Source organism: Microcebus murinus, chromosome 13 (assembly GCF_040939455.1).
Source record: "Microcebus murinus isolate Inina chromosome 13, M.murinus_Inina_mat1.0, whole genome shotgun sequence".
Lineage (NCBI taxonomy): Eukaryota > Metazoa > Chordata > Mammalia > Primates > Cheirogaleidae > Microcebus > Microcebus murinus.
In genome coordinates this window covers 62,674,162-62,746,250 of record NC_134116.1, presented here as the reverse complement: position 1 = coordinate 62,746,250, position 72,089 = coordinate 62,674,162, and the positions used below count along the sequence as shown (strand labels likewise).

General features: G+C 45.3%; 1 protein-coding gene across 1 annotated transcript; it reads right to left on the bottom strand.

Moving 5' to 3' along the window:
• Positions 1-18,226: 18,226 nt before the first annotated feature.
• LOC105881124 (guanylate cyclase soluble subunit beta-2) lies at positions 18,227-41,938 on the bottom strand. The gene is made up of 14 exons (XM_020290278.2): positions 41,837-41,938; positions 38,913-39,012; positions 37,876-38,072; positions 36,639-36,750; positions 35,297-35,400; positions 33,574-33,790; positions 31,500-31,815; positions 28,363-28,516; positions 27,655-27,801; positions 24,019-24,173; positions 21,302-21,475; positions 21,099-21,232; positions 19,894-19,989; positions 18,227-18,336 (listed from the first exon to the last, which is right to left on the bottom strand). The coding sequence occupies exons 1-14, from the start codon at positions 41,936-41,938 to the stop codon at positions 18,227-18,229; spliced, it is 2,118 nt and encodes a 705-aa protein (XP_020145867.2).
• Between the last annotated feature and the right edge of the window lie 30,151 nt (positions 41,939-72,089).

Genomic DNA, 72,089 nt, shown 5'->3' with positions numbered 1-72,089 from the left:
GATGTAGGAATCCACAGGTGTTATGGAAAGACAAGCAGGGACACTGGTTGGGCTGGCAAGGCACAGGGAGAGAAAATAAACCATCAAAGAAATGGAGTTGCATTCAAAGGGAAGACAGACAACAATAAAAGCACAAGAGCTTAGAGGATAAAAATGAGTAAACCAAACAAAAAGAAATGGACACAGGGATAGGAAAGGTATATTAAATAGGACACAAAAGTGAGCATAATATTGACATGAAAACCTGGTAATTGTACAGTTAAAAAAACTTATGTATAAATACTGATGCAAAAATACTAAGTAAAATATTACCAGATAGACTCAAACAATTCGTTGAAAGAATAAAACAATGTGATGAAGTGGGGTTTATTCATAACACAAAGGAGGAAGTGAGGTATCCATATTCTTGCTTAAAAGATACTTAGTAAAGCTCAACTTCCATTATTGATCTAAAAAGAATGAATGAAATAGGAATAGTTGTGTACTTCCTTGATATATACCAAATTGAAAGTCAACATTGTTTGGTGGAGAAATATCAGTATCAATCCCATTTAAATCAGGAATAAGATCAGAATGTTCTCAACAGGTAGACCAGAGACAAAAAATAGACATATAACAATTGAAAAGAAGTAAAATTATCATTATTTACAAATTATATGTATGTGTATTTGGATAACCCAAGAGGATTAAAAGATTTCATAATCTGAAAAAGATTATGAAAATAAGAATTCAGTAAAGTGGCTTAGTATAAAATCAATATATAAATATCAAAAGCTTTCATACATTTAAACAACTACTGGCTTGAGGATGTGATGGAAGAAAAGACCGTTTTACACTTACAAGAACAACAAAAGAAGATACAATAACCAGGAATAAATCTAAGAAATATTCTGTATCTGTATGAAGAAACTTTAATCCTGAAAGAACACAAAACAGCCTTGAACAAATACAAAGGTTTACCATATTCTTGGATGAAAGGAGTGAATATTAGAAAGACACCAAATCTCCCTAAATTAATCTATTCATACAGTACCATGATATTTTACTAAAGTTCATATGAGAAAATAAATCATTAAATAGAAGTAACATTCAGAAAAATTATTTAACACAAGAATAATGAGGGATACCCTACCCAAGTCAGATATTGAAATATATCTTTAAGTTACAAAAATTAAATAAGTATGGTATTAAATGAATAGACATAAAGAATCAAAATAAAAAGACTACAGAGAAACCCAATGGATACTAAAATTTAGTATATGATAAAAATAGCATTTCAAATCAGTAGCAAAAAGATGGGTTATTTCAATAAAAGACTTTGGGACAATTACATAATCATTAAAAAAATAAAATTAGATTCATACCTCATATCAGGTTGAATTCCAAATGGATGAAAGATGAAATGTTAAAACAAAAGTAATAGAATAAATATGGGAGACTTAAAAATACATTGATGGCAAAAGTCAACATAAGCAAAGTCAAAAGACAAAACAGCTGGAAAAAAATATTCGTACTCCACAACACAAAGAATTAATTTTCTCGAATTGTAAAGTAAAAGAACACAGCAATAGAAAAATGGGCAAGGAGAGGGACAATTTGAATGGAAGGAAATAGACCCAATTGCAAATGTATTTGTCCTTGACTCACTAATTTCAATTCTGGGAATTGATATACCATCAACTATACAAAACAATATGTAGGCAAGATTACCCATTATGTCACCTGTTGAAATAACAAAACATTCTAAACAACTTGAATGCTCATCTGTAAGTGGCTCATTAAATAAATCATCATCTGAATAATATGTTCGTGTTATCTATTGCTATGTAACAAACTACCTCAAAATATAGTGGTTAGAACAATTTATTATTCTCTCTCATTGCTCTATGGGTTGACCAGGCTCAGCTGGGCGGTTCTCACTCAGGAATTCTCATGTTGTTGCAGTCAGATTGTCTGGGCTGGAATCCTGAAGGCTCCACTGTCTTCATTCCCATGTCTGGTGTGTGGGCTGGCGTGGCTGAGGTGCTTAGGGACTGGCTCAGCATCTCTCTCCACGTGGTCTCTCCACATGGCTAGCTTAGGATTCCTTACAGCCCCATGGTGTCAGGGTGGGCAGACTTCTTTCCAAAAATTCAAGAGTGATTTTTCCAAGTACAGAAGGAGAAAGCAGCCACTCCTCATGCCTGGCCTATAAATTGGCACAGCCACACTGGCACTGTATTCTGTTGGTCAAACAAGTCACTAAGCCAGCACATATTCAAGGGCAGGGGAACTGGAATCTAGCACCGTGGGAAGAGGAGCCCAGGGGCCATCTTTAATGTGCCATGAAAACATGCACAATTGTAAAAAAGAACAAGGGTGCTCTCTATGTACTAACATGGAAAAATGTCAGGTTATACCGTTATGTGAAAAATGCTAAGCACAGAACAGTGTGAACAATATAGTATCTTTTGTGTAAGAAAGGTAGCAGTAGGGAATAAAACACCCATGTGTGTTTGCTTCTATTTTCATAATGAAAATATAAACAAATCAATAAAAATAATTATCAATAGTGAGAGCAATAGAAGTGAGACCTCTTAATATATGCATTTTTATATTATTTTGATTTTTGAAATAAATTGAAAAAATACACTGTAATTGGATATTAAGGAACCCAAGGATGCTTAAACTTGTTCACTTCCTCAGGGCAACGCAGTTATTTGGGGAAGTAATGATGGGTCCTGTTTTTACAATTCCATTGGTTTCCAAGGAATCTTAAAATTTACCACCACAATTATAAAAGTCAACTTAGAAAACAGCCCGTTTGGTCATATGTTTAGTTGTCCCTATGCCCTCTCCCATAATATTTCCTACAAATCACTTGCCATATTTGCCATATTTGTGCTTGCCTGAGGGTATGGAGAGGAATATATTTTCCTTCATTGTCAAACCCAAACCACATTTAACATGCAATTTAAAATGTTGAAATTGTCAACATAGAAGCTCAGCCAGTGGTGTGTGCTGGCTCATGACAGCCACTTATTAAATATTCAGGAGTTTTGCAAACCATTTGTTAAACCATTGGTAGGTAAAAATCAGCCGTGGTGGCTGATACAAGTGCATAAATAAAATATTTTCAGGTTGCAATGAGTGCTATGAATGAAAAACACAGGGGGGAGGGGTGGCAGAGAAGGAATTAGAGGAGATGCTCACTTATACCAGGCAATGTGGCATTGGAAAGTGATACTGACTTCATAATAAGATTTAGGATTTCCACTTTTTCTATTTCTGTAAGAGACCTTACACACTTGAACTGTATAGGGATTTTTTCTTAAATAGTTGACATTTATTACACAGGCTCTATGCACTTTGCCAGCATTATCTCACTAGTCATCATAACAACTTTTTTAAGTAGGCACTATGGTGATTTCCCTTCCACAGAGAGACCATTGAGAGTACAAAAGTGGGAAAGGGTTTGCACAAACCAATGAGCTGCAGAGCCCAACTCCAAGCCCGGGGGCTTGGTTTTTCTAGCGGTCACTCATTTCTGCATCAGCCTGAAAACTCATCACACTATTATTTGGGAAAACTCAGAAAAACATGAAGAAGAAAAATAAAATCACCCGTAATTCTAGTTTCTAAATATGACCTCTCTTAACGTTTTAATCTAACTCAGTGGCTTTCTGCTGTTTCCCCAATGCAATCCATCTGAGCTCTTGACTCACTTTCGTGAATCACTGTGGCTCAATCTGAAATTATTTTTCTCAGGGGTGTGATGGGTATAATCTGAAAAGTTCCATATGTGTTTTTTCAATACATGGTCTGTCCACTGCGTTGTTTTATTCTCCTTCTAATAAATGGCATACATATTCAAAGTTGATGTTGTCCATGATCAGGTGTAAAGAGGTTAGACAAGTCTTTAGTGGAGTGACCAAGTGTCTTCCTTCACTGTTGCAACCCTATTGTGATACCTGTACCCTCTCTGGTCAGTCTCTTGCTTTGCTTTTCTTAAAATGCTTCGGTATCATGGTGATATGCACACATAGTTGCCTATATAATCTCAATGCATGTTACCCGAGAGGCTGGCTAATATGAAAGTACACACACATGTGAACACTCGCACACTTTTTTAAAATTTTTTTGAAGAGCTCTGTCAAAGCGATTTTGAACTTGCCATTCATAATCACTTTGAAAAAGTCATAATCACAAGCTTACAATATTTTCAAATAAATGTTTTCTAACAGAGAAAAAAGCAAAATAAACTCCTCTTTAATCAGAGATTTAAAAAAATTTTTATCCTAAGGTAAATTGATGGCCAAAAATCTTGTGAGTGGTTTTCTAAATTATTCTCTATATTTGGGAAATTAAAATGACTAATGATCATCTGTGTGTATGTGTGTACATTTCTGACGTTCATTGATCATGGGCAAATTAGAGGACACCTCAGGTTTTGTTGAGTGAGTAAATCATCTCTTCACAATTGTGCATCTTGAACTTCAAAATGGCACTCATTCTATCAGGGAAAATATTGGCAATTCCTCTGTAAACTCATTTTAATTTTTTGTCAAATGCTTAATTAAAATACTTTTTGCTGTGTAAAGAACTTACAATCAAGATGTTAAACAAATTAATTTTTGGAAAGATATTATATGCTAATAACTGATTAATGGACATTAACCAATTGAATGAGATTAGCTATGACATAAATTTTAAGGGCTGTTAACCTCAATTTTAGTACTCTGTTTTTAAATGTTGGCTTTTAATTGGTTTTCTCGTTTTTTCTGATTTTTTTTTCCTCTTCATTCTTCAGTGTTTGTTCTCTGTGGAACAGGAGTTGTCCAGCCAGGCTGGCCCTGAGACCTTACATAACCTCACCCACTGCGTGCTGTTCCTGAGTGACCCACTCTTAAGCGAGCTGTGGGCTTGGTCTCTTTTGTGCTTGTCACTGGTGACTAGCACTGGTGACTCGACACTGGTGTTTTTAATCCTTTTAAATCCAGGTGTTTATTGGAAAGGATACTTTAATAATATTTTTTAATTTTGTAATGCAAGCTTATCATACTAATATTTTCAAACAAATGGGTTTAATAGAGATGAAAAAAGAAAACTAGTTCCTCCATAAGCAGAAATTTATTTTTTTCCTAACATAAGCTAATGGTCTAAATGTTTTTGAATCTCCTTAAATGTTTTTTCATCCCTGCACAAAGTGAAACAAGTCATGATGGGAGGGTGTTGTAGGTATGGATGAGGTTTACTGGTCACTAGTAAATGAGTGGATGCTTTGTCTGCTGACATCTCTGGTTTTGTTTGATCATGTATTCTCTCTTCAAGGGGACTCGTGGACTTCAAAATGGCACTTGTTGATCTGAGAAAGCATTAGCGATTTCTGTGTATTCACTTGTTTATTTTATTGTATGCTTAGTTTTAAAAAAATACTTTTTCTGAGAGATAAAACATCCTCCGTTTTTTCTGAGTTCTAAATGGCATCAGCTGTGTCAAGGCCTCTGGTTAGTGAGGAAATTCGGGGGCTGCTGAAATCCAAACAGACCCAAGCCTGGTCCCTCTGTATGTCCTCAATGACAGAAGACAGCAATGACCAGCAGCCAGGGGCACTTCACTTTTTCATAAAATAAGCTCATTATTTAAACCCAGGTTTGGACCCATTGAGTGATGCATCTTACTGCATGTTTCAGGTTCTAAATTAGCCATCTGTTTAAACAGCCGGATATTTTAGGGGGAAAAAATTAAGTTTTAACTTTTATTAGGTCTCTCCTGTTTAGTTCACTCCAACTGTATGTGTCAGACGTGAGAGTGCTTCCTAAGGGGCTCCTGTGTGAGCAGGTATTTTTCTTCCTACTCGCTGTTGACACATTAAAGAGGGCTCAACCCACAGGCCGACAGCTAAGATCAGAATTGGGCTGGGTGAGGTCCGAAGGCCAGTTCTTCCACTGAGCCCTGTGCCTCAGTTTCCTCTCTGTGAAGTGTGGCTCATAACAGTACTGACTTCACACTCACAGGACTCCATGTATGGAGAGCACTTAGCTGAGTGCTTGACACAAAGCCAGGGTCAACCAATAGCAGCCACGAGATTACGGCCACCATATTTTTCAGCATGAGTTCCTAAGTGGATACCACTGAGATGAGATGCCACTAATATCTACAGGTACCACGGGGGTTAGATGACAGTGAAGGAGCCCACTCCATCAGGTGGACATGCTGTGACCCTCCCTCCTTCTCTTCCCACCCACTGGAGCCCCCTGTGAGGGGGAAATGAAGCAATTAAAATACTCCGAAGCTCCGCATTTAGAAACCCGAAAACAGATACACAGAGCAGCCTCCGCTTCTGTCGCAACCCACAGTTGTGATGGGTTTTCTGACGCTGCCTTTGCAAGGATGAGTTAAGTGGCTCATTGACATATCGTTATCACATTTTGAAGTTAAACAGCCACAGGATCTATGAACTCTCATCGCGCAGTTAATTATTCTTGAATTTTTCTGCACTCTTGAAACATATTCTATTTATTTCACGGGCCCCTGGGAGCACAGGCCGCCTTTGTCCCTGCGACACGTGACACGGCCAGTGGTGTAAAACCTCCGCATCTGTCAAATTTCTCCATGCGGAGCATAATTGCCTGATTTCCATTTGAAAGTACAGCCCTGACATTAAAACTACACGGACCCACCAGTGATAACAATGGTGTCCTGACACCTACAAGAGGAGACAGGGCGAGGGCGGCACAATGCGGGAATAAATGAGCACGCCAAATGAGCACTTGCCTGCGCGCGGCCCAGGTCTGAATTTACAGCTGCAGATGAAGTGTTCCTTGGGAACAAAAAAAAAAAGAAAGAAAAGAAAGAGAAAGAAACCAGTAGATTAGCGTCAGCGTGAGTCTGTCGGAGCCAGATGGCTCTCTGTGCGGAGTGCGCTTTCCCGCTTTCTTCCTTAACCCCAACGAGCGACAGCAAGAAGCCGGCTGAGCGGGAGAGAAATGATCTCATGCCTCAGCCGGGCACGTGATTCGCCGCCTTTCTCTCACACAGGGCTGGAGCTGAAGGAAAGCTGGAAAAGAGAAAGGAGGAAACACAAGGGGCTGGGGAGGTGGGGTGGCTGTCTGTGAAGAACGAGCAAGTCGCAGCCCAGAGATGGAGCGAGACGCGGGGACCTGGCCAGAGCGCTGGCTCCGGCTGTCCAGGGAGGAGAAGGCCGGGCAGTGGGAGGGAGGGGGACAGAGGGGCACCCAGCACACTGTTACCCCCTCCACCCACGTCCGTGAACTTTACATCCACGAGCCAACATTCCCCAAGAGGCTTGGTGTAAAAGGAGGCTGGGACAAGGGACCTTGGGATTAAGCTCTGTGTCCCCCTGGAGAAGGACAGTGGACAGAGTTTCCAAGTTCTTACTGATGACAGTGTCTGCCTGTCTCCACGGGCTGCAGGCCAGTGAGTTAGCCAGTCCTTGGCCTGCTGGCCCAGCCATCTGCTTAGAAGCTAATCTGCCATGCCCCCATCCCTCCAACAGGTGCCCCGGGGTGGAGGGGGCTTCCGGGTACTGGAGCGAGCAGGGCTGCAGGGTAAAATGAACTCAGCAGGTTGTAGGGGTGGAAGGGCTCTTCTTCTAAAGATTCTAAGGCTAGGAGGGGCTTTGCCTGGGGTCCTTCTGCCTGCCCTGCTGAGCAAAGCTTTCACTGCTCATAAACAAGTCTGTTGTCTGGAGTTCTGGAGTGACAGCCAGACATTTGGCTGGTGGGCATCAGGAGGACCCCCAGATGCACTGGCAGATGTGAGCAGAGGTGCAGGCATCCTACGGGCTAATCTGCCTTCTCAGAGGGTGTTCACAGACCCAGTTTGGCACGAGGGCTCCTGAGGTCTCCAGCCCAGAGCAGCGGATCCGAGAAAGACGGAAGGTGCCCTTGGCAGTGCTGGGGGCTCATGGACAATGTCGTCAGCCTGGCCAGGTTTCCCAGGCACCTGAACTTTGTCTCCAGCAGTGTTTACTCAAATGAATAAATAGTAGACCCCAGGGTGACACCGAATGCAGGGAGATGTAGTCATTCATTTACAGCTGGAAACAATTCTCTCACTTACGATAAACACTGAGCAAAATCGTCTCCATTTCAGCCAGGATTAGGGCACCTGCTTCACGATGTCTGGGCGGTTTCAGGTGTGACTGAGCATTCACCTGGCATATTCTACTGGGGCTAAGGAGGCAGAGCAGGCTGTCAGCCGGGGACTGAGACCACAGGCTCTGGTTTTTCTCCTTCCAAAAATAAAACAGAAAGCCACCACCCACCAAATAACTGCTTTGCTCTTTCTCTCCCAGGTGACGCTACCCCCTAACTGCATTCATCATTCTGGGTGGGGTTCTCATTCACAACTGAGCTAAGAAGGATTTTGAAGGAAACCACATAGTGAAAGTCACAAGAGTTGTGAGTGCCGTCATTTTTCCTTGCCCCCACTTAAATGAGGAGATCAATCACTTTATAGGACCATTTAACAAAATTTTACATACTAGCATTTAAAGAGGGCTTACTAAGTGTCAGGTCTGGCTGTAAGTGCTTTGGTATATACTACATAATCCTCATGACATATATACTACGTAATCCTATGAGGCAGGTCCTCTGATTATCCGAATCTTATAAACAGGATGCTGAGGCACAGAGATGTTAAGCAACTTTCCCAAAGTCACACAGCTGGGAAGTGGGAGAGCAAGGGTTCAAACGTGGCTCTCCTTGGCTCCTAGGTCCATACCTCCAGCCTCTCCTGCCTCTCTAGATGGCGTAATACCTCTGAGCCTCAGGCGTCCTGCTTGGGCTATTCACCAGCAGTGCAGTCTGGGGCTACTGAGTCTCCCCAAGTTCCCCCTTCCCTTATCTGTAGAAGAGCTGTGTCTCAGGCCTCTGCCAGGGGTAGGGGTGAGGTGTGACATCCATGCATGCCGGGCCCGTGCCTGGCACGGGGTTAATGCTCAATAAATGTTAGTACAGTTGGTCCCCAACTTACTACGATCCGACTTAATAATTTTTGACTTCATCGTGAGTTTATCGGAATATAACCTGATACATTTCGACTTAAGATATTTTAAACTTTCAGTGGGTTTGTCTGGATGTAACCCCATGCTAAGTCTGTAGTTCCTACTGTTGTGAGTAATGCTGTCATCATTGTGCTCTTATATATATCACTGAATCCTCACGAAAAAACCTGGGAAGTAGGCAGAGTGGCCGTCACTAACTGGTTTTATAGCTGGTGACATCACGTGAATCTCCACTTTGTACTCCGTCTGATCTGAGCTTGCTGTGCGCCGCTCAACTGCGGACCACACCTGTTCGTTCCTAGACACAAGACCCAGTGGCCGTCTAGGAAGATTGTCGCAAAGAATCCAGCTATTGGTGCTGTTTTCTCCCCTCCAGCCCATGGGCCTTGGGACCGATTGGGGACAGAGTCAGCTTCTGCTCATGCCCCTCTGAGAATTGCTGCCAGACAGTTGATGCCTCTTGGTTTGAGTACGGTCCTAGCAAGGATGAGTCACAGGCTCACGTGTGCCCATAATGTTTTCTTTATTATCTAGATTGAAAAAACAAACGCGTATCTTCTCACCCTCACCGAAGGCAGATGCAGAGCCCATAGACAAGGTCTGTCCCCCCACCCCCTAGCCCCTGAGGACACTCCCCACACTGTCCCTGTAGAAGGCATTTCTGCACCTACAGCGGGAAGCCGGCGAGGAACGGCTCTGGGTGTCTGGCCACGTGCCGCCTTGTTTCCATGTCTTTCCTAGCTCTGCCCTTCCAGGGATTTTCACATTTTCCCTTCCATTTTACTTTCAGAGAATCTCAGGGGAATGCAGCTTTTGTTCTGTTGCTTCATGTAATTCCCAGGGCCGGGAATGAAAATGATTTCCTTTCCCAGCCCTGGCCCAGTGCCTTCCACGTCCCGGCTGTGGTATGGGGTGATTTATAAGCCGCGGGGCCTGGGTCTCTTTCTCCTCCTCCTCCTCCTTCCTCACTCCCACCACCATTTAAAACAAGGCAGCGTCCAAGATCAGGGTGTCCTCTGAAGTCAGCCATGAGGGCTCTTCTTCAGAGGCAAAGATTCGGCGGAACCACAGAGATGAGAGCGTGAAGCTATTCATTCCTGTTAGAAGGAAATAGAAATTGGCCCCAAGGCCGAACTTATCATCTATGAGAATAAATAGGACCCAAGGTCCCCAAGCTGAGGGTTGGCTTTGAACTAAGAACGTAAAAGCACATTTTCCAAACTTGTCAGGATTGCGTTTCATTTCTAGACTCTTATTCTCAAAGGGACGATGAGGAAGAGACATAGCTTAAGAAGTTGTGAGGTGAGAAATGAAAAGAAGTTACTTTTCTTTGCTGCCCTAGACCGAAGTAGGGGAAAAATGAAGCCCCAGGGGTTCATTTTCCTCCTGTTACAGCAAAACACAGAAACCAGACGGCACAGTGTCATTTGGAAAGTGTCGTGACTTTGTCTGAACTGAAGACTGTCGTCGGCCAGCTGCCTCCGGGGACTCCCGTCCTGTCCCTGGACTCCCAGCAGGGGTGGGTTCCTTGGACGCTGAAACAACACGGAGGGGTGAGCAAGTTAGTCAAGCCTCAGGCCGGCCTCTCCGGCCAGGGGGTTCCCTCTGAGCCAGGCCCGGGGACACGTGTCCACCCCACGGGCCTCCTGTCCTACCTCAGCGTGACCTGGGCAGAACAGTGTCTACCCAGTCAAGGCCAAACAGCCCACACAGACCGCTGCCTTGTAGCTGAGTGATTTCTTTAGCCCTGCACTGTGCTATCTTGGTGGTCACAACCCAAACCTTTACTTCTGCAAAACTCACACGATAGTGCGGAGTCTCCCTGCCCGCTGGCCCTGTGACTGTCTGTGAGTTCTGAGCAGCAACGTCACGGAGCCTGAGGGTCAGAGCCCGTGGGGCCACGCCACTGCTCACCATCTGACCACAGATGAGTTATGCATCTGAAGAACAGGCAATAATAATTATACCTACCTCTCAGGGTTGTCATGATCATTACGTCAGATGACTTACAAGTGATTAACACAGTGCCCCACATGGAGCACAAACGCATAGGTACCAATTAGTATTTCTAAGTATGGGAGTGAGTTTGGGGAGAAGGCACTGGAAAAGAACTACCTCCAGGACTGTGGGCCAAGGCAGGGGCAGGGAGCAAGGTCAGAGAAGGAATGGAATAAGAGGCCAGGTGGAGGATGCTGTTTTTATCTCCTCCTGTTCTCCCTGTGGTGTCATTTGGAAAGGTCAGTGTCTGAGATTGTAAAATCATATATCATTCCCATTTCCTTTTCTAAAAGTACTAATCCTTGTTCCAGAGACATCCAAGATCAGAGAGGCTCATGGGTTAGATTTGAGGTTCATGTACGTCTAGTGTTCTAGAAAGCAGGAAATCAGGAGAGGCTGCTGTCTTCAGCCTTCTCTTCCCAAATTAACGAATGGTTTCTGTCACCAGTAGGGGCTGTGAGCGCCTCAGACTCCTTCCTGAATCTGGATCAGGGATAAGTTTTAAGATCCTAAGAGCAATGAGTGGTGTTCACCAAAAGCAATTACACCGAGACAAGCTCCATGTGGTAATGTTCTCGTCATTGATGAACACGAAGGATGACGTACATGTGAAAGATTGTGGGCTATGGGACCTGTCTCCCAGCTCACCTCAGTCTCAGGCCCAGGATGAGGTGAGAACTGGGGACAGGGTCCTGGAGCAGAGAAAGGGGGACAAGGGGTCCTGGGACACCTAGAACCATGTTGCTGAGTCAATTTCTTATGATGATTCATATGGGAGTTTGGCTCATGCATAAATTGGGGCCAATCTGACAAGGAATAGAGGTTCATAACGCTCTCAAATGTGGCATTTCTATAGGGTGTGGCCAAACCAGACCAGAGTTGGCCAAGTACAGATGTTATTAAGTATGTGTTCATTTGATTACCATAGCACATTCTCTCTCTCTCTCTCTCTCTCTCTCTCTCTCTCTCTCTCTCTCTCTCTCTCTCTCACACACACACACACACACACACACAGACACATACATGCAAAAGATTGAATCATATTCAGTCATATTTTGAGCTCTTTGGAAATTGTTACTTATTCAGATTTAGGGTTTGGGGTTTTACTTTTTGCTAATTCTCTACTAATTTTATTATTCCCACTACCCCTTATCTCTTTCTTTTTTGAATTATGGAGTTGATTATGGTATTGTATTTTTTGAGATATAAGCACATGAGAATTCTAAAAGGAACTAAAGTTTTCAACAATGGAAACATGCAGGTTAAATGGTAAGGATGGTGTATTTGAGAGGTCTGGGTTCAGTTCTGTTTTGGTATCATAGCAAAGAGAGGAAAAAGGAGCTGATTCCAGAGAGAAGTATACTTTTGCATCATTACCCATCAGCAGTAAAAAGACAGCTGAATTCTCTCCAGCTAACATTCCCCCATGCCTCAGTTTCTCCAGATGTAAAAGGATGCTACACAACACATCTATCTCTTACTCAAGTCATGGAAATGATACATTAACCTGTGAGATAGAAATCTCCACAAAATAGTATTGTGATCACAGAACTTATTTGTTTTTGACTTTGTAATTGTATCAAAGTGAGATTTGCTCTAGTAAAATAGAGAACTGAGCTAGAAAGGGCTGGAATTGCTACAATGTGAGGGACTCCAGTAAAGGAAACTATTCCCTTTACCTACCAGCTGTCAGGCTCTGTTCCTGGTCTGCTAGTGACCATGGTTTCTTTGTAACCAAGATGAATAATCTATTTTCTGGCTCAACCTGTCATAAGGTATTTTGGAAGTAAACCCAACATTAGAAAATAATATTTCACAGATCTCTTGGTCTCCCCTTTATTCAAACTTTTTCATAGTTTTTTTTTCCTTTTCATTTCTCTTCTTGAAAACTTTTAAACAGCTTTTCACTGTTGATTCAACTTTGCTGCAGCCACGGCACATTTTTCTCTCTTTTAACCTGGCCATGTTCACTTTCTCATTTGTATCTTAACTGTATTTCCCATTACCTTCATTTCTACTCCTAGTTCCCTGGAACTCATTTTCCTTTTCTCTCTTTTCTCTCCCTAAAGAAAAATCCCCTGATCAACAGGGAGAAAAAGAAGACCAGCTAGGACTATGTTGGGAAAATGAATGGAGACAGCATATCTAAAGCTGGGCAGGCTAAACGTGACTCCATCAATTTGAGCCGATGCCACCTGACAATTCAAACGAGACTTGCTCAGCACAGAATTGCAAGACTCTCTTGGAATTTTCACACATAAATGAAAATTTGACATTTTTTCCCCAATCCAATTCTACGATCCAGATGGTGAAAGAATTTTCTTGTTTCCTTGACTTGAATTCTCATCCATCATCTTTCCCTCCTGCCAAACCATAGCTCACAGCCCCAAAGGACTGCCTATTAGTGCCACCATTTTGATAGAGTTAATGCTCATTATTGTGCATGGTTAGGAAATGTGGCATTCTGGTTAATTACCTTTTCTGATTCATTGAAGATTACAAGGTACCTCTTCCGTGAATTACTAACATTTATACACCTGGGATAATCTAAACACCAAAGCAAAATTGAACAAGTTTGGTCTTTCCTGGAAATTTTACAGGAAACTTCAGGACTCATGAAACATCGGGATCATCACAAATGTGTTGTAGATGTGGGGAGTGCAAGATAATTGGGGTTTCCATTTGATACAATGTAAAAGTGGTTTTTGATATGTAATAGCACAAGTCACATGCAAAACAAGGGTACCATGTGAAGATTATATCTTTTTAAAATTCCCCTCCTCTATTTTAAAATGTTTTTAAATGTTCAGAGAAAGAAATTTATGACTTGCAAATTACAAAACACAGTATGTGCACAGTCATCTCATTTTTGTTAGAAAAAAAGCATGTAAGTATATACATATATAAATACCCTCCCACACACAAGTCAGTGAAGATATGACCCGAATTTTAATAGTAGTCTTTCTGGGTCATGGAATTATAGGTGCTTTTGTTTTCTTCTTTTGGTTTATCCACACTTTCCTAGTTTTTTTTAAAAAAATAAAAATTAAATATTTCTTCTGTAATATAAATAAATAAACAAATAATCTATTTGGACAAACCACACAGCCCAGTATTAAAATCAGCATAGAAACTCATCTCAATATAGATTAAGAACAGATTAAATGGAAATGGTTGCAGAGGAAATCTTCCTAGTTGGAAAACACCCTTCACATGAGTTACACTGTCAAATACTAACTTGGGGGATGGGGGCTGTGACTCTGCAGTAGCAGCCACTCGGAGTGGGAGGAAATGAATGCTGGTGACCCGGTGAGTAGAGGTGGGATTTGAACCCCTGCCTGGTGATTGCAGGCAGGGCTCTGGAAGTCACTCAGGATATGACATGGGGTTATAAGAGGGGATTCTTTTCTTACATTCGTCATTAAAATAATCCTTTTTTTTTTTTTTTTTTTTTTTTGCATTTCTGCATCTGTTTCTAACCTAGACAGAATAAGGCACGGAAGACTACATGTTGGTTTCAGAGCTGATTCTGCATGACTGAGGTGTAGGGTTTGGCCCCAGCCCGAAATCAGACTCTCAGTTGGGTCTTTTCAGTTGTCCTCAAGGCCCTGCACCACCAGGCATCACCCCACCCACAGCGTCACCTCATCCTGGTCCGTGGCAGCAGAGGACCTGTCGCTGCGTCCCCCAGACGTCCCCCCGCGTCTCCCTGCCCTGTCCTGGCCTTCACTCTGCGTGGTCTCCGTGCGCTGTACCTCCCCTCATTGCTTCTACCCCAGCCATGATCAGTAGCATTTCCATTTTCATCTGTCCTGGGGGAGGAGGAGGGGAGGCGTGAACACAGAAAGGAGCCACGAACCCCAGAAATGCAACCATGAGAGAAAGTGTACACCTATCCTGGTGACACGGAGAGCACAGTGGAGTTTCCAGGATGAAGGAGCGGCTGCCATGCTAGGATCACCCAGCCCAGTAGCCTCCTCTTTCTATCCCTGGGCAAAAGAGGCCTTGCCATGGAGAAAATAAGTCCCCAACTTCCAGAAGTCCCCACACTTTCCAGAGGCCAGAGCAGATCCCTGCCTGATCCCACTTCTGCCGTCACCTGCATGTCCTCTAAGGTTCCCTGAGTGCCGAGGCGTGTTCCAGCATCACTTGCACACGATGTGGCTCTGGAGCACCCCGAGTGAGGCTGGGGTCCTGACTCCCCATGTGGGTCCCTCTGTTCCACCGAGCTGAAGGCCCTTGCCTACAGCACACCATTCTTTCTTTGAAGCCTCTGTAGCAGCTCTTACAGTTGTGCCCAACACTCACATATTTAAGTGAATGAACCTCCAAGAGACCCGTCGCACACCTGACTCATCTTCAGCACCGCACTTTTCAGATGCTGTGTGCTATCTCACAGTCCTCACGGCAGCCCTGTGAAGCAGGCCCTGTTTTGCCCCTGCCTTCAGGATGAGGAAAACAAAGCAAAGAGGACTTGCCCTAAGTGACACACTGGTCACCAATTGCCAGGACTGGCCTCAGCCCCAGGAATTCTGCTTTCAATCTAACACTCTTTCCCTCATGACGGTCACCCCCAAACCCCTTGGACATCAGAGTCCCCCATGAAGGTGCTTTACAAACCAGAGTGTCGGCCCCACTAAGGACCATGGAATACTTCCCAGGGGCAGCCCAGCCGTGCACACTGTCACCAGGCTGTTCCACAATGATTCAGCTGTCCCGCCACCTGCACCAGCCAGCTCTGACGTGACAGCTGGCCTGTGATATCAAGGAGGACAACACTTTAGACGCTAGCCCTGCACTGAAAACCTTGTGTTTCTCCAGCAGTGTCCTCAGATTTGTGGAGAGTTCATGCACATGTCCCAGGATCCTCCTTCTACAGAACACTGCTGGCTTAGCAGCTCAACTTCTAGAAAGCCCGAGGTTAAAAACAGCCATGCCACTCATCAGCCCCAAATGGGAGGGGTCAGGAGAGTTTGACAGCCACGCTTAGGAAGGCCCCAGAGAGGCTGCTGAGAATAGGGCCCAGCCTGGCTCCTAACCAGCTGGACCCCAGCTAATTGGACACGTCTGGGAAGGTGCTTGTATCCTCAGGACTCTGTAAAGCAAGGGGTGAAGACCCTGGCGATTAAGTGACCGCAAACCCATCCAAGAATAACCCACTGGGGGAATTGCAAGTGGTGGGAAAGTTCTTCCTGTTTGAAGAGTGAGTCGAGTTTGGAGGGAATTAGCAGCCTCTCCCCTCGGCAGGCAGACCACCAAACCCTAAATTCCACCAGGAGCAAGACCCTCATCACTCAAGTTCTCCGGAGGAACAATTAGGCTTCGGTTAAGAAGTCCCCCAAGCTGACTCAACCTGCCACAGACCCAGCGAGTGGACACCCCCGGCTGTGATCTGTGCGGAGGGGTCACCTCCGGAGAGGCCCCGGGCCGTTTGCCTGAGTGCTGTGTGCAGGTCAGCCTGGAAACCATTATTATAATCGTCGGGAGAGTCAGTTAGGAGACAAGTTGAAATTTGAAAAACACATTAACAGGGCCCTGACGAGATGCCAGAAGAGCCTGCCAGCAGGGACAGCTGGAAGGCCAATTTTTGAGTCAATACTGAAAGGTGGTTGCTTAAATATCTGCGTCAACACACACTGATTTCTCTCCGGCTCAATACTCCCGTTTAATTGCGCTGGAGAGTCTCCCCACAGACACAGCTAACACCCAAATACATAGTTGAGTGAAAGAAAAGCGCGTTATTGAAGTGCAAATGAGGTTCTGTGCAGCCTGCAGGGCTGGGGCCGCTGAGAGCTCCCTCGTGCCCTGGCAGAAGGTGGCCGGGCCCTGCAGGGACTCCACGAGGCCCCGTTTTTAGAGAGGGCTGAGGGAAGGGCCGAGCATGGGCCTCAGTTGGCCCCAGAGAGGGGTCTATGCGATCTCCTTCTCGCCACTGCAGCTTCGTGTGCTGCCAAGGCTCCGAGACACTGTGTCAGGTTCCACGGTGCTCACTGGGGACAGGGAGGCAGGAACGCCTGCTTCCCACACCCCGGAGCCAAGGCGGATGGAAAGGTATGCAGCTGAAAGCCATCACGTTTGGCAACCAGGTGACAACCTGGCGAGGTTGGTGGCAGATATGATCAATGATCCCTGCAAAGTCCCACACTGACGCCCACACGGGCCAGGTGGAATGGCCCCGGGGTGGTGCTGAGGGTGGGGACTCCCGCAGTGACCCTCTGGCAGCCTTCACCTGCCTCAGAGGTAAGCATGAGATGTCAGACCTAGCTGGGCCTGAAACCCCATGGGAACTGGGACCTGACCCACGATGAAAAGGCAGGTCCTGTGAGCAGGTGACCAGAATCGCACAAGGCTAAATCCCATGTCTGCTGCCAACCATCCGAGAGAAGGATGAAGCCTGCATTGGGGGTGAACTCAAGCTCAAATTCCTTGGGGAGCTGTGGGGGGCAGTTTATGGCTCAGTGGGTCTGGGTTTGGGAGGCTCCGTGGCCAATGGCCCAGACCTCTGGGGCACACTGGACAGTTTGCTCCGTGCCCACCATACGTGAGCTGTTCCTCATCCATATTCCTGCTGATCACTCTGACCAAGCAGAGATCTGTTCTGACCGGGCCTGGAGGATCTGAGAGACACATGGCTGGGCCGCTGTGAACCCAACAGATCCAACTAAGGCAGCTACCACGTGGGGAAACTGCGGAACCACCTGGGTCTGATACTCAACGCAGACTCACAGGAGCATGGTCTGCCTGAGAAAAATAAGCCTCCAATGAAGATCAAATCCTGTTTTTCCCACTTGCTAGCTGTGGGACCTGATATAAATTCCATAACCTTTCTCATCATCAAGTTTCTTACCTCTGTGGTGGGAGTGGCAACGTGACTGTTGGATCAAATAAGATAACGCAGGTAAATGCCTGGCACAAAGTAGTAGCCCAACAAAAGCCAGGTCTCCACCCCTCCAGTGCCCTCCCAAAATGAGGTGTCCTCAGTTTTTCCTCCTCTAGTTGTTGATGTCAGTTTTCATCCAGGAAAGCAACAGTTAGGAGAGGTGAATTGGGGCCCAGCTGAGAAATTTCTGTCTCCCATCACCTAGGCAAGATGCCCAGCAGCCCTGCCCAGCCCTGCTGGTCCCTGTGGAGGGACCCTTCACGCAGCAGAAGTTTGAAAGATGAATTTGTGCCTCTTCCGGGACATAAGGAGTTTTTAGACCTTCCCTTTGGAACTGTTTATGGAGCAGCCATTTGGGAATTAAAATGGCAGGTGTCCTCCTCCCGCTGAAGTTCCCCCGGGAGCCCCAACTCCTCCTCACCTGCCCCTTCTTTCACGCTCATGCTTTCTGCATAAGATAAGCAGGCACAAGGCCAAGGCTGCCTGAGGCCCTGTCCATCTCCAGCCCTCTCAACACACACTGGCTTTCTGGGCTCCTCTGAACGCGCCAAGCTTGTGTCTGCCTCGGGCACGCGCTGCCCGGAAGCCCCTGCCCAGGTGGTCACCCAGGGACTCTTTCCCTTCGTCCAAGTCTTAGCTGAAATGCTGTTTCCTCAGAAGGCGTTGTCCGCCCTCTTCCCCACTCTCAGTTTTATTTTCTTCTTAACACTCATCACTCCCCGGACGATCTTACTTAGTTGGCTGCATATCAATCATCTCCGTCTACTGCGCCACGCAAGCTGTTCGAAGGCAGCCACCCCTTGCGCTTGGTCCGTCAAGCGTCACAGATCCCAGGACAGTGTCTGACCCGGACACCGCATCCCTGGAGCAACAACGGTTTTTCCAGGAGCATTGTTGAATGGATCTGAGACTGTTATAATCCTATCCTGTGATAGGTCGGATGATTATTAGGGGCTTGGACACTGCACAGACTTGCAAATCCAGGGAGCAGCAGAGGAGGGAGAGGAGGGAAATGCCTCTAGGTCATGGCAGAAACTTTGCTTTGAGCTTCTCCTGTCCCAGAATCCAAACTCCATCCAACCCCAGGATCAGAGTGAGGGGAGTTTTGCTCTGTCTCCTCTCACCAGATATGAACGGAAGGCTGCTGGTCTTCCCTCGACTTTGGATTCTAGACCAAGCTAGAGGGGAGTGTTCAGGCAGTGGGACGGTGCCCAATGCCAAGGGCTCAAGCAGCACCAACTTTAGAGACACTGTCTAATAACTGTAACAATAGCTAAACTCTTTACTAAGCTGTTCTAATTCATCACGTGGATTATCTCATTTAAGAAATTGTCTCAATGACTGGGGATGGGTTTTGCAAAATGCACAGGCCTGATCCCCTCTACAAACATGCACTCCTGCCTTGCCTGGCCCGGCTCCACGTGGGGTGTCTGATGTGGGGTCCAGAAGGGGACAGGTGGCAGTGGGGGCCCATCCCTGTCTCTCCATCTCTCCTTTGTGACCCCACACTCCAAACCAAGCTGTGTCAATTCCGACAATAGCTCTTGAGGGAGCTGACTGCCTCCCCAAGGCAGTGGAGAGTAAGCACACGTTAAGAAAACCCTCCCAACCCCACCGCCCCAGGGCAAAGCGGGAAGGGGGTAACGGGGCTAGGCTTTGTGGCAGCGCCAATGCCCTGAGGTCTCTCAAGCACCCAATGTTGAGGTCTGAGCACCTGTTCAGAAGAGGAGCACACTACTGAGGGTCACGGTGTCCGGGGAACTTTGGTTTGTGGGTATGTGGAGATTAATAAATTCTTTTGAGTATTAGAGCTTATTTTGGATGGTACCAAAGTGGAGAATGAGGGACGCCAGGGTAGCTAGGGTGCAGGGAGCTCAAAACCAAAGCTCACTGAAAATACAGCTAGCAGTAAGTCAGAGGCGTCCTTCCCCAGGACCTCAAATCCCACCTGAACTGCCCCTTTCTGGCTCTTTCCCACCCCCACGAGGCACCTCTGTGTACTCACCATCCACTACGTCCCTGTCAGGGAGCAGCTGCCAACTGTCGGCGTACCTCATGACAGAAACAGGTTTCCTGTCTTCATCTCCCGGAGCACTTGTTTCTGCAAAAGAGTGTGACAGGAAGGAAATGTGGGAACAGACGCCCCATCAGGCGCCACAGGGCTGAGGCGGGGGACTGTCTGTGACGCCTCGGGACATCGGAGCCCCTTGGATGTTTCCTCCAGGTGCCCATCACGTGGAGGACTGGATGGAAGTTCTGGCTGTCCAGTGTCACACCAGGGAGGCTGAAGGACATTTTATGCATGTCACGTTCTCATCTCCTAGAAGAATGAGCACCTGCTTTCAAGATGTCGGGGGGTGAGGTGTCCAGAGCCTAGAAATTTGGAGGCCAAAACACCCAGGAGGACTGCTCCTGGTCTTTATTGGCCAAAGTCATTTCTCGTCTTTTATTTAGATCTTTCCATATCAGTGTCTTCATCAGGAAACTGTGGCCCAAACCACATCTGTGACATGTGAAAGACCTGTGACAGCTCACAGAGCTGATATTAGAATGAAAGCATTACAAAAACAATTGTAAACGTTCTTCAAATATCCGTCCCTTTGTTGGGTGAGTCCCACTTTTCAAAACAGTAACCCAAGTGTCCCAGAGCGATAGGCTGCAGCCCTTAGACGTGCACCCGAGGAACCTCTGGGTTTGGAGATTCTCCTTGTGGATTTCTGCAGCGGTGAAAGATCAGCTTCTCTCCATTCACGTCAGAGGTTCAGAAAGGCCCTTCTCCTGCTGCTGCTGGGTTCCCTTTCAGGCCAGCACTTCCCTCTTGGCCAGGCTGGGCTCGGGGGCTCTCTGTGAGTGGGACGGATTGGCCTTGCAGCTGATGGAGGCCCTGTTGTTGGGTTCCAGCTTCTTTTTGGGGGGTGCCAAGAGCCAAACAGTGATCCCTTGTCCCACTTAGTACTGGGCTGTTTTACCCTAAACTCCCACCCTCTTGCCATTCCTGGAACTCAGTGAGTCACAAATTTTGTTCTTCTTCCCAGTTTTGGAAGCTAGAGAAAAATGAGGAAGGCAGACAGTCCCAGTGTGTGAGGACGGCCTGTTCTGGAGCCTCCTCTGAGGCCGAGGGGCAGAGGGAGTGCTCTGAAATCATTCCCCAGCTACAGGACAGCTTGATGGAAAAAACCCCCCTTCTGGGACAGAGAAGAACCCCAAAACCCTTTAGGTTGGATCCATCAGCCCAGGTCAAGAAATGTGAGAATAGCCCAGATGCAAGATATGCATGTTCAAGGCAAAACGGTTGAACTGATCCTTGGAGCTTGGTGGTGGGTGGGGATGTACCCGTGTTAGCCCTGAGGACCCAAGGACTGCCCTCAATATATCTCAGGTTGTTAGTAGAAAAAGTATTCGACATTAATGACAAGACCGTTCTTTTCTGCTTACCTTTGTGATCAAGCGGAGTTGTGGGTCGCCCCATGATCTCATCCTTGGTGGCATTCAAGTTCTGGATCAGAAAGTATGTGGTCATTTTCCCTTTCCCTTTCACTTCAATTTCGCCTCTCTCAATGATTTCAAACCCTTGGTTTTCCAGGGCTCTGCACAGAGAAAAGAAAATGCACCTGATATGAAAGATCTATAACTCAAGAACTGGCTGCGATGCAAAGAGTGATGCAAGAGGAGAAGTTGGGGACCCAGGACATATGACAGAGCAGGAGGAGAGTCCAAGACATCATCCATACTTGCTAAGGGGGGCAAAGGAGTGGGGAGAGTGAAGGTTTGACATTCTGAACAGGGTGTCAGAGGCCAAGATAGAGTGCAGGGGACCCATCAAAACCCTCTGAGCCTACCACCAACCTCCCCCGGCCAGCACACGCGCCACATGCATCTCTCACGTTTCTGCACACATGCCATCGGTGCCTGTGTGCACATCACTGCCTCCTGGTTCTGCAGCATCAGGCTCCCTGGGCACCAGCACTCTTCTTCCCTCCGCCCCAGGCACCTGACACACCCCATGCTTGTCATCCTGCTCATCTGAACCACCACACTTGCCTGCCATGCTTTCTGTCTACCAAGGAACTGAAGAGTCTGGGGAAGGGATCATGAAAAGGGACAGAGCTATGGGGTATTTACAAATGTTTCCCTGTTTATTTATTTCCTGGAAGCTTAGGGATGTTGGGAAAAAAACAAAGGGCCACTCAGCCCGGTGATGATTCAAATTCATGGCTACCTGCCTCGGCACTCCTGCAAGTCTTCCTGTCATCGGCCACGTGCATGGAGAGTGTAGACCTTCACCACACCCCTCGTTTCTGTCACTTGGCACCGGCCCCCCTCACTTGCAAGCTGCTGACTGTGCCTCCTAATTTGTGACTTGACTCATCTCCCAATTGCAGTCATCACAGGTGAGAGCCTGCGACTTCTCACCCTATGGCCACAACACCCTGTCCCTCCACCCTGTCTCAGAGGTCTTGCTTCTTCAGGGGCTCTGCACCCAAGCCCCCTTCCCACCTTCCCATCGGTCACCCGCCCTTGTCTTTGGCTCCCCCTCCACTTGCATCCTGGCAGCATGCTTGCGGCTCATCCCTCCTATGCAGAAGCAAACAAACCACTTCTCACCTGCTTTGACCCACACAAATTCTCTCTTCCTTTTATCCTTCAGCCCAGAGCCTATCCCCACCATTCCACACAACCGCCTTTGATTATGTCCCCAAAGCCTCTAATGAATATTTTCATTCCTTGCTTCCATATTTGACATTTTAATTCAATTCTTCCTCCTTAAAAGCATCCCCAACAGAGCTTCTAACCCTGATCTCTGCCAGTCCTTTTCGGACTCTTTCTTCTTCTTCCTCTTCCATGGGCTCCTCTTCCTTTCCTGCCTCTTCAGAGATGCTCTGCCCAGGACACTGTTCTCTCCCCACTGTTCTTACCTGCACCTTCCCGAGGGGGTCCCATCAGCTCTCACGGCTTTAATCACCACCTGCTCCAAGTCTGCATCTCTGGCCACCAGCTCCCTCTTCCTTATCTCCCATTTCTAGGAATCATCCTCGCTGGCTTCACTCCCCCACACTGCTCCTGCCAATGCTCTGGTCCAGACCACACTCCCAAGAGGTGCCCTTTCCCATTTCCTTCTTCTCAAATCTGCCCGACAGCTCAGTGTCAAGTAGGACCCCAACCATGCCATTGTCTCCAACCTCACACTCTGGGGGGGGGGGGCTTTTCCTCACCCGTGGGGCAGAGCACTCGCCCTACAGGAGGCGCACATAACTCTCACCACTTTCTCCCTCGTGTTTTCCCATCCGGGAAAGCAAAAGTGATTGTGCTTCTCTGCACCTATTCTACACGTGAGCCTGTACTGCTTGGCTTTTACTCCCAAGACCCCAGTTTTGGCTAAATCCTATGCTGAGACTCCTTGTTCAAGAGGCAGCTCAGGAGTCCCCTCCACAAAGCCTTCACAGGGTCAGGGCCCCTTGCCCTGGTCCCATAGCACATCCTGTGGTCCCCTCCTGCATGACAGCACAGTAGCTACAAAGCAGGACTCTGAGAACGGCCCTTGGCCTGCATCTAGGTCGTCTCCTTCTAGCCTACTTGGACCTGAGACAAGTTATTAACATTTGTGCCTTTATTTTTATCTGTAAATAAAAACAATATATCTTCATAGAGTTGTTCTAACAATAAATGAATTAACATATGTAAAATAATTTAGAAAAAAATATAGCCTATTGTAAGTGCTCAAGAAACTGTACGTATTGTTTTATGCAACTCTTTGCCATCATACTTATCCTACTTTAAAAATAATTAACTGTGACTGTCTATTCTTCTGCCACTGAACCTAAGGCCAACAAACTGTTTCTATGAGAGCCCACATGGGAAATATTTGAGACTTTGTGGGCCATACGGTCTGCGTCCCAGTCACTCGACTCTGCCTCTGGAGCCCAGCATCAGCCCTAGACAATCTGTAAATAAAAGAGCATGGCCGTGTTCCAATAAAACTTTATTTACAAAAAGAAGCAGCAGACTGCATTTGGCCTGTGGGTCATAATTGGCTGTTGTCTCACTATCCTCACCCTGTGGCTGCTAGGCACTCCGAAAGTTCTGGAAGGAGGGAAGGACAAAGGTAGGAGTGAATAAAATGAAAGGTTACCTGTAGGCTGTGGGGCTGAGGTGCACTTTGTCGGGAAGACCATGACTTTCCATCCTAGAGGCTGTGTTCACAGTGTCGCCGAACAAGCAGTACCGTGGCATCTTGTCTCCCACGACCCCTGCTAAGACCGGTCCTGTGTGTATCCCCACTCTGATCTGTGCAGAGAGAATCTCACTGAGCTGACATCATCTAATACTCCTGCTTTTACTTTTAAATTGAGGTGCAACTTACATAAAATAAAAAACACAGGTATTAAAGTGTTTAGCTCCATGAGTTTTGACAAGTGCATATATCTCTGTACCTTTATGCAAAATAAAACGTAGAGTAGTTCCATCACCTCGCAAAATTATCTTGTGTCCTTTCCAATTAATCTCTCTCTCTCCATCTCCTCCAACAGAGATAACCACTTGCTTATTTCTTTTACCAAAGAATAATTTGTTCTAGAACTTCACATAAATGAAATAACACAGTATACGCTGTTTTATATCTGGCCTCATTTATTCAACATAATGTTTTTGAGATTCGTCCATATGGTTGTTACGGATTAGTATTTCATTATTTTTATTGCTTAATAGTATTTTATTGTAAGAATTCACCACAATTTGTTTATCCATTTTCTTTTCATGTGCATTTAGATTACTTTCAATTTGAAGCTATTATAATTAAGGCTGCTATGAACATCTATCTCTGTATAGATATTTCTGTGAACATATGTTTTCATTTCTCTTAGGTAAATACCTAGAAGAGGAATTTCTGGATCACAAGGTAGATGCATATTTAATTTTATAAAAAAACAAACAAAAAAACTGCCCGACAATTCTGTAAAGTTGTTTTACCATTTTACATTCCTATCAGCAATGTGACACTTCCAGTTGCTCCGCATTTCTGCCACCATTTGGTCTTCTAGTGGGTGTGAAATGATACCTCCTTGTGGTTTTAATTTGCATTAAATTGGTGACTAATGATGTTAAACACATTTCCATGCACACATTGTCCATTCATACATTTTCTTCTGTGAAAAGTCTGTTCAATTTTTTTGCCTGTTTCAAAAATTGGGTTGTTTATCTTTTGTTGTTAATGTGCATCAGGTCTAGACATATTTTGATATGTAATATATATGTGTGTATGTGTGTTACAAATATTTTTCTCAGTCTGTGGGTTTGTATATTCATTTCCTTTAATAAGCTGAAATTTTAAATTTTGATGAATGTATTAGTTTGCTAGGGCTGCCATAACAAAATACCTTAGACTGAGTATCTTAACATATTGACTGCCACACTAGAAAAAATTTTTTTCCTTGGGGCCACAGTGATTTATTACAAAAATAGAATAAAAATTTTGAAAACAAAATGATCCTTTCTAATGTAATGCAAAACTTAATGAAAAATGAAATTTGCTGACTTCTATTCATTTAATCCATATTTTTAGAATTAATTTGTCAATATTAATTGTAAAAATAAGAACATCAACAAGTAAGATTTTCACAAACCAACTGCAGGGTTTCACTCATGTTTTGCTTCATGAGACCCCAGGCTCAAAACTAGTGTGAGTTAAATACAATTCACAAGGCAGTCAATGTTTTAAACAATAGAAATTTGTTTTCTCACAGTGCTGGAAGATGAAAATCCCAGATAAAGATGTCGGCAGATTGGGTTTCTCCTGAGGCCTCCCTCCTTGGCTTGCAAATGGCCACCTCCTTGCTGAGTCCTCACACAGCCTTTCCTCTATGCACACGCATTCCTAGTGTCTCTGTGTGTCCAAATGTCCTCCTCTTACAAGGACATCAGTCAGATTGGATTAGGGCTCACCACCCTGAAGGCCTCATCTCATTCTGTAAATTAGGCCCTATCTCCAAATACTTAATTAATTTATTTATTTATTTGAGACAGAGACTCACTCTGTTGAGAGAGAGTCTCACTCTAAAGTGCTGTGGCATCAGCCTCGCTCACAGCAGCCTCAAACTCCTGCGCTTAAGCGATCCTCCTGCCTCCGGCTCCTGAGTAGTTGGGACTACAGGGGCTCACCATGAAGCCCAGCTAATTTTTCTATTTTTAGTAGAGATAAGATCTCACTCTTGCTCAGGCTGGTCTTAAACTCCTGAGCCCAAACAATCCTCCTGCCTTGGTCTGCCAGAGTGCTAGGATTACAGGCGTGCCTGGCCCTAATCTCCAAATATTGTCACATTCTGAGGTACAGAGGGCTAGAGTTTCAACAAATGAATTTTGGGGGAACATAATTCAACCCATAGCAATGAAGTTTATCACTGTTTTCCCTCCCGTGGTTACTGCTTCTTGTGTCCTGTCTAAAAAAATCATTGTTTACCCCAAAGTCATGAAGCTATTGTCCCATCAAGAAGCTTTACGATTCTAGCTTTTACATTTGGGTCCATGATATATATCAAATCAATTTTTGCATATGGGGTGAGGTAGGATTGAGGTACACTTTTTCTTTCCATATTCAATTGTAACAGAACTATTTCTTAAAAAGAGGCTGCCTTACCCTCTCAATTTTTGATACCTTGATCAAAAATCAACTGGGCTTAAATGTATAGTTTATATCTAGACACTCTATATTGTTCTTATCTGATATTCTTATATCTATTTCTTCATTACTTCCCATCTTGATTTTGTATTTATTATATTCAGGTTTTCTCTCACTGATGCATGTGGTGTGTTTACAATGAGAACGTATTGTGGCTGCTTTGATCCTGTGACTACCTAGTCTAGCTTCGACTCAAAAGATGACAGTGGACGCTGAACCAGCGTCCGTGAAGCTCAGCTTCTAAATCACTACAGTGAGCGTGAATGCAGCACACTTTCAGAATCTCCTGTAAAAAAAAATTATAACTTGGAAAAATCATATTTCATCTTATTGTTGGTTTTCTTTATTTTAGTCAGTTATGTAGTTTATTTTGAATTTCTGATGGACATGAGCAGGAAAGGGATCTAGATATGAAGGCAGAGAGATGCCACTCTCAGCCATGTCAGGGGGGTTAGAGTCTGCTGGGCTGGCAGAAGACGACGTTTACTTTTCATCTCCCAAACTGTCCAACTTTTATAGTGTGAACCAACTTCCCTACTTGGAAGAGTAGCGTCTAGCGAGAAAGGCGAGCAGATGTCTCGCTCGTGGCTGCGTGGTGGCAGGAAAGCCACTCTGAATATCTTACTGCACCGTGCCTGACCGCAGGTGGCCTCACACCTCTGCCTGAGTTCCAAACCTGTCAGACAGCATGTTGGAGGCAGAAATTTTCTAAGCAGGAAAAGTTGGGGGTCCACTAAACCTAAATCATTGTTGAAATGCCTTAACGAAAGAGTAGGAATTATAAATGAGCTGGCTTCCAAGATGGATTGCGCCCTGCTAGGCAAACAGGGAGACATGCTCAGGACTGTCCCAAATTAGGGACAAAGGAAGCTTGTGGTCAATCGTGGGGAAGTCCTGAGTACCGCAGCCTCTTCTGAAAATTGGGGAGAAGTTGAGACTATATTAGGACCACGTGCAAGAGAAGAGAAGAGTTGGCAGAAATATAACCATTTTAATTACCGTAGAATACCCAGGAACCACCTAGGCAGATAAGTAGAATTCTACTTTCGTGTGTGAGATGTCTGGTGTTAAGCAAAGTGCTCAGTTGCTCTCTACCTGGATGGGCTCTCCAGTAACAGGATTCATCACTTCCTTTGCAGAAATCCTCATCCCCAAGGCAAAATTAGCCACCCGTAGAGCATGGCTTCCAGTAGGCACTGGCACACCCCCTACGACCATGTAAGCATCTCCTATTGTTTCCACCTGTCAGGAGAGAAAATAGGTATAGAGTTTCCTTATGCACTAAATATTCCATAAGTATTTTTGCCATTTTTTGCATTTTGACAAAAGGACCATGTTAAAGCTGGTGACTCTTTGCTAGGGGGTGAGGAACATGCAGGAGGAGGTAGGAGGGATATTAACACAAGATACAACCGTGAAAGAGACAAAAGTCCTTCCTGCTTTTAGTGGAAACAAATCCCAGAAGGGGGAAGGCCCTTTAGTAGTCGTAGGATGTTCTGTATTATTAATAGATTATACATTATTTGGAGTAGACTTTCTGCTGAATTTAGTAGAACTATTCTCTAGAGAAACAGTGCTTGTCCCTCAAGGGCACTAAGGCACCATCTTAGCACTTTGTATGGGATTCCTACGAAACTAAAACTCCTTAAATGCTTCCAATTTCCTTTTAGCTCTTCCTCTTCACCCCACTCTCACCCGCACCAAACCCCAAACTCGTGCAGACAGAGGCAAAGGAAGACTCAGAAGGAAGCACCCGCCCTGAACGAACACATGCTAAGACACCCCTGAGGTGCAAACACCTACTTTGTAGACCTCGTGGACGCTGGTTAATCTGTCAAACTTGGAGTACATCGAATTCAGCATGTTCACTATTTGGATAGGTTCGCAGGCGGCACAGATGTTAGTGAACGTTACCACGTCGCTGAAAAGGATTGTGCAGGTTTTAAATTCTCCTGCAATAGAAACCAGGTATCAGGGATAGCCAAGGATATGGAATTCCATAACTCTAGGAATTCTGGATTCAAAGGCCCTGTGAGAATCAAACCTGCCTGTGCCTTGGGGAAAAGGGTCCGCATGTCCTTTGCCATTCGGCAGTCACCCAGCAGACACTTATGGAGAGCCCACGGGGAGCACGTTTATTGGGTGCCTGCTACGAGCTCACGCTGGGAGAGTCATATCACAGGAAGGAAGCAGACAGCCCGCCCACCCAAGGAGCCCCCAGTCTAGTGAAGGGGACACAGGAGCGAACAAAGACTGCCAATGTGCTGGGACAAGTGCTGTGGGATGACGGAAGTGGCCTCTAGGAAGTGGCCCAGGGCAGAGCCTCAGCAATAGGAGACCTGGGCCAGGGCCGACAGAGACTAGTCGCTGTGAAGCAGTGGGTTCCCTGTCTTTGTGTAGCAGAAGCCACCCATTGTCACCGTGCACCCCTACCATGTGCCACTGCTTTCCTCTGGCCCCCACACAGCCAGATGTCCTGGCTCGGGCAGATCCCCCACTTCTCTGCCTCGAATCTTCACGACTTCCATCGCACTTAGAATGAAACCCCCAAGTCTTTACCATGGGTACAAAGGGGACCCCCAGCTCTGTCCCTGCCATCCCTCTGACCTCATGTCCCTCTGGCTCACTCCATTCCAGCCATGCCGTGTGGATGGGGTTTGTCCAGCACATGCCGTGTCCCTGCCATAGGGCCTTGCCACCTGCAGCTTCCTCTGCTTGACACACTCTTTTCACAGGCATCTACAGGGCACTGTCCCTCACATCTCAGATGTTTCCAACACAGGGAGAACTTTCTTAGACACCCTACCTGAAACAACGGTTGAGGGACTCTCTATCCTCTGAGCTCAGTCGCCTGACCCCCATCCATGAGACTTACGTGTTATGACACTTTGCACGGAATCGTGTCTCTGGTTATTGTCTAACTCCCCGATTGGAATACAAAGCTGCACGAGATGGGAGACTGTCTGTTTTGACCTCTGCTGTATCCCCAGCTGCATCCTAAGCAGGGCCTGGCACATAGTAGATGCTCAACAAATATTTGTTGACCAAGTGAATTGGCGACTCCTTGAACACAGCTGGGGGCCTTCAATATTACTTAAACCTCTGGTGGTAATTTCCCCTGCATGGAACTTTCTCTTCCTTTTGGCTTCTGGCCTCCCATTTCTCTTCTCTGTTCGTATTCCTTCTACCTTTCTGATCCCCTTATTTTATATCTTTCCCAGGCCTCTCACCCTTCTTAAATATTTGCTGTTGCCTATAGTGCAACACCCCACTGTCTTCTCCTCTCACCCCATGCCCTCCAGATGACCTCACCCATCATTCACAGAGCCTGTGATCGACCCCACCCACACAGCTCCCAGGTCTAGGGCTCCATGCAGAATGTTCCCTTGAGCTGTCCCCACGATTCCTAAAGACCTCTGGTCATGTTCTGTGCAGGACCCCACAGACACCTCAAGCTCCATGGTTCTAAGACTGACTTTCTCATCCTCCCCCAACCCTGCTCTTACTTCTGGTTCTGTGCTAGGAGTAAGCATCACATTTTTCCATGCTAGCAGCCGCAGACTCATCCCTGCCTCCTCTCCCTTACGTTCCCCCTCGGGTCAGTGTGGAAATCCTGCTCCCCCAATCCCCAGGCTGCCTTAGCTCCTGCGAGCTTTCAGCCTCCTTCTAACGCATTCACCACACTGCAGCCAGAATCATGTTTATAAAAGGAGTCAATGTTGCTTCCATAATGAGAAAAAATCCTCAATGAATACTCCCTGCTTACAGAGTCAAAGAGAATTTCCTTTTCCCTGACAATCAGATTCATCACTGCATTGCCTGAGCCCCACCCTATGTTCGCAGCCTCAGCAGATGCCATTTTTGCAATCACCCCAGGTTCTAGGGACCGTGTGCCATGGTATTGATATTTACTTTCACATTGCCTTGCCTTTGCACTTGCTAGCCCATTCTCCTGATGTGCCTTGCCCTTCCTTGCTTGCTGGCATCCACCCTCAAGGCCCAACTCAAGTGGCACAAATTTCTGAGAGGTGCCCTTCCAATGCCACACTGTCCCTGTCTCTTTCTCTTCTGACATCTATTTATCATTAATTTTCCCATCAACTCTGTTTCCATAGCACCTTGTGTGGTGGAAAGAGCATGGATTTTGGAGTTACATGGACTTAACATGATTATTTGCCAGCTCTTTTACTCATAAGCTGGGGTGACTGTCAGTTTGTGCAGCTATATAGTATGGATAGCACTTCCCTCATAGAAACATTGAGGAAAGTCAATGAAATGTAAAATGGCTAATAGATACTGGCACAACAGATGCTTCTTAATGCACACTAGTTTCTTTTGCTTTGGTCACGCCCACCCTCGTTAATTTATTCTGCATAGATCTGTCAAACCTGCAAGGCTGCAAACTCCTGTGGATCCCCTGGGTGTGGCACAGCACCCTGGCATGGAGTAGGTCCCCCGGGTGTGCTGGTGAATGAACACACGCCCTTGACCATGGACGATGAGCTCAGAGTGATCCCAGCATCCCTCCCTCCATCAATAGCCTGCTTTCCAGAACAGTCCGCAGAGGCATCTGCGGCTTTCGCTAATGTGCGAGTGTGTTATTCCTAGTTACAGCTAAGAACCCTATTCACGGTCACTGAGTAATGAGGCCAGTCTCAGGACATAGCCTTCAATTCTTAGAGAAACCAATGTGAGTGTGGTTGGCAGCCGCCTTTACGTCCACCTAGTCCATGGATCACTCCTGCGTTATCACTGTCAACGCAGAAAGAAGAAAGCTGAGGATATGCAGGTGAAGTAATTAGCCCAAGATCACATCCCTTACAAGTGACAGAGCCAAAATGCAAACCCACATCTGTCTGGTGTCAGAGCCTGTGTCCCCGGGCTAAGGCACACTGCCCCTGCCCAGAGGTGGCGGTGTAGGGAAGGGGGCCTCATCTGCCGCGACCTTCTTGCCCTCCTTCAGCTGGTTGGCCACGTGCTCAGGCAGCATGGCATACAGCAGCGTCTCTGTTTTCTTCTTTTCGATGGCCAGGTGCTGGGAGAGGACGCGCAGCTCCTCCTTCTTCCTCTCCAGCTGGTTGGACAGCTCTATCTCAGCCAGCCGTTGCTGGTTCAGGAGGATGAGGTCCCTGGTCGTGTCGTGGGGGGCGATGTCAGAAAGATGCATCTTGCGCTGCTCCAGCTCTTGCAGGCTGCGGAGCTTCGGGGAGCACATGTACATCATGCACCGCGTGGACTCCATCCAGATCATCTGGCCTTGCGCCGTGGAGAGAAATGCAATGATAGAGTACGTCGCCAACAGGGGCTGGGACGAGCTCGCCGGGTAACCAGTCATCACCCACACGGTGCATGCACCTTCCAACCACCACACGCTCACACTCCTTCCTTTTAGCCAGATTTCACGAGAATTACGGACACTTTCTATTTCCACTTTCTCATCTCCCTGCCTCTCCCTAACGGCTCTCTCTGTGGCTGCTTGCAAACTCTGAGGTGTCTCCCATCCTTGGCGCCCACACGGCCGATTCAAGCACAAGTTTCCCAGTCTTTTCTTTACTCAACCCTTCTGCCATTTGATCGTATTAACCAGACTCCTCTTCCTAAAATCTTACTTCCTGGGACTTCTCTGACACTGCACTCTGTCTGAGATTTCCCCCACTTTTTTGAATTTTTTCTCTACACTTTTTAAAATGCCATTCCTAACATGTTGGTGTTCCCTAGGGTCCTTCTCTTTTAGCGTTACACAACTGCATTCTAGACCTTGCTGACAATGAATCTGAATTTCCAGAGAAACCTGGCTTCCTGGACTTGAGATATGTATTTCTTTAAAAATAGATATGTTTGTTATCTGATTATAAAAGCAGACAGCATTCAACGTATTCAACATATTCATTGCAGAAAATGGAAAAAGTGAAAGAAAATAGTAAAAGTCAGCCATAATTGCTATTAATAGTCTGGAATATATCTTTGTATTGCCAAAACAATGGCATTATCCAGCATATTCTTTTTGTAATCTGAATTTTTCACTTAAAAATACATAATGAATATTCTTTGATAGCATTAAATATAGATATGCATCTTAATTTTTTCTGGCTGCATTGATTATACTGTATTTTACTTAAATAATGAACTGGCATTGATCATATTCTGTCTAGATTTTTATTCCATACATAACATTGCAGTGAACAAGCTTGAGGTACGTGTGTATAATCACAGCTATTCTTAGACATGGAATTACTTAGACAAAGAAGATGCTTACTTTTAAAATTCTGGAGATGAGCCGGGCGCAGTGGCTCACGCCTGTAATCCTAGCTCTCTGGGAGGCTGAGGCGGGCGGATTGCTCGAGGTCAGGAGTTCGAAACCAGCCTGAGCAAGAGCGAGACCCTGTCTCTACTATAAATAGAAAGAAATTGATTGGCCAACTAATATATATAGAAAAATGAGCCGGGCATGGTGGCGCATGCCTGTAGTCCCAGATACTTGGGAGGCTGAGGCAGAAGGATTGCTTGAGCCCAGGAGTTTGAGGTTGCTGTGAGCTAGGCTAACGCCACAGCACTCACTCTAGCCTAGGCAACAAAGCGAGACTCTGTCTCAAAAAAAAAAAATAAATAAATAAATAAAATAAAATAAAATTCTGGAGATGGATGGTGGTGAAGGCTGCATAACTTGTGAATGTACTTGTGAATATACCAATGAACTGTACACTTAAAATGAATTAAATGGTCAATTGAATGTCATATAGATTTTAGCACAATTAAAACAAAAACAAAATGTGAGCCTTACTAATAGGTCAGATGTCCAGGTTGCTATATAAAAGACAGACATTAAATTCACACCAATTGTACCTCGTGCATTCTGAAAATGTAGGTAACAGAGACCAGAATTTTAAAATTACATAAATCATAAATTATAGGATTTTATCATTGTATATAACTGCATTTTGGAAAACTCTTGCTTCTTCCCTTTGTGATCAACCCCCACGGGCAGGGAGCAATGGGAAAGGAACGAGTTATTACCTCGGAGCTTGAGTGTGGGCTGATGTTTCCATGCTTCGGGCATCATTTCTCTTCTCGTCTTCAGGACAAATTGACTGTTGATAAACTTGCAGATGCTGGAGATGTCGAAGGTAATTTGAGGATGAATGATGGAGAAATACTCGTCTAATCGAATCTTCTGAGTTTGGAGTCCTGGGACGTACTTCTGAATAGTCACTCCAGCTTGCTTGATCTGCAGCTATCCACAGAGGACAGAGGTAAGACTGGGGAACAGAAAGCCACTTCCACCCTAAACGTCCCCTTACAAATAACACGCTGGCCATGCTTTGTGACTTGCTGCAGGAAACAGGGATCAGTGGTAGAATAAATATCATGGGGATAATAAATATACCTTTTTAAACAATCAAATTTGCACTAATGTCTGAAAGAGAAAAGAATAGGAGTGCTCAGAAGAATATTTCTGACTAAAGAGAAACAGAAGTGAAGGCTCTTGATTGTACTACTAGTTCTTTCCCAGGTCTGTGAGACATTTCTCTCTCCCCCACCCGATCATTAACTAATAAAAAGAAACGAGCAAATTCTGTAGCATTGGATCTGACACTCAGGCCTGGGTGAAGGAGCCCACCAAAGGGGTGGAGAGACACCTTTCACTGCTACCTCCAGGGAGCGCAAAGAAGGAAGAAGTGAAATAAGTATCCTTAATATAAAGTGTTCAACGCCAGCACAGACTGCCCGGGAAGACTTAACTTCATTGGCCATGCAGACACCGTTAGCCTACAGAAATCGACCTAACATTTTGGAATACATATCATTAAATTTTCTGTTATTCTATGCCCCCCAATTTTTTTTTAAAAAAGGAGTCTTTTAAGTCACCCATAATTTAAAATATTAAATAGTGGCAATAATAATAATACCCTTCTAGGACTGGGGAAAAGTAAAACTATAATACATTGCTTTATAATTCCATAGTTATTTCACTAGGGGAGTTTGTTTACCTCAGTTAGATCGTAAGTTCTTTATGGGCAGAGACTACCTTCCAATGAACAAATTTCATAAAATGTGCATCCAGCAGTCGACTGGTAAGTAATGACTTAATATGTTTATGTGTTTAAATAAATGTCAAAGAAAGTCACAAGGGCTGAAAGCATTCTAACTGATTTTTGACAAAATTTGTTTTGCCCAATTGTCCTTTAAACGAGTTCATAATCAATTCAGTTGACATACATTTTATGCAGGGAAATCAGTAACAATCAAACCTAAATGGGCGTGCTCACACCTGTCCCGGCACAGTGGCATGAGCTGGCAAGGACCTCTGCCCCACATTTAAGATGCAGAGAGGGAAGCTTGGCAGGATTGAGATGTCTATGGTGGCCACAAGGACAGCAAGAGGTCACGGTTAGAATTCCACCCAGTCATTGCTACTACGTTCTGTTGTTTCTTTATGCAGTGAATTTTATTGTCCCTTCCTTTTTCCCTCTTTTCTAATGGGTAAATTTTCCCATTCGTTCACTAGTTCTAACTTCCCTTTCATTCTTATCAAGAAGCTCCTGCATTCTGGTTTCTGGAGAAGACCACAGGGTGAAAAGGAAGTCAACAGTCCCGCAAGGCTAAAAAGCCTGGTCTCCCAAATCCTGGGAACTTCTCAGGGACTTGAAAAATGCCCACTAGCTGTAAAAGACTATAAATCACGCTCCCTTCCCTGGCGTATCCCCAGCTCCAAGCTACAGAGGAAAGGGTTGCTCACTGATTCATCAAACACAATGTGGAAAGGAAAAGCATTGCAGAATGTTTTCTCTTCGATCCACAGCCTCTCGGGATAAATCGGCTCGAAGGTGTTCACGAGATGCCCTGGACACAGAAACAGAAAGTCCTGGTGAGCAGCAGCTCGTGCCACCGCCTCGCACAGGACAGAGCTCGGGACGGGGACAACATCTCAAGCGTTTCACAGGCAAAGTGCAGTCCCCGCTTTTTTTGCACGGGCTCCCTCAGCGTCTCCAGATGGCCGCGGCAATTCTTCTTCCAAATTAAAACAAACAGAAAACTTGCTACCAGGTTGAGAAGCCCTCCTGCCCCCTGCCAAGTTTCTGCCTGCCGCTGAAGAGTTTCTGGGCCAATTGAGTATGTCTCGCCATGAACACAGAGTCGCATTGAAACGGTGACAGCCAGACAATGAGCGAGCGGAGCAGAGCGTGTGCGCCGGGCCCAGCGTCAGGGACATTTGCCATGGAGCTTTTTAGACTGACAGTTTGGGGTGGCACATGAAAATTTAACCAACAGTCCTATTTGGCAGGGGGTAGAGATTCGAAATGGAGCCTTTTTGATATGAAAATCTCCTAGACAAAGGATGTCAATTGTGTATTTGACTCACTTGCCATGGCTTGAAGGACGCAAAATGCAGCCCTTTGAGCCTGGCAGACCTTCTCCCAGATGCGTGTCACCTGGCCCATCGGGCCGTGACAAGGAGTATTCTAGCTCCCTTCACCCAGCGGGCCAGAGCCCTTATTCTGACCGGGGTGTTAGGTGCTCATCATTAGACTGGTTCAGAGCCCACAGGAGCACCTTAGCAAGCCTGATGCCTTCATTTGGAAACTGGGGAGATGGAGGATCTTGTTCAAGGTCACCCAGCTCCTCTGGGACAGAGCCAGAAATTTGCTTTCCTGGCTTTCGACCTGGTGTCCTTCGCATGGCTGGACAACTGTGATTATCACCCATGGATCTCCAGTCCAGCAATGTGACCCAATGGAGAGGCCCGGGTCCAGCAGAGGAGCTTGTTACTGAAAATACGTCAGTACTCATCCTCCTTATCCAACAGTCCCCAGTTGGGCCTGATCCCAGCCTCCCCTCCAGCAGCTCTCCCAGAGGACAGGGGGACAGACAGTGTCTCCGTGTCACCACGCACAGATAAAAGGGGTAACGAAAGGCAAGGCAGAGTCTGACATTTCAAAGTTAAAAACCACGACTCTGCAAGAACCAGCGACTTCATGGTCACAGAGGGCTTGGCCCCGTCTGTGTACACTGGCTGCCACTCCCGAGAACTAAGTGATGCTGTGATCTAAGAGCCGAGCTTGGGAGAACAGCCCACGTACCTTTTCCAAACATGACTACGCTTCTCACAACATCCCAGCGGGATTTCTTCACAGGACAAGCAGAGACACTCAAATATTTCTCTTTCATCCTGAGGAAGGCTGCCTGGAGGGCCTGCAGATGGCAGGGAGAGAAGCATCTTGCCATACGACTGGAGATGCGCAAACCCCATTTGCTGTGCTTGGTCCAACTTTAAAGGAGAAAGCGTGTCCGTGGCCGGAGGAACAACATGAGGACTTATGGGACCGATTCTACCAAGATACTGGAACTCCTAAGATTTTCTTCTCTAATTAATCCTCATGCTGCTTCTCTATCAAAAGCAGCATTAACTTTTTGGGGGGAGGTGGGTAGAGACTTGGGTATTTTGCCGAGGCTGGTCTTGAACTCCTGACCTCTAAGGATCCTCCCTCCTCGGCCTCCCGAAGTGCTGGGATCACAGGCATGAGCCACTGCACACAGCCAGTAACAGCTTTTTATGAAATCTCAACAGGCGACCAGGATGATATCTGGCAGGAAAATCACTGGTTGAAGATTCTGCAGTGAACAGGCTCAGGGATGGGCTTTGGATACTCTAAGGAATCGCAGACGTACCTGGGTATCTGGACCAGCTATGTGTTCACTTAACAGATGTGGGACCTAAACAGGTAATGCTCACCCTACAAGTTGCAATGGAAGTGGCCAAATACAGGAGCTTAGGTTGACTCTGGACCCATGACTGGCTCCAGCTGTAGAAGTGGGCACTGTGGACTTGAGAGATCAATTAATTTTAGGGGGATTGAGAAATAAGCTACTAGGTTTCAAGCCTTTCATACCAATATTTTTATAGGTGAAAAATTTCTAGGCTCAGGTATATCCCAGAAAGCCTCCCAGTGTATATCCAATTAACCTTAACCCAGCAGTTCTCAACAGGGAGTGATTTCAGCCTCCTGTCTCCACTATGGGGACATATGGCAAAGCCAGGAGACATTTTTGATTACCACAACTAAAGGGGTGGGATTCTATCAGCACCCAGGGGATAGAGACCAGGGATGCTACTAAACATCCTACAGTACAAAGGACAGTCCATCACAACAATGAATTATCTTGTTTAAAAGGTCAATAGTGCTGAAATTGAGAAACTCTGCCTTAACCTCACTATTAGAAGGTCCAGTCGATTCTGTTGTTTGCATAGATTGTTCCAAGACTGGTCGCTCTACTTAAAGGAAACTGTACTTTCTGAAGACAAAGCAAACCCAGTACCTCTTGGTCACTCTGGTTGTCCTGACTGTCTCGTAATCTGGCTGCCTTTGCCTTTCTCATCTTCCTGCAAGCCTTCTGCACAATCAGAAACACAACGTGCTCCTTCTTCCCTGTCCTCTCCACTTCCTCATTCATGTCAAGGATATCCATGGTCACATCCAGGTCAAAGAAGTCCTTGGCCACAGCCTCAATGATACCTGCGGCAGAAGGACACCTGCATCAGTGAAGGATGGCAGAAGGCAGTTGTGTCAGCAAAAATCATAAAACAATCAAATTATACAACTTCTGGTGAATATTCTAGAGTTCACCAAGCCCAGGCCCTTCCTCAAAACAGACAGCATAGGATAACTAATGAAATAAAAATATGCAGAGGTTGAAGTTATACATGTCTGGACACCAAATATATCCCTTCCACTCTAATTATTAGTTCAGCATCTATTCTTTTTTTTATTATTTCAGGAAGACATTTAACTCATTAAACAAACAAATTCTGGAGATCATGTAAGCAAAATTCAGCTATAAAGCATTAAGGACTGAGTATTAAAAAAAATGTTCCTCTGGAAATCCACCCCAGGATTATAATAGAAAATATGCGGAAAATGCATGAAGATGTTCATCACAGCATTGTTTATGATAGCAAAAGATTAGCATCAACTAAAAGTTTAACAATAAGGGATTAGTTAAGATAACTACAATATGGTATATCAATCAGCCATTTATGATGTGGTTTTAAAGATAATGCAAAAACACGGAAGCATGCTTTTTCTACAATGCTAAATACAAATAAAAAGCTGATACAAAATAATATATGGAGAATTATCACAACTAAATTACTCCTTCTTGTGGAATTTTGGAAACTTAGTTTAAAAGCTCAAGGACTTTGGGAGTAATGTTCCAGATGGTATAAAGTCATACACTAAAGAGAATTTTAACTTCCTACCCACAGTTGGCTGTTAGCAATGCTGGAGAATTTGTAGAGAAGCCTTCCTCACTCCAGAGGCATTGTAGCTCTGGGACTAGTTAAGTCGTTCCCATACCTGGCACAATGTGGCACAGACCACTTCTATCTGAGTAGTAATGGAGAAGCATTTTCCCATCTGCAGCTCTCTCCACTCGAAACGATGGTGCATTCATCTCCTAATTAAAAAACATAACACATTTTTCCCCAATGGACACAAATATTATGGTTTTGAGGCTTTGTGATATAGTACTTATCCATTCCATGACACAGAACTATATCCCAAACCTCTCTCCAATCACATAAAAACTACCATGGTGGCAGCTCCTACGTGGCAGGAATTTTATACTATACCTCCTATATCCTAAACAACTGTATGATGAGTATTAGCTCCATTATAAAGAGTAACAAACTGGGGCTCAGGGAAGTTAAAGCAAGATTAACAATAGAGCAACATTCGACTCCCAAATGAGCCTTTGCATAATGCCTTGCTATTGCTACCCACACTCCAAGGGGTGCCTGGCTGGTGGGGACCAGGAAGCCTTGGTAACTCTCTGCCATGTTTGGCCTGTGACCAAGTGACCATGGGCATCTGCACTCTCAGACAGATCAGAGGCTCAGAGGAATTTGCAAGTGGAATTAATTAATTAATCTCTCGTTCTGGAAGGATAATGTTGTCTGTGATTTCAAGTTGCACATTTGGAAACTAGAACTCTCAAGGATACGTTGGAAGACATCCTCTTTCTCCAGGAATAAATGCAGCCATTTAAAGTATGCACCATTTCACAGTACATGAGGTGCATGTTAGGAAAGGAAGGAAAAACTTAGCCTGGGCGAGTCCCTAAAAGAAGCGATTTCCTCCTCTGCTTGGTCGGAGGCAACTCAGCACCCTGGTTGGAGCGAGGGAAGAGATTAAGGAGGTGGGTTCCTCGCGAGATCTTTGACCTCTTCCACAGTGGAGGGTGCTAGTTAAAATGGATTTCTTTTTTTTTTTTCCCAAATACTTATTGCGTATTTCTGCAAGTATGTACATAGACAAAGTGTGTATGTTTGCATGTATGTGTGGTTACATCTTAACTAAACCTAAAGAGGATATGAGGCAGCACACATGAAAAGCATTTGATAAAATAGGAAATGAAAAGTTAATATAAAATTATATCCAAATCCTAGGTAGTGAAAATAAAGTGGCTGAATACAGAGAAGCTGAAGGGGAAATCCATGTGCTCCTGTTCCACCCACCTATTCCACTGCTTCTTTAATAATTTTGTTTTGGCATATTGGGAGGGGAAAGGGAAGTGACTATCAGAGGAAGGATAGCAGGATTGGGTATAAAATAATGAACTTGGAACTTCAGAACCTCAATTCTTTTCATTCTTATTCATCAGGGTGATAGTAATATGGTGAGAAAGATATCTGTAACACAAAATATATTCCATAATTTTTAAATTTAATAAATGAATGGAAGAATATTAATTCCTTGTCTAGATCTGTGACTTAATAATATATTAGCCAGATTTCAGATGAAAGATGTGATATTGAAAAATATTATGAAAGAGTACCAAAGGAGCCTAACGGTATTCCTTCATAATCTGATTGTTGTGCTTTATCTAAAAAGTTTGAAAGGAGGTTGTCATGAAAATTATTGTAATTTTAAAACTGGTCATGTTGAACAGAGAGGAGAGGAAGAGGGAAGGAAGAGAGTTATTATTTATGGAACGCCTTTTCTGGGCTGATTACAATGCTAGAGACTTTTAGATCCTACCTTTTTCAATCCACATGTCACTATAAGATAGGTTCTTTTTTCCTGTTTAGTTCCTTTTGTCTCTGTGTCCAATGTCTCAAAAAGTGCTTGATAGATAGTAGGCACTCAATAGATACTAATTAAATAATTAAGTAAAAAAGTTGAGACTCAGAGACGGCAAATAACTTGCCCAGGATCACACAGCTGGCAAGTTGTAGAGCTGGCCAGACGGCATCCTCAGCCCCTCTGACCCCACCTTCTCTCCTGGAGTAGTTCACACGTGACAACCACAGGACGGCCCAACCACTCATTCTATTCAAAATCAATTAAGGTCTCCAAGCCTCTGATTCCTTATCTGAAAAATGAAGAAAGTAATACTTTTCCCATTTAATGTCTATAAGGTATAAGGATATGTAATGCTTGATGAGACCCTTGAACATAATCCCATCTTATCCTCATGGTAGCCCTGCAGGAATGGTAATGAGCACCATATAGAAATGGTGAACAGCTTGGCAAACTATAGAGAGCCCTAAACATAACTACAAACTATTTTATCCAGCATAACAAAGCATTATTATTAATATGATATGTGTAAATACCAGTTCGCCTTTTCTTGTCTGAAAAATAACAGGGACTCAAAGCATTTGAATTTCCAATGATCTCAACAAACAAGAAAACCAAGGAAAGAAGTCCAGAAGGACATATCCCAGTAGGGAAATTAGTTTCTTCACACCTCAGTCAGTCACCCGTGGGTTAATCAGAGTTGGACAGTTTCCGATTCTGGCTCCTGGCCCTGTCAAGTCTCCCCTTCTGATACAAGAATAACATGGATCTGGCTGCAGAAGCTATTTATCAGCTTCCACCCAGGCCAGGAAGCCTCAGGAGAGCTTTTGCAAATCCACCGAAACCTGACTGTTTTCCAGCCTTTGTTCCCATTGTGATCGGGCTCCTCGATTGAATTCCAAACCCACCCCAGCCCCTACCCAAACAGGCCATCTCCCATCCCAAAGCCTCTGCAACTCGCCCTTCTCTGATTTTTGTCAGCTAGTTTATAAAAGTGGCCAACAGGTATTTATTTTTCTTTCCTTTCCCAAGAGAACCCCTGGGCCCACTGACAGGGGTACCAAGGATTCTGCAGCGCCGGCCGACGCAGGCAGTTCCCTTGCGGCTGCCCCTCAGCGGGGGAGGCAGAGAGATGCCCTAGAACTGCCGCAGCACCTACTTCCCCTGGGGCCACCAGGACCAGACTCGGGTGGCCTTACCTGGTAAGACAGTGCCAGGTAACTGTGGAGGGCGTCCAGGTTTTCAATGAACTCCGTGAGATTTCCTCCCAGGGTCCGCAGCATCCTGTCATAGCCAGACATCTTGCAGAATTTAAAGAAGTATTCTCCAAAGAGTTTCAGAATCGTTTCCATGGGGACACCTGTGGAATGCAAAGCATATACCCCCAAATAAAAGCCCCTGCAAGGTGTCTGCTCTCCTTAGCTCAGTCTTCATTTATTTCCTATGGGTTTACATCCTGGCTGTGCTACTGACTGGGCTACTCTCTCTAAGCCTCCGCTTTCCTCATCAGTAAAATGCCGATAATCGCATCGATATCACGGAATCATCCTAGGAGCTCAGTGCAGCCTTGGCACCAGCTAGGTGCTCCTGAAACCTGAGTCCCTCCCGATCCCACCCTGGTCTTCCTCATGGTCTCCATGACAAATATCTCCCCAAGGTCCAGAAGTGGGTGCAGGGCTACTATACCCCCTTAACCGCTGAATGTGGTGCCCAGAACAAGGTCCCCTCCGGGCAGGGCAGCGTGCAGCCCTCCGCAATCTCCCCCTACCGCCTCCAGCATCCTTAACTATACCAGCTTCTCACAAGAATAAGAGGCTACCTCTGAGAAAGAACTGATATGCAACACAAAAAACAATTCCACCAAGGTAATAGGATCCTGATTTACTCAAAAGATGCTACCAAATGCCTGCAATGTCTTTCCCTTTCTCTCTCGGCCTCACCAGAGCCTGGCCTCCCTTCCAAGTCCAGTATTCACATCCCATTCTCCGTAGAGATTTTCTCTGAATATCCCTGGTATGCTGAGTTCTCTCTTCTCTTCCTACATGTTGCATTTTTTTCTTCCAAACTTATGGTAAGTCTGGAGGGCAGCAACCTTGTCCTACAGGTTTTCTGTGCTAGACACAAGTGGGTGCTTGATGAGTACCTGAGGATAGATTTGCAGCATTAGGGGGGCTGCTACCCTCTTCCCCCACCCCCTCCCCAGTCTGCACTATTGGAATAGACAGCAAGCGAGCATCTGCTTTATGGGAGAGGAGGCAAGTATTTTTAAAGAATATTTTATAGTTCTTGCAACACCCATTAATCAGAGTCATTTTACTCAATGCTTGCCAAAATCTTATAAGGTGGATAATCTTACTCTCCTCTTTACAGCTGAGCCCATGACACTGAGTCATCTTCGTGAATTCACCCCGATCACACAGAGTGGCAGAGCCCAGATTTGTTGGAGAGGCTCTAACTGTAAATTCAGTGCCTTTTGTGCCATATACCTCAACCTCTGGAGCAGCTGTTGCAGAAAAAAGGAGTCTCCCCAAGACGAGGGCTGCCTATGGGTTGTCATCGTTGACACAGGAGCCAGGGAACCCATCCACGCTGCTGGCCTGGAGTTCCTATGAGAACATTCCCTCATTTACAAGGGGGTTGTAAGTCATGGAAGTCCTGGGGACCAGGGAGAAGGTCCAGAATGCCCGGATTTATGGGACAGCTACAGATTCACAACCACTAGTATCCTTGGCTACATCCTTGACAAATCTTGTGATGCTCTGGGTGGATCTGGAATTCACAGCAAGGGACATTCCAGGTCTCCTGAGCTATGCAGGACTAAATCCTACAGGGGTGACAGGGAGAGCCAAGGAGGTCTGGGCGCTTTCCAGCCTCTACTTGCTTCCTAGGATGGTCTGAACAGCTGATCCCCGTAGCTCATTGTCCACGGCCAGACCACTGGGCAGATAATTGTTCTGTAATCTGAGCAGGATGGAGTCCCCACTGAATTGATCTGGTCTTCAGAGATGAGTTATACATATTTCCCAAAAAGTGATTATCCAGGTCTTCTGCACCCAGACAAAGCTTGGGATGGTACAGTAGGAGGTCTCAGTGGCCTTTGTTGACTGCCTCTGTTGGGTTCTTTGCTTGTGGGTGCGTCCTAGCTGGGTGCAGGCAGGCTTGTCCATACCAGCAACCAGGTGCCATCTGCTAACCCCCAGGGGAACTGAAATACATTCTTCTCAGGTGCTTTCCAATGCTTATGAGTCCCTGGGAGGAGAACTCCCAAAAAGTAAAGGGACAGGTGTGGAATTGCTCCTCCCTCTCTCCTCTCACCCCTCTCGTCCCTCTAAATCCAGCTTATTCAGGCTGAATAATAACAGCTGTGCTGTGTGGCCTGCGGGCTGAAGCTCTGAGCAGGTGCATCGTGTTACCTGCCAGGATGCGTATAGATCCCAGAGGCCTCTGTCTCCCAGGGACTCTCCCAGGAAGACTGGGCTGTCTGGGAGCCAAGCAAAGTTAGGTTCAAGTGACAGTGGCAGCCTTGTGTAGGAAGACTGCCTGTTTGACTTTTCTTTCAAATCTGTAAACTTACAAAAATCCATGAAGTTGCTTGTTCCAGACCCTAGTTATTTTGTTTCTGGGTGCTCTGTTAATGGGAAAGGACATCTGGCTGAGAGACTAACTGTTCCTTAAACAAGGATCTTGGGTTCAAGTGTGGTATTTTCCATCTGCGATGGGTTTGAGGCTTCTCCTAGAATTCTTGGTTGAGAGTGCTTGTCCACCACAGGACAAAGGCCATGTTTTAAAATCAACACCTGTCTTCATTTTTCATGCAGTTTCACCTCAGTATATTCAGGAGAATATATTCCAAGAATCCTCTAAGTCTCAGGGGATCAGGGGTATATAAGAAATGGTAAAAAATGCAAGAGACAACTAATCACAGATCTTAGGTACATTAGAAGGTTTTTGGATAGTGCAAAGAAGAATCTTATGCTTAGTATTCCATCTTTTGTGTAAGGAAGAAAAGGAAACGAGGAGATATGCATTTATCTGCTTATTTGTACAAAATTAAACACCAGAATGATAACTCAGGGACTACTGAGATTGGTTAGTTATAGGACTGACCAATTGGTGGGATTGGGGTAGAAAGGTTAGAAGAATTGTAGAGTGGGGGGATATGATGTTTCTCTGATCATAATTTTTGGAACGGTTCTGGCATGGGGACTCGTGTTGATGTTTCATACGCTTGAAATAAATAAGATCAGCAAGGATGGGGAAAACCCCCTTAGATAGGATACAAATAGAAACAAATTAATAGAACAGCATTTCAACAGAACAGTTTTGAATAACATAATTACCCAGAGAAAAAATTAACCCTGTAACATTTGAACATAGTATTTAGACTGCTGCATTCTCAGGCCAAAAACAAAAAGAACTTTAAAGAAATATTTAACTGTAGTCGGTAGGCTTCCTTTTCACAGTGGTGTGGGTTAGCAATTCTGAAACTAGTTTCTGAACATTCATGGATTGAGCATGTAACTAAATATATTGTGGATGGTGGGAGCCAGGTTTCTCACTGAGAATGAAGTTACAATTGTGGAAAGGGAAAGAACACAATAAACCTTTGGTATTAGATTAGAAAATTTCACATAACAAGACCACAAAACCCATCATGGTCTTAGATAGATGGATAGAGAGCGATAAATAGGAGTGTGTGTGTGTGTGTGTGTGTGTGTGTGTGTGTGTGTGTGTGTAGTATCTATGTTCCAGCTCTGTCCACTCAAATGACTTAAAATCAGTGACACCCAGTAACAGTGAGCTTGCCTAGTATTCACATCTTGGTTTTTAAATGCCATTCTCCATTAAAAGGAATCGGGGCTCCCTAGAGAAATGTCACAGTCCAAGGCCGGGGCAGGGGATAAAAGGAGATGAGACTATAACATTTTGTCAGAAAATAAAGAAGTGGTCAAAGAATGGTGGGGACATGTCAAAAGGACACAGGGGCAGTCTGGAGTGGCTCCTGTTGGCTAAATCTTGAAGAACTTGAGCATCAAAATAAATAATGAAAGTAAAGGATTACAACCGATTTTTAAAATTAAGAATCACGAGTCTACACTGATATAAATAAACAAATGGCAGGAGGGGGAAATTCTTCCTTATTGAAGTCCAACTAACAAATGTAAAAGAAATAACATACTTAAAAATCACACTTGACTTCATGGAAAAATTGTCCTGAAAAAAAAAAAAAAAATCACACTTGACTACCACTGTAAGTATCAATTCAGACAAGAATCACAAATATATGCTAAAATTATGGAAGAAGGAGTTTGAAGCAACAAGATATTTACATAGTCTGAAAGTATCTGTACGACAAGATACTAATCGCAAAGGGCAAAGGAGTAGCTTTGCAATAGAGAAACCTAGAAGATGAAAGTCAACATCACCAATAGTAGGACAAATGGACATAATATGCCTCCTGATATGATGAGCCGGGCAGGACAGAAGATCACTTCTGTGGTCTTCCTACCAAGAAAGCATACCCTGAATTATATCATGAGAAATATGTGATAATCCCAAGTTGAGGGATATTTTACATAATAGCTGACCAGAGTTTTCCAAAGATACCACCACAAAGAGTCTTAGGAGCTGTTTCAAGCCAAAGAAGACTAAAGATACATGACAACTGGCATGATTCAGGATTTTCTTTTGTTTTCTTTTGTTTTGGGACATCGTTGGGTCAGTTGGAAAAATCTCAATAGTGTCTGTACATTAAATAACAGCACTGTCTCTACGTTCCTATGTCTCTGTTTCCTGAGTTTGATCATTGTACTGTAGTTATATAAGAGCATTTTTAGGGATAAAGAGCATCATGTTTGCAATATACTAACAATACAGGGGAAAAAATTATAGAGAGCAGGATAGAGCCAATATGGTAAAATATTAACATTTGGGGAATATGGATGAGGAGTATATGGGAATTCTTTGTATTAATACTATTCTTGCAAACCTTTTACGAGTTTGAAATCACATCCAAGTAAAAGGTTTTTGCTGATTGCCCTGAAAAGACCTCAGAACTCTCATAAAATAAGACCACAAAACCACACTTACCCATAGCCAGCTGAGATACAACCCACGTCTCTGTAATGTTTTCAGGGTATTATCATCATATTTTTAAAAGTCTTTATCTTGTTAGAGAGGACTCATGCTGAAATATTTATGGGTGAAATTATGGGAAACCTGAGATTTGCTTTAAGACATTCCAGCGAAAACAAAAACAGAAAAAGACTGGAGGAACCAGATCAATGAAATTAGATTGGAAAAATATTCATAATTATTGAAGCTGGGTGAAGGGTATGTAGGCATCAGTATATAATTCTCTTTACTTTTGTGTATATGTTAAAAACTCTATTAAAAAGTGGTTTTGATTTTTTTTTTTAAATAAATGACTTTGTTAGCAGGAAAATAACTGTCACAAAGCGTCTATGCTTGGCTTCCCTGGAGAGGTGTAGAGAATTCTAACAGGCTTTTAAATTGGAATGATCCATGAACTCCAGCTTTCTGACTTAACAAGCTTGGCTCTTTTGTGCCACCAGGAAATGTTTACTTCTTGCTGGGTTACAGCACGAGGGATCGGAAGGAATAGAGGTGGGCTGTCCAGAACAGGGGTCAGAGGGCACCTGTGAAAGCCCCAACGAGGGCTGGCAGGTGAATGCAGTGATACCACAGCCGCTTAAGCTGAGCTCCGGAGCAAAAGGCCCACTCAGGGCCAGCCCTCCTATAGACCCTGCCACCTCCCACCACCCAGAAAAGCATTTGCTGTTTCACAAGAAAGGGAAGTGTATGCTCTACATGTGACAAAATTTTTGATTGACAATTTTTTCCCCTAAAGCTTTGATATCCCAAAGATTAAGCTTCAAGTATCTAGAAAGAGCCACTCACCTAGCATACTGTCCTTCTCAAATGATAACACTTCAGTCAGGTATGAGATAATGATTGGGGAAATATTTTGTAAGTAGGAGAAAAAGGAGTGTAAGGAAAGGAGAAGAACAGCTACCCATGTTGATATCGTAGTTTGCAAAAAAGAAACAGACTCTAACTTTGTGGAGTTGGGTTTCAGATGTGGCAGTAAATTTACTCGGGCATAGGGAAGAAAGAAACTGGAAATGGATTAGGGCAGCTCAGGCGGGCTGTCCTCTCAAAGACGAAGTAGTGCCACTTAAGCCTGGCAGATAAGAAACTGCCTGCTTCCCATCAAGACATGCGGCCAAGTGGCCAACCCAACCAGAAGCCAGAGCAGAGGGCCAGGGGTCTATTGGGTGGCGAGTGGTGGGGAGGGACAGGTACTTTGTTGAATACTACTCTGTTAGGCCCTTTGCACACATAATTTGATTCCATCTTTAGGACAACCCTCTGAGGGAGGTGTCACAGGTATTCCTGCATTGCCAATGGGCAATTTGGCGCAGGCGGCATTAATATTAATAGGAGCTGGTATAGCCAGGGGGCTCACCCAGGTCTGTCTGATTCCAAAGCCCCCACTAGAGACATCGTCCACTTCACCTCCAGTCTGCGGGTTTCAGTGCCAGAACCAGGGCACCTGAATGCGAGTCCCCACTTTTGGCTGGTTGCACAGCCTGGGTTACTTGTCCCATCCTCTGAGAAGTATGGTAAGGAGCAAATGCTATAATGCCTGCTTTCAGGACTTTGTAGATTTTACATTGTGCCTCTTATTTTTAAAGAGGTGGTTGCAGACAAGGCTTGTTGGCATTTGCTGATAGCTAACTGTTGAAATGCATTTTACTATGGGTTTCTTAGCAAGCAAAGTCTAGATGGACACAGCTGTGCCAAATGGCTGTTGTGTGTTGTTTTGAATTTTGTCACTTCAGATCACTAATAACCCACTTAAACACTAAGTAGGCACTTATTCATATACAGAACAATTCCTTATGCAGTGCCCAACCTGCCATCTGGTCCCATCCTGAATTATGCTAATGAGAAAGCGCAGAGCGATGCAGTGGCAGAGTGGGCTGGAAAAGTCCCAGCAATAGCTGTAAGGTAGGGAAATTGCATTTGGGAGCCCACTTGGGAAGCAAACCCCCACTAGTAGTGACTAAGCATCCATTTTTCTTTGTCAAAGAGAGGAGTAAAGTTTCAACTGACCAGTATGCTTTGTTAAACCGTAAAATGTCCTTCCTGTGGTCCTCCCTTTGGCTGGGCCTTGTTGCCTCACTCCCAGGAGCTGTGTATATACAGTGACCACAGGCTTAAGGCTATCCTGATTGCGCATCTCACGCATGTGTTTACTCAATTTTGCATCCCAACTTTTTATTTGAAAAGCACACTCATCATACTTAGCTACCCTTGGAGATATAGGCCAACGGATGTGATGGAGATGAACAACAAGAAGAAAAAAGACTTTTGATATTGAAAGCTAGACAGAGAGAAACCCCAGAGATGTTCTTTGGCTTTAGGGAGGAAAGTGACATGGGGCAGCCCACACATTGGTCTGTAGACTGGTTGCAACTGCTACACGTATAGGTTGAGCTAGAAATAGGACTTCAGCAGGGCAGGTGTGTGGTGGCATCTCCCTGCTGAAGGGGCTGGACACCATACAGTGTGTCTCCAGGCTCATGACCTCGTCTAAATCTAATTATCTCCCAAAGGCCCCATCTTTAAATATGAATTTTGGGGGGCACCTCACCTGACTCAGTCCATAGGAGTTCTTAAGTAAAAAGAGATTTTTTAAATCTTGAAAAAGATGTGTTTGTTAAAGATCCATTCTCTTCTAGACTACAGCATGAGATGACAAACTTTCTCTGCAAAGCACAGATAGTAAACGTTTTCAACTTTGTAGATCATATGGTCTCTGTCACAGCTACTCAAGTCTGCCACTGTAGCACAGAAGCAGCCACAGACAATACATAAACAAACGGGCATGGCTGTGTTCCAATAAAGCTTTATTTACACACGCAAGCAAGGGCCCAAGTTTGGCCCCTGGGTTGTATGTACTTGGCTGAGCACTGATCAAAGGGCTCAGAATGTTCTTTTTCACTGCAGCCATTTGAAGTGGACAGCAAAGCCTGTCTCTACTTTTAAGGGACAGCATCCAGAGGGGCAAAACATAGAAATACCTGCGCCTTTTCTTCAGATTCAACATTCATTCACATTTGCTGAGCACCCAGTATTTGCCGTGCATGTTGCTAAGTGCCTTGCATTTATCTGATTTAATTTCTTTCTTCCTATAACCCTTTGAGGTGTCATTCCTTTTGGAGGACACCAACTCTCAGTGACAGTCCTGCCCAAGGTCCCACAGCTGGTGCAACAGCACAGACTCCAACTCCTCCCTCTCATTCTGGAATATCCAGGTGCCCTTTGGCACAGGGCTGGGGACCATGCTGAGATGGCATGACATAGCCACCACATCACCTTGTGGCCGGGATCCCTTGAAATAAAGTCAGGAAAGGACTAACGGTGGGCTTCATTTCATCACCCATGCTAAGCTTTTTTCTGCCCTTTTATTTTCTAAGCTTTGTCAAAACTCTAGTGTTTTTCAGATGAAAATGAGTCACCTCTCATTACAGAATTCCCACTTAATGATTTTTATTCTTTCTGTGCAGGCAAAGTAGCTGGCTGCTCCTCCTACCCAGCTAGAAGCCAGGGGCAGTTGCAAACCATCGGAGCTGCTTGCGGACCCCCAGCCCCCAGTGGGACTCACGGACCTGCCGAACCGTGGGCTGCAAGGGCTTTGCCTATGCCGAGCAGTGCACGTTAGGACCAAGACGGGGTCTCTCTGTGTGGCTTAAAAAGAATATTTAACGTCACAATCACATATTTTCGATTTTTTTTTAAAAAAGTGATGCTTAAGAAAATAAAATAGAAAATCTCCTTGGCTGGCGTGTTAAACAGGAGGGCGGAGAGGCGGCGCCCAGTGCGGCTGCGCCGCTGCCTGCTGAGCAAGGAGGCTGCTGCCGGGAGCAGAGCCCAGTCCAGGCCCCAGCCCAGGGGGACAGCGCAGTGCTGTGACCAGCACACACCCTGGACCCAGACTCCGGCACACAGAGCCTGAGGCCACCTGCTTTTTGATAACACATGCCAAACCAACCTCCCCTTGTGTCAGGTGCGGGGGACACACAGGGTTCTGCGGGTCTCCCCCAAACAGGCTGGACAGGGTGGGGGCGAGGTTTGCAGGGACCTTTGACGTGCCCCAGTTCCTGGCCTGGCTTTCTCCTGGAATCTCTCTCTTTAAGCTTTTCTGGAAGGGAGAGTTGGTTGGCTGCTGGGGGAGGCCCAGCTGTGACTGTTGGGAGGTCACACGAGCCCTGTCTGCCAGCTGCCTGCGTCCTCCCACAGAAGGCCTCCACCGAGGGAGGCTGGGCACAGGCTTTAGGGAGCATCGGGGAGGTGTGGCTGCTCTAGGAGCCCGAGTCCCCGGAGCCGAAGGAATAAATGCCCATTTGTTCACTCCTTGTGCCTTATTTCTAGTCTCAGACACAACCTTGCCTAGTTCCATCCAAAGGGGCAAGTGTCAGGTGGCCAGGAGTTAACACGTGCCTGCTTGGAAGTTGTTTCAATGATTGGTTGGTGACCCACATTCCTTCTAGCTCCAATCGCCATCATCCTAGCAGGCCTCGTTGGCATCTTTGACCCCTCCTTGGCTCTGTGACTCCAAGACAGACTAGAGGGCCTGATAAGCCAGTGGCAGTGGCTGGCCCAGAGTTGGCGGAGGAAGCAGGTGACCGCTCCTTATTAGAGAGGACACTGATCACCACACACATCCAGCTTCCCAAGCCTCAGTGACTTCCCCCTCCCAGCTTGGCAGAGACTTTGGGCCTCTCCCGGATGAGATCCCCGGAAGGTCTTCTGCATGCAGGAGCTGCCCATGAACATGAGAAGAGACCCAGATGTCAGCATGACACTTCCAACAATTCTGTCCCAGGGTGTCGGGTGCCAGGCATAGATGTCAAGGCAGTGTCTGCCTGTGATAATCCCTAACTGCCATCTCACACTCTCACAGTGACCCAAGGCAGCACTGCCTGTGAGGAACAGATGAAGGAAGTTCAACAGGGACTGAGAGGGACCTCGTCAAGGAGTCTGGGATGCCAAGGGGGTTGCTCAGCTTCCTGCGTGGTTGGGGACCTGGGACAGTGGAGGCTTCCTGCCCCTCCCCACCCTCCTATATGCTCAGTGCTGGGGAGAAGGAATAGCAAGAGAAGAAGGGTGTACTGGGGTGGAGAGTGTCCCTCCAGAAATTCATGTCCACCCAGGACCTCAGAATGTGAACTTATTTGAAAATAAGGTCTTTGCAGATACAGCTAGTTAAAGCAAGATGAGGTCATACTGGATTAGGGTGGGCCCTGAATCCAAGGGCTGGTGTCCCTATGAGGAGGCCACATGAAGACACACTGGGAAGAGGCCAAGCAAAGATGGAGGCAGAGATTTGAGTGATGTGTCCACAGGCCAAGGACTGCAGCAACCACCTGGAGCTGGGAGAGAAGCTAGGGATGGCTAGGGCTCCAGAGGAATTAACCCTGCTGATGCCTTGGTTTGGACTTCTGACCTCCAGACCTGTGAGAGGATAAGTAGCTGTTGTTTGAAGCCACATAGTTGTTGGTACTTTGTTTCAGCAGCCCTAGGAAACTAATATAGAGAAAGGAAGGAAGGAAGGAAGGAAGGAAGGAAGGAAGGAAGGAAGGAAGGAAGGAAGGAAGGAAGGAAGGGAGGGAGGGAGGGGAGAAGGAAAGAAGGAAGGAAGGGAGGGAGGAGAGAAGGAAGGAAGGAAGGAGAGAAGGAAGGAAGGAAGGAAGGAAGGAAGGAAGGAAGGAAGGAAGGAAGGAAGGAAGGAAGGAGGGAGGGAGGGGAGAAGGAAAGAAGGAAGGAAGGAAGGGAGGAGAGAAGGAAGGAAGGAAGGAGAGAAGGAAGGAAGGAAGAGAGGGAAGGAAGGAAGGCAGGCAGGAAGTGAGGGAGGGTGGGGATGAGGGAGGAAGGAAGGGGAGAAAGAAGGAAGGAGGAAAGGAAGGAAGGAAAGAAGGAAGGAAGGACATATTTTTTCAGAGTCTATTATATGCCAGATACTACATTTGATATTTTCACATACCTTATTTCATTTAATCTTCAAAACAACTCTGAAGGGTAGATATTCTCATTTGACCAATGAGAACACCATGACTGCTTAAGTAACTCGTCCTGAGTCGTTAAACTAGAAAGAGGTAGAGCTAAGGTTCTCTTTGTGTCCTTGCCTTGCCCCCTCAGGGCCTGGGGAGTGAGCATGTTGCTGAGATAAACAATCCCCTGCTGATCCATCCTGAGAGAAATCATCCCAAGAGCACATGTGCCTTGGAAATGGGACTGTCCACACACAGTCACCCCCACCATGACCCTGCCTGTGTTATTTCATGTCCGAGCAGATGGGAAAACAGGAAACGTGATGTCAGAGCAGACGGAGGACAAGGGCCCTCAGCACCCTGCAGAGCACGGCAGGTCCTGTGCTGGGTAAGCACAAGGGCGGTTGGCGTGGGGATTCTCAATGTTGCTCCTCCTGGCACCCAGAGGTAATCGTGGCAAGCTATTTCGAAGGCATTGCAACCCCTGTAAAGCCCACATCAAGGCCAAACAGGATGGTGGTGGTGCAGTGTAGTGGTGATCATAATTTTGGTCTTATAAGGAAGCCTAAGGCTACACAAATGCAAAGTATCACGCATGAGCCCTGTACTGGGTTACATGGTGTCCTCAAAAATTCATGTCTACTACGTGACCTTATTTGGAAATTGAAACTTTGCAGATGTAATCAAGTTAAGGTGAAGTCATGTAGGGTGGACCCTAAATCCAATAGGTTTGGTGTCCTTAGGAGAAGATAGAAATTTAGACATAGAGACGCAGACATACAGGGAGAAGACAGCCATGTGAAGACAGAGACAGGGATTGGAGTTATGCTGCCACGAGCTAAGGAACATCTGGGATTAGAAGAGAGAAGTTAAAAAAAGAAGTTAGAAGAGAGAAGGAAGGATTCTTCCCAAGGGTATGGTCCTACCAGCAACTGGATTTTGGACTTCTGCCTCCAAACTATGAAAGAATAAATTGTTGTTTGTGATAGACTGATCCTCATTATTTGAGTATTCCATATTCACTAGTTTGCCCACTTTCTAAAATTTATCTGTAGCCCCAAAATCAGTACTCATGGAGCTGTCAAGGCATTCATAGACTTGGACAGAGGATGAAAAATTTGCATCTCCCAACATGAATGTTCCAAGCTAAGGTTGAACAAAGCAATGTTCTACGTTCTTATTTTAATTCACATACAATAAACAAGTGTCCTTGTTGCTATCTATTTAGTGTCATGTGTTTCACATTTTGGTGCCTTTTGTTGGTGATTTTGCTGTTTAATATGGCCCCCAAGCATAGTGCTGTCTAGCACCAGAAGGCTGTGACATGCCTTACAAAGAAAGGCATGCCTTACACAGATTAGATTAGCTTCATTCAGGTACGAGTTACAGTGCTGTTGACCATGAATTCAATGTTAATGAATCAACCATATACATTAAATATGGTGTCTTTAAACAGATGCACACATAAAACAAGGTTATACATTGATTGATTGATGGAAATGTTGGGACCAGAGACTCCCAGGAACCTAACTTTGAATTTCCACTAGGAGCAATGCTTCAGTATTCATTAATTCAGTGTTTACAGCAACTCTACAGAACATAACCACTGTGAATAATGAGAATCAACTATATGTTGTTATGGCAGCCCCAAGAAACCAAAACAAGCCTTTTCATGCTTACCCAGAGTCTTGCAGGCCTCTTGGATGAGCTTAATGGTGATGGTGTCATCGTACACTGTGTAAGTCATGAAGGTGTCTTGCACCTGGGCAGAGGCTCTGGAAGATAAATCATAGTGCAATGAACACCCATCAGTGAGAGTTTTGCCCCAGGAACACAACCACTGACTTAGCAAGATATAATGTATTGAGAATACTCTTGATCATAAGGCATGTGAAACAGTGGAGTATTTGAGTCCACTCCTTCAAGAAGGCTTCCCTGGGCCCTGCTTCGGGCCCAAAGCTCCTTTCTCAAATACCCAGAATAGGCTACACATTTCCCCAACTTATATAAAGATTATTATTGCTCTTACCTCTAGACGAGGCTCCTTGAGGATCAGCATTGTGACTTATTTTTATCTTTGAATCCCCAGCAAGTGGTACTGTGCTTGGCGCATGTTAAGAACACAACACACAGTAGTGAACTTGGAACTCAATGATCATTGAGCCTCATTCTCTAAGTGATTCTCAGCTGCTTGAGTTTCTTGCTGTTTTCCAATGTAGTTGGCCATGTTGTGGGAGTTTTTTATGGGCTTTGGTCATGCAACAGCTAACCAAACCTGTTGAAAAGAGGCTTAGCCTAGGAGTCAGAAGACTTGCACTCCTGGCTTGGCCCTCAGGTGAGTCATTAATCTGTAGTTGGCAATTCATTCAACATAGAGGAAAGAGGCTGGTCAGGGAATGCTTCCCCAAGAAACAGAGGTTTAACTGAGACCAAAGGATGGGCAGGCAAAGAAGACTCTCTGGCCAGAGAGAACAGGCTCCCAGGCAGCAGAGAGCATGTTTCAAGAACAGAAATGAGTACAGAACCCTCAAGTTTATCCCAGAACAAACCATAGAACCTTGGAAGTGTGAGAGGTGTGGAATTTCCTAATTATCCAATTTCCCACCCTGCACTATACTGACTGCTGGTCTTCAGTTTCTTCTTGAATGTGTCCAATCGTAAGAAGCTCATTCCTCTGCAAAGCAGCACCTTCCATTTACGGACTGCTCTCTTTCATAGAAAGTTCTTTCTTGTGTGAAATGAAACCTACTTCTGAGCCCTCATAATATCTTCTGTTTATTGAGCAGCTGCTTTTGGCCCAAAGAGGGACAAATCATTCTTTATCATCCCTTTTACTGTGGAAGAAGGTGATGCTCAGAGAGGTTAAGTGTCTTGCCAGGATGACCTAGCTGCCACAAGAAGGATCTGGGCTCTGGCTCAAGCCCACATGGCTCCCGTTGGGAGCGTGCTTCCTGCAGACTGGGCTCCTCCCCTCTGGGGAAAATCACTTTCTCTCTCTGGGCCTCAATTTCTTTATCTATAAAATAAGGGGGATATAGGTGAGATTGGGGTTCCTCAGCCAATCCTCCCTCTCCGATACACGCACATGCCCTGAGGATTCTCATACAACCCTGGGTGTCCTTGTGCCTGCAGTTGAGGAGCCTGGACTAGAAAGAAGTTCTCTGAATTTCCCTCCACCTATAGAATTTCCTGTTTGGGTCTGTGTCTACACAGTGGCTTCTAAGCATCATGAGATGCAGCTATTCAGAGAAGCCAGCGTGGGGCCTGGTGGTGAGGACTGCCATGCACCCCCATTGCTGCCCTGGGGTGCTCTCTGCCTGCTGATGGCGCCTCTCACTCACCTCCTAGGGGCCTGTGAGTCTCTCTGACATGTGCCCTCCTTCTGCGCCTATGAGCAAAATAGAAATGTGAGGGGCAAGACCCCAACCTAAACTTCATACATTGTCTTCTGAAGACCCCAGAAAGGATTATGTGACATCCAGGACCTTCAGAAATGTGACAAACTAGGTGGCAGTCCCCGGCCTTTTCATGAGACCTCCCATTCACCCCTGCCTGGGTCAGGCAGCCTGTTCTTTCCTGCAAGCTGAACTGATATTTTAGTGTCAAATATTCATTTGGGTTTGTGTATACGTTGCACGTCGCTGGGATGCCAGACATGCTCGGACCGTCAGGATTACACAGGGATTTTCGGCCTTGTTTATTGATTTCCAAGATCTTGCATATAACACTTCCCACAGAGTCAGCGCACACTTGCATATACCTAGTCATTCAAGATGCTTTGGTAAAATGTCATGTTCGCCAAGAAAACAAACAAAAAAAACAATTGATATCTTCCAAAGAAATGACAAAGCCTCTGATAAAAAGATGGGAATGAGAGAAAAATGACTCTAGGAAAACAGTTGCAGAGATTGGGAGTTGGAAAAGCAATGAACATGGGAAATGAAGTAAGAGCTGGATGTTTCCAGTTCACACAAAGAGGAGCACGTGTCACGTAACAAGAGGACCGTCAGCTGCCTGGGTGCTCGTATGTGTACACTCGCAGGAGACTGACGAATCAGTGTTCAGTTGGCACAGTCAGGCATTAAATGTGTGTTCCTCTTTAGTTAGTTCCAACTAGTGCTACCCAAAATATCTGGGCAGGAAACCAGGGCCAGCTGCCTGTATCTGAATAACTTGGGGAGCAAAATAAATATTCAGATTCCTGAGCCTCAGGAGGTAGTATCTGAAAATCTGTATTTTTTCTTAACCACTGGCCTCGGATGACTCTCCAGGTTTGGAAACCAGCGCTCAGAAACACTTTCTAGGATTCAATCTGGCAAGGCCACAGATTACAAATGATAGATCGGACGTCGTTCAACCTTACTCAACTGATGTAATGGTTTCTCGGGAGTCCAGAGTGAACTATAAAGCCCACAGGAAAAATAAACAGCACTTTCTAGCAAGTTCCAGGCCAAGAAAAAGGGATCCATTTAAGCCATAGGAAATCATTTCTTCAACAGCTCTCTCATGGCAGGTGGGGGGAATGCGTGGAACAAACTTGCCTGGAACTGTGTGACTCCGGGTGTAGCTGGGGAAAGAGGGGCCCGGGGAGTGGAAGGGTTTGTCCTGGGGTCAGGACCGTCTGGAACCCAGAGACAGCACCGCCTTGCTGCCCTGTCCTCCTGCAGGCGTCTCCAGCTCCCCACGCCCAGTTTCTCTGCAAAGCCCAGACTTCTGAGGTTGACACACCCAGCGCTCCGTGACCTAGCCCTGCACCTCTGCTCACCTCCAGCCATGTCCCCTACACATCCCTTCCTCCAGCTACTCACAGCTCCCTCCCTCCTTTCCCTCCACCCGGAAAGCTCTCACTTCCTCTCACCTGGCCAGCTTTAGGCAGTGGCTCTAGGTGTTGTGGGCCACACACAGGCTCAGGTGTCCCTCCCAGGGCTCGCCTCTATTGCCTGTCTTCACGCTGTCTGTGCGTGTCACCTTCGATCCATCTGTCCGCCTGCATCCAAGCCTCCCACGTCTAACGGTTGGGAAAATGCCATTGGATTTCACGTCTTCAGTACGTAGCATCGTACCTGGCACACACAGGAGCTCGATAAATACTTAGAATTTAGGAATTTAGGTGAGAGACCTTGCTTAGAGGCTCACATTGTCACTGTGTGTGAGTTAGGGGGAGACCTGGGGGTGACTCCTGGCTCTGCCACAGTTCAGCCATGACTTGGAACAAATTGCACTGTGCTTCCGTTTCTTCATTTTTATGATAGTATTGGATAAGGTCAATATTTCCATGCAGATTTGTGATATCCAATCCTCCTCCCCACTGCCCCAGCCACCAGGGATAAGTTCCTCCTGTCCTCTGACTCACATAGAAAGACTCAGGCACTTCAATAATCAGTTCTCAAAGTATGATCCTTGGAACCCCTGAGGATCCCTAAGGTGTTTCCAGGGATTCGTGAAGCCAAAGCTATTTTGAAAATAAAATCTAAACATTATTTGCCCTTTTTACTGGTTGATATTTGTGCTAAAGGTACAAAAGTGAGTAAAACTCTTGGTACCTTAGCATGAATCAAGGCAGTGGCACCAAAGTATTATATTCTGCATTATTTTATTTTTTAGAAAATCTTTGTTATATTCTTGATAGCCATTATATTCTTCATTGTCACACACATGCACAAAAAAATTGTCAGTTTCACTTCAGATTGTTCCTGCTGAAGCAGTAAAGATGATCCATTTCATTAAATCTTTACCCTGAGCACACATCTTTTGAACATTTTATGTAATCAAATGGGAAATACACATTTACATAAAGTTCTTCTGCTATACACAGAAGTGAGGATGGTCACCTCTAGGAAAAGTACTTACATGATAAAGTTATGAGCTGAATTAGCCACTTTTTTTTTTAATGGAATGCCATTTCTACTTGACAGACAGACTATGGTTACTCAGACTTGGATATTTGGCAGAGATTTTCTTTAAAAAAGAACAAAGTTAGCCTGTCACTTCAAGGGAAAATAATTGGCAGAATGTGTTGCCAATGATAAAACTCAAACTTTCAAGTAAAAATTAGAGTTTTGGGGGGAAAAAAACTTGCATCTGCTGCTATCAGCTTATTAGCTTCTCAATTCTTAGAGGCTTTGCTGCTAAGATTGTGGTGATATTTACAAATGCGATTTTGATATTGTATAATGAAACATGTCAACATTTGTAAGATCGGCACAACTCAGTGAGCTAATAGTTTCCAAATGACTAATGCATGCTGGCACAAAATGACAGTAAAAGATTTATTTCAAAGAGTAACACAGACCAAGAAATTTAAATATAACACAGTATGAAGATTATTAGTACAGTTTCAGATTCAACTTTGTAACTGACCTTTGAAAAACTACCACTTGCAGAGCTTTTGTGAGCTTTAAAAGAATAGTTACAATTATCTGAAAAGAGTATTTAAAGTTCTTCTTCCCTCTGTATTTTCTTTATATAGTTCGACAACCACATATTAGAACAGAGAAAGTGCAGAACATAAAATCCCCACATCTTCCATTAAGTCAGTCATTGAAGAGATTTTTCAGAAATGTAAAATAATGCCACTTCTCACTAATTTTTATTTGAATAATAGTTATTTATCATAAAATGTTGTTTATGCTAGCATATTATAGGTTCATTGCTATTTTTAGATGAAGTAATAAATTATTTTTTAAATTTCTCAGTTTTAATTCCTAATCCTGTAAATACCAATAGCTAAAGAAAAGCTCTCTTAGATCTTATAATAATTTTTAAGAGTATAAGGGCTTCTGAAAACCAAAATGTTCGAGAACTTCTGATTTAAACCAAGAGTGAGTCGGATTTTCTTTGGAAGCTAATAAAGCTGAAGCTTCCAGGATAGGGAGGAAGCCACTCCTCCCAACCCCTCTGGCTTGGAGCCATCCTCGGCCTTGGTTGGGGGAAGGGCAGGGTCATGCTATATGCCCTGGCAGTGGCCCTGGTGCCTGTGAGTGGGGCTGCAGGCCACCCAGCCCTCAGGACCACATGCTCCTGGTAGACTCAACAAGCACCCAGACCCGAAGGCGACTCTCCCAAAAGGCATCTGAAGGAGATGCTGCACATTCCCCATGGGGACCACCTGGTCCCAGGGGACTTGCCCTAAAAATAGGGCAGACGAGTAGAATAAGTAGATGGAGGTCAAGAGCCAGAGGCCTCCTAGCACTTTCTACCTGGAAAGGAACACACCTCGGCAAGAAACTGCTAAGAAAGTTACAGATGTGCATAAAGAAATTTGTCTAAGCTACCAATAAAAATAAAACACAATAAAAACAATTTTCAGCCAGCCATGCTAGAGGAATATTCGTTCTATTCTCTTTATAGAAAATGACATTGTAAAATCATTGTCCTGTGAATGGGCAAACCAAATGCAGCCTAAGATGCAGGGAAACATATGAGAGCAAGTCAGTTAGTGAATTAATGATAGTAATATTACAAACTGGGTATTTGGGGAACTTGTAGCTAAGTTTTTATTTGTAATTTTATCTTCTTTTTAAAGGAGGTTCTCCAAATTATGTAAACTTCAGGCCCCATGATATCTGTTTCTTTTTTTTTTTTTTTTTTTTTTGAGACAGAGTCTCGCTTTGTTGCCCAGGCTAGAGTGAGTGCCGTGGTGTCAGCCTAGCTCACAGCAACCTCACACTCCTGGGCTCAAGCAATCCTACTGCTTCAGCCTCCCAAGTAGCTGGGACTACAGGCATGTGCCACCATGCCCGGCTAATTTTTTCTACATATATTAGTTGGCCAATTAATTTCTTTCTATTTTTATAGCAGAGACGGGGTCTCGCTCTTGCTCAGGCTGATTTCAAACTCCTGATCTCCAGCAATCCGCCCACCTTGGCCTCCCAGAGTGCTAGGATTACAGGCATAAGCCACCACACTCGGCCAATATCTGTTTCTACTCATGCTAATTTTATCTTCTATGTATTCCTACTAAACAAAAATATTTCTTGAGCTTTACCTTTGATGGTTTTTATTTTTAAAATTCTAATATATATATATTATATATACTATTAGTTATATCTTTAAAATTTCCCACACTGGTGGATGTGTTCCTATGATCTTTTGGAGGCTGAGTCTTCCTGTTCAAATACCCGGACCAGATTGATTTAAGGGCCCTTCTGATTCTGGTGGGGCAGGTAAACGAACCAGCACACACAATGGGGCAGAAGTGAGAAGACGGGCAACATTTCTGGATCAAAATTAAAGATAAAATGCTCTCTGCTTTCAGCTACTTTTTAACTAGACTTTATTTATGGGAAAAGTAGATAACATGGAAGGAAAGGGGCTTGCCTTCTCGAAGGCACGGGCTTGGTGAGTCAGTGGAGGGCAGAGAGCAGAATGGGAAATGAAAGGGAGCCATTGTGATTTTTCTGGCTCAAATAGTTTGCAATATACTATCCCCCAAAGGATGCATGCTTCTCAAGATGTCAGCGTCTTAACAGCATTTCCTATTTAGTAAGGACAAGAATCCCAAGAAAGTATAGGCAGGGGTCTTTGAATTTCTTTTAGATCTTAGAGCTCTTGGAGATTCTGATTAATGCTAAGGACCCTCTCCCCAGAAAGTACATGGGGACACAAATAAACAACATTTTCATTGATGATTCTGGAGGATTCTCAGACTCTTTCGAGGCCTTCTGTGAACCTCTGGTTAAGAACCCATGACACAGAGAGAAGCCATGTAATCCCATCCACCTCGCTCCTAAGTGGATTGGTTTGCACTTGGTGGCCATCCATCCACCTGCCATTCATTTATTTATCTTCCATTCATATACATGTGAATCATCCAACCACTCATCTCTTCTTCATGGATTCGTTTATACGGCAGAGAAGCTGTGCCAGTCCTCATGGCTCTATCCATAACTTCTTCCTAGGGACCCCACCCTCCAAAGTCCCTCTGATTGGGCCAGGTGTGGACACCAGACCAAAGCTGGCCCATCAAACCCTCCCTCTCAGGCATCTGGAGTTGAGACACTCAGAAACTGAGCCAGTCAGATGATGGCGATCTCTTGAATCAAAAGGGCATATAGAAAAGTTTGGAAGAAACAGAAATTAAGAGATTTGCAGAGAAAGCCAAGAAAATAGAGTAGGCCGGGCGCGGTGGCTCACGCCTGTAATCCTAGCACTCTGGGAGGCCGAGGCGGGCGGATTGCTCAAGGTCAGGAGTTCAAAACCAGCCTGAGCGAGACCCCGTCTCTACCATAAAAAAAATAGAAAGAAATTAATTGGCCAACTAATATATATAATATGAAAATCAGCCGGGCATGGTGGCTCGTGCCTGTAGTCCCAGCTACTCGGGAGGCTGAGGCAGGAGGATTGCTTGAGCCCAGGAGTTTGAGGTTGCTGTGAGCTAGGCTGACGCCACGGCACTCACTCTAGCCTAGGCAAGAAAGCGAGACTCTGTCTCAAAAAAAAAAAAAAAAAAAAAAAAAAAAAAAAAGAAAATAGAGTAAACATGAAGAGAGACAGGGTTGGAAAGATGCCTGCTGACTTTCCACTTTTTTGAAGGTTTCTTTGCACTTCCTGCAATTGAGCTCTGTGAGAGTCCTATGAATCCTAACAGTGACTCCTTCAGCTTACACAGTGGATTACTGATCTTTGCTAGCAAAATCCTGGAGTAAGTTCCACAACCAGAGTGCCAGGACATTAGCACCCTCCCCATTTTAACCACCTCAATCCTCACAAGGGGGTGAGCTGAGAACCATTATTATCTCCATTTACAAGTGAGGCCACCAAGGCTCAAAGACTTCAGTGCCCCACTGCAATTAGAATAAAATTTCAACTCCTTCCCATCTTCTACACACTTATATATTCTGCTCCCTGAAAACTTCTTCACTTTCATCTCCTATCAGATTTTTCATGCATGATATTCCAACCATGTTGAATTTTTTTTCCAGGCCTGAAATGCATCAGCTCAGTCAGACCTCAGGACCTTTGCACTAGCTGTCCTCTCTGTCTGGGAACACATACTTCCCTAACTCGAGGCTGACTCCTTCCTTCCTTTCAGTTCAAACGTTCCCTTTTCAGAGAGGTCTTTTCAGACCACCTCAGGGAAACCAGCATCTTCTCTCCCCAGTCGCTACCAAATACTCTTTATTTTTATAGCACTTTGCATAATCTGAAAGGTTTTTGTTTATTTACTTGTTTACTATCTTCCCCCCAACCTTCGGAATACATTCCCAGAGAACAGGGCCTCTATTTTCTTCACCACTATTCCCGGTGTCTGTAACTTGGCTCAGCACATACTAGGAGCTAAATAACTACTGCTGAATAAATGAATTTGCCCAAGTCAAACAGCTAGTAAGTCATCCAGGCAAAATGTAAATGTTTACCTGATTCCAAAGGTCTTCTTCTTCCCAATCTACAATATTAGCTGCTTTTCATTATTAAGTTTTGATAAAAGTTTTAACCAAGAGGTTATAAAAGAGTGGTTCATAATTGGAAATCTGTAAATCTAGACTATAAGAGAGGGAAATAAACAATGCAGGTAAAGGAGGAAAAACATCTGTTTCTGATTATTTCACATAAAATAAAATTTATGTCATCAGACCTGGAGACATAGTTCATTTTACCTAATCATTTCTTCTTAAAAATTTGTGTAGGAATTGATGGGTTTTTCTTTTTCAGCTAAATTCCTATTTTAAAAGCACTGGGGAACTTGTTATTTAAAAGTAGCCTGAAGCAAACCCTTTTGCACAGCAAATAATCTTGCCTTAATTTCTGTTTTGTAAGTTGACATTTCTGCACTGCAATCTTTTTAAAAAATGAGTTCTAATACGATGCCATTTTCATAGCTGGTGAAACTGTTTAGATAAGTTTTATTTTTTGGCACAAAGATGCATTTCCAATGCAATCACATAGGTGTCCAGTGCTCTGTTTACAAACATATCCTCTGAGACCCAATTAAGCAGAGAATTGGTACTTCAAGATTAAAGAGATAAAACTTAGTGACACAGACTCAGGATGTGCCCTGCAGGGTTTTCCGTTCCCAGACATATTTCTCTGATTCCCTTCCACTCTTGTGCCCCTAGTTCAAATGTCCTTTATCACCCTGGAGTTCACGCAGATTCCAGGGCTTTCTGTTTGTTTGGGAATGCTATGGGAACTGCCCCGCTAAGGGTAGGAAGAGGTGACATTCCATCCTTTGAGGGCAGTCACACCAAAGATCCAAAAAGAAAAAAGTCTCTTCTATCTACTTACGCATGGAAAGCTGGGTTTTTTTTCGTTTTCCTGGATTTGGAAATTTGTGCTGAATATCTCAGCCAATCAGGGTTGCAGCAGTTGGTCATGCTATCTCTGCCCAACAACGTAGGGGAGGGCTAGAGGTCCTTCTTAAACACCACATCTCAGCTGCCTGTCGCAGGCAGAGCTGGACATATTGTCTAAGTGCTTCAGCTATTTCTAGTTATTTCTAGCTATTTCCAGAGCCCTGACCTTGCTCCTAGGCAGGGTAGACTCTTCTGATCAGCAACTGAGCTGAGGCTAAAGGTCCTAACCAGGAAATCATATGGCAGAAGGTTCATGAGTCAAAATTCAGTCAACAAAAATTCATGCTCCCTGGCACAGGCTGGGCACTAGCATTTATGAGGGTTCCTGAAGGCAGGGCTAGCCCATGGCCCACACTGGGCATCAGGGAGACAGACCTGCAAGGAGGAGCAGAGGCAAAGCCATCCATCAAATCATGCTAAATTTAGGAAGCCAGCCATCCTCTGAGCAAAGAGGAAGCCTCCAAGGAACATCTGCTTCTTCAAGATGGGAGGCACAGTTATCTGCCCAGCAGCAAAGTGATTTCTGTTACTATCAAGTAGCAATTTCCAGTGTCATCTAATCCTAATGCTGCACCTATGTATTGGGGAGGAAGAACCATGCTTACTGAGTTCCTACGAGGAACTTTGGGGTAGACTCTTCCACTCAAGCCTCTCCTTAACACTAGAAGATAAGTGCATTATCTTCTTTTATCGATGGAGGAAAAAGAACTTCAGAGAAGTGAAGAAACCTGGTCAAGAACACGCAGTTGCAAGCAGCAGAGCCAGGACTCAATCCAGTTCAATAGGATGCGCACCACTGCCCCCCTGCTCTGCCCCAACCCACCCGAGGGCCAGCGTCTTGGAAACAGCCAGTAGCCAAAGTCAGCTTCAATAACAGCAGCTTGCATCTGCTGAGCGCCCACCCTGGGCCAGGCATTTTTTCCTTAGTATCTGGTTTGTATTATCTCACTTAACAACTTGCAACAAGCCCCACGAGGTTAGCTACTTTTAGTTCCATTCTTTCAGGGTGAAATACCTGGGTGACAGAGTGGCTAAGTACCATGCCCAGGGTCGTACAGACTATAGGCGATGCCTCTGGCCTTTCCCATAAGCGCTGTTACACCACGGCCATGTGGCAGGCAGAGGGCTGCAGGGACCTGTGCTGAGCAGGGCCCGGTGACGGCTGGGCCTGGCTGGGCCTCACTTCAGCCACTGGCAGTGGGCAAGTCACTGCATTCTCGGCTCTAAGTACTTTATTTATAAAAGGAGGACAGGAAGCAGAAAGGGAAAATTTGCACCAAGCACTTTAAGTTGTTTTGACATTACAAAAATATTAAAAAACATATAGAAAATTTGGGAACTAGGGAAAAAAAGAAAATTTGGGAAATAGGCATTAGGGAAAAAAATCATCTAGCATTTCATCTTTCTAATCCTATCATTATATATATTAGTTATTATTTTGGTCTTTCTCTTAATCGTTTTTTAATTTGCGTGATTTACCTATTAGCTATATAAGTTGTGTCTGTTTTGTTTGTTATTTCCTTGGGTTTTTCTTTTTTTTTTTTTTTACTTAATATTGTCAAAAATTTTACAAGTTGCTTCATGATCTTTGCAATCCTCACAAATAAAATGATACATATTTCTTTTGTCATCCCATTTGTTTGTTGGTTCGTTTTTGACTATTAAAGATTTATTTTTTTCTTTTCTTATCTATAAATACAAGGCACCATTACATCTTTTTCCATATATATGCATATATGTGTCCATAAACATATGCATGTGTTTCTAAGAGAATAGATTCTGCAGAAGGAAGGAGTTGATCATTTTCATAGCTTTCCGTACATGTTGTGCAATTGCTCTCCAAAGGGGCCGCACTGATTTACTGTGCCATCCGCAATTACCCATTTTGCTGCATCTTAACCAGAATTGGTTATTATCATTTAAATTTTCGGAGATTTAATAGGCAAAGCAGTGCCTAATTGTTTTAATTTGCATGTCGTTGATTAACTGAGGAAGCCAATCATTTTTCCTTATTTTTGTATTCCTCTCTCTTCGTGGGGCCAGGTGATTTCTGAGACCCTTTCAGCCCGGACCTCTAATGTTTTAGGGCTGGGAGCCTCCAAGAAAGCAAAGAGATAATACGGGACTGCAGGATCCAGACAGGAGACTCTAGGGAGATGCAAATGGCAGCATTAAGGGGTTAATAGACAAAGAGGAAAAATTAAGAATTAACCAAAGAATAGCTAAGGAGCGATTCTGGCCAGACTTAGAAGGGATCAGCCCTGGTCTGTTCGGCAGCTCCACTGATGTGCAAGGAAACCATGCGGCTGCTCTCTCTTCTGTGATTAACAAGAGAAAACGAGACTTCATTCACGAAGCAAAATCTAGGCTGATGTTGATATTATTTACGCTGGGACCCTGTTTTAAGGCCGATGTTAGGAATTGGGACTGACACAGTTTACCAGGTTTTTTCTGTCTGGTTGGTGTGTTTAAGGTACTTGAACGGATCTCCCTAGTAACTGGATCTCCTTGAGAACCAACTCCATATATTATAACGAGTCCATTCAACTAACGGGCTTCATCAAAAGGTCAGTAAAAAACTGTAACCTTCCCCAAAACTGGAGGCTTGCCAACTGCTCCAGGGACACGGCATCCTTCCTGTCACGTACTTACTTTAACTTTTCCCACGTCTCTTCACCAAATTTCTCTATCACGAGAGACTGCAGACAGGTGTTAATAAATCCGTACTAGAACACAAAACCAGAAAAAAAAATATATATATATAATGAAGCAAGAAATCCCCAATTATAGACATCTTCCTAGTGTGTAGCAAAGGAAACTGAGGCATAGGGGAACCCACAGTCTGCTGTTGGGTTTTAACCACATCATCTGCTTCTGGGTCGTAACCACACGGGATGACGCACCTCTGTTTGATGCACTTAAGGTCAATGAGAGCTGTGGTCCAGCACTTCTCTTTGGTGGCCAGAAGTCCCCAAAGCCAGAGGAAGAGCCAGTCATGTGGGGACCTCGAGCTTGTAGGACAGAGAGAGGGTCCTTCACCTTCTATCGATTACAAATAGGCCCTTCTCAAATCCCCTGAGATCAGGGGGCTTTCTCTGTCCCTGGAGAGAGCAAAAGGGACAACTGACAGGCTGGTCCCACATAAAGTGTCCAGTGTGTGCAGGGGCCCCGGCATTTGCTGCTCACCCCCAGGTGGCAAGGGACAGGCAGCGAGGCACAGTCCTCACACGGCCGAGGGCCTACGTGAGATGGGCGAGAACTACACGGCAGCGCTGAAGTTCCCTGACACTCCGGAACCAGCGCTGTCGAACCAGCTGGTCGACAAGCAGGCAGGCACTCTCCTTGGCTAGTGGCGCCCAAATCTTTCAGGGAGACTTGGGGCACAGCTGTGGCACCCCTAAGAAACATCAGTGTTCAAAAGAAGCAATGAGGCCGGGCGCGGTGGCTCACGCCTGTAATCCTAGCACTCTGGGAGGCCGAGGCGGGCGGATTGCTCGAGGTTGGGAGTTCGAAACCATCCTGAGCAAGACCCCGTCTCTACTAAAAATAGAAAGAAATTAATTGACCAACTAAAAATATATATACAAAAAATTAGCCGGGCATGGTGGCGCATGCCTGTAGTCCCAGCTACTTGGGAGGCTGAGGCAGGAGGATCGCTTGAGCCCAGGAGTTTGAGGTTGCTGTGAGCTAGGCTGACGCCACGGCACTCACTCTAGCCTGGGCAACAAAAGTGAGACTCTGTCTCAAAAAAAAAAAAAAAAAAAAAAAGAAGCAATGAAAACATCCAAAAATGTTAAAGTTCAACTAAATCTTTCTCCTGTAGAGATGACTCTCCACATCATTCCATATCCAATCCTACTTACCATGCCTGCCACTCATTGGCTACAGAAGGGGGCTTCAGTGGGGTTTCTATCTCTGTGCCTTACAGCTGTGCAGCTTTGGGTAAATTGCCTAACCTCTCTGAGCCCAGTCTGCACATGAGATAAAGTGGAAATAATAGCGCTCGCTCCATTGAAGGACTGTTGTTGGGCATATAGAGTAACGGTCCTGGAGTCACAGCACAGGGTTGACTGCTGGCTCCAAGTCTCACTCGCTGTTTAACCCTGGCCAGGTCTTCCTCGCCTTCAGTTGTTTCGTCTGGAAAATGGGGACGAGGATGGTCCCTTCCTCATAGGGTTTTTAGTGAGGATTAAATGAGATACTGGGTGTGAGGGACGTGGCGCGTAGTAAGTGCTCAGGAAGCTCTGGCCAGGCTTCTTAGATACTGCGCATTTCAAACAACAGGTGCTCGGCCAGTGGAGGCCGAGGGGCGGTCAGGGCAGAGGGTGCTGAGAGCTGCTCACCATGTTCCCGCCGCAGCTCCTCGCAGGCCCCGCGATCGCTGCAGAGCACCAAGAGCCGGATCTTCCTGCCGGGCCCTGGTCGTTCAGGAGAATCCTCGGCATCTCCAGAAGCCTGTCTTGTAGAGCCCGGGTGGTCCACAGGGAAATTAGGAACTAATCACTGGCCTCCACGCAAGGAGCAAACTGTTGAGCCCTTGGTCACCTAGGGAGTAAAAAGTAAGGCTGCCCCTGCTGGTGACCAAGTGGGACCTGCTGCCTGGCACCCCAAGTCGTGCAATCCCAGATGCTGAGCTCTCAGGAGTTCAGCCTGAAACCTTCTCCCCGAGGTGCCAACACAACAGAACGCCATTCCGCCAGCACGGTGCCTGTGCCAGGTGCGGCAGAGCACGGGGAGGAGGGACCCTTGCCCCGCTGCCACCTGCCTGGGGGAAGGGTTGGAGGACCAGCCTGCCCTGATCCTGGCGGACCCCCGGGGGCTTGTCAGCTCTTCCCACTTAATCCAGCTGCAAATCCGGACACTCCCTGTGCTCCCTCTCCTGTTCAGTTCCTCCGCTGAGAGGTTGCTGTCTGATTCCTTCCTGGATCGGCCGAAATGGGAGGCCAGGATTCCTGAAACCAGGCAGGCTTGTGCAAAATCCCTTATGCTTTCATTCACAGATTGTTGTTGGTCACCCACCTGCTGATGTCACCATGATGAGCACATGGGAGTGCAGGGACGGAGGGCATCGGCTCTGCTCCCCGCTGGCCAGGTCATAGGGCTTTGGCCCCAGAGCATGCCCAGAACCCTGAACTTGACGTTGCGTGTACCCTAGGCTTGCAGATGAGGTTGTCTACTGAGATGTCTTCTTAGTTCCTCTTTAATTATTAATAAATCACCTTGGATACCATCCAAGAGTGGCCCGCCTTGACCAACACTTGGCCCTATAGCATTACAACGTGAAGTCCCCTGACGCCTGAAAGCCTTATCCTCTGGCCACATCACTGCCCCATGTCAGGCTCCTGAAGGCTGTTGGCAGAGTTCTATTTCCCGAGAGTGCCTTGTGGTCAGAGGTGAGAAACCCAGCCACCAACCAGGTCCAATGAACGCTGCCCGCAGCTCTTGCAGCAGACACGTGGGCTTTGGTGTAAAAACAAGAGTAAAAATAAATAAACACGATAAAATGAAGAGGCGGGGCTGCAGCCCTCCAGGCCTCAGCATGGAGGCCCAGGGCAGCTAGCTGGGTGTGACTCTTGAGGACAGCGTCTCATGAGCCCAACCATGCCAGAGACCGAGACGGCCACGGAAATGAACGTCCGGACATTGGACACCCTCATCTTTATCTCGTCCTCCCCCATCTTTACATCGGCATCCCAGTTTGTTGCAAGATTTTTTTTTTCTTTCTCAATAGCCACTCCTTCACTCTTCCCTACTCAAATGCCTCTCCCACCAGTCTCCTTCTGCAGCTCCCCTTAGAAGGATTTCCTGGCTCTCCCTTCCCTTCAGCCTTTGTGGCCCAATGCTCGGAGGACCAGCACTTGTTTAAGAAGCCCACTCTTCTTTCTGAAGGTGAGGACTCTGCTCACTCTCAAAGGCTGGGCTCTATGTGCTGTTCCTATGTGGAAGGAACATGTGGTCAGAAGGAGGGGAAAAAAGGCCCTGGAATAGATGATTTCCATAATTATGCGTCCCAAGCCTTCGCCGCCATTCAGCTGACACTCTTTCTTTCTGCCGTGCCAAGTGGGCTTGCGCTGGCTCGCCCTCACACCCCACCCCTCCCCGCCCCAACCCTGCTTTTTCAAACACATACACCAGCACCCTCACATTTCACAATAAGTAAATGGTTAAAAAAAAAAAACACAACAACTCCATTTTCTTTTTCATGCGGCAGATGGCAGTTCTCAGGAACTTGGTGGAAATTAGGCTTTCTGATTTTCTAATAAATTTCAGCATCTCGCACAAAAAGCACAAGCTCATTTTGATTCTGATGTTAAGTACCATATGGCATATCATCCGTGGAACGTGGCAGCTTCATACTCAGGGTAACAAGGAAGGGAGGGTCCCTCCTATAACAAGGGTGCTGAGCGCGTGTGGACCAATTGGATCCCCGGGTGAATGCCATTTGATAATAATATTGTATATGACAGTGGAGTAATTATGCCTCTTTTATGGTATGTGTTAATTTTCTCTGCCAGTTTCCCTAATTACAACTGCCACCCGATGGACTACTTTTTGTAAATACTCTGTAAACATTTGAAAAGACGTAGACAGTGTGTGCGTGAAGAAAAACCTCCCTGGATTTTGAAACTGTCTGAAAAATTGGCTGACGTTTTATATGTTTTTCAATTGCATAGACAGCCCGCGAGGAACTTTCACTGTATGGAAACTCCCCTTCTCTCTTCCACGACATAACAGGCCTTCCTGCCCATACTGTCATCGTCGTTTTGAGGGACATGTTTTCACTGCTGATTGTTTCGATCTTAAGTGAGAAGTTTCATAACCTTTGACAAATGAGTACACTGTGTAATTTGCACCCTAATAAAGATATAGGACTTCCCTGTGGTCACAGGAAGTTCCCTGGTGCCCCTTCTCAATTGCCCCCCCTCACCACCAACTGCCCCTGTTCTGGTTACAACCATAATGTCACTGTAGACCAGTTGCGCTTGCTTTTGAGTTTCATTTGAATCGGATCACACAGTATGTTCTCTGCTGTGTCTGGTTTCTGAACTTTTAACTCATGTAGAGTTGAGACTTCATTCCTTAAATTAGACATATGTACGTAAACACAGCCTCATTTGATGTGTGTTCTATGATAGGTATGTATGATCCAACAAGCCATCTCCTGTAGTCCATGTGTGATGTGCAATGAGAAACACAAACCTTTTGTTTTGTATAGGACAAGGGGAAAGGCAAGACACTACCGGGAGGTCACTAGAGTACCTCTGTTGTTTAAGGAAAGACATGAGAGGGAGTACACAAAGTAAGAGTACCTGGGGAAAAAAAATATAACCCTGATCTGGTTTCTGTTGGTTTCTGGCTGCATTTTGGAGGAATGTAGCTGCCTTGTTCTTGGTAGGAGCCACTTTTGCATTGATTTGTTGCTCCCAGTCTACCTTAGACTTTCTGACTTCCAAGCTGCCGCCGGCTTTCTACCAGGGCCTCAATCAGAAGAGGACAGTGTGCTCGGACACAAGCTGGGATGTGGCTGAACTGCAGGGTCCTAGAACCCTTCCAATCAAAAATATCCCCCCACAGGTCTGCCAGGTGTCTGAAATTCTCATTTCTCTCATTCTACACCTTGGAAAACTCCTGCCCACATAAAAGCATGATCTAACCCTTTGGCTAATCACATCCGCTAGTGTCCACCTGTGAAGGAAGGGGACGAAGAGCAGATGAACTTTGACATGGGTGCATGAGTTTCTGCATCTGCACAAGGTGCTGTGTGCTCTCGGAGAGGCCAGTTCTGCAGGGGCCAGGTTGGGGAGGGAAAGGATGACAGAGAGTCCAGCTCTACTGGCGTGGCAGGTAGTATTGGGTTAGCCTGGAATTTTCTCCCTTGGTGGGACTAACATCTCACTGAAAGATGGTTTCAAGTGGGGGTGACTTGGCTAAAGGCAGGGCTGTGGTAGAGCCAGGTTTTTTGGCCTATTTCCAAACTCAGAACTTTAGCATGCAAAAACAACGGGGTCACCTGGCAGTAAGAATCTTCAGGAAGAAATGTCCCGAAGACCGGGCAGTTTACTTTCCTAAACGATCAT

Excerpts from the sequence above, each read along its gene's own strand:
- LOC105881124 (XM_020290278.2), bottom strand. The coding sequence starts at position 41,938 with ATGTCTGGCTATGACAGGATGCTGCGGACCCTGGGAGGAAATCTCACG. Across the intron at positions 21,476-24,018 it reads CTCAGCCCCACAGCCTACAG|AGCCCTGGAAAACCAAGGGT; the intron begins GTAACCTTTCAT and ends TTCTCTGTGCAG. Across the intron at positions 19,990-21,098 it reads TGATGGATCCAACCTAAAGG|AAACAAGTGCTCCGGGAGAT; the intron begins GTTTTGGGGTTC and ends ACTCTTTTGCAG.